At 40.1% G+C, this 71,234-nt stretch overlaps 2 protein-coding genes, 7 long non-coding RNA genes and 3 pseudogenes across 14 annotated transcripts; 4 read left to right on the top strand and 8 right to left on the bottom strand.

The window, feature by feature from the left end:
• Positions 1-3,206: 3,206 nt before the first annotated feature.
• LOC130685802 (uncharacterized) lies at positions 3,207-5,544 on the top strand. 4 transcript variants are annotated; one of them, XR_008999688.2, is made up of 8 exons: positions 3,209-3,443; positions 3,516-3,663; positions 3,728-4,018; positions 4,091-4,189; positions 4,270-4,395; positions 4,451-4,714; positions 4,778-5,202; positions 5,266-5,544. It is a non-coding gene; the product is annotated as an uncharacterized LOC130685802 (long non-coding RNA). The 4 variants fall into 4 exon arrangements; XR_009421126.1 differs by having other exon boundaries at positions 3,207-3,411; positions 3,475-3,663; positions 3,728-4,189; XR_009421125.1 differs by having other exon boundaries at positions 3,208-3,443; positions 3,728-4,189.
• Positions 5,545-6,174: 630 nt separating this feature from the next.
• On the bottom strand, positions 6,175-8,206 carry LOC130685809 (uncharacterized). Its single transcript, XR_008999698.2, has 6 exons — positions 8,155-8,206; positions 7,926-8,093; positions 7,678-7,809; positions 7,151-7,617; positions 6,843-7,086; positions 6,175-6,766 (listed from the first exon to the last, which is right to left on the bottom strand). It is a non-coding gene; the product is annotated as an uncharacterized LOC130685809 (long non-coding RNA).
• A 5,885-nt stretch (positions 8,207-14,091) lies between these two features.
• On the bottom strand, positions 14,092-15,231 carry LOC130685817 (uncharacterized). 2 transcript variants are annotated; one of them, XR_008999711.2, is made up of 4 exons: positions 15,029-15,231; positions 14,787-14,966; positions 14,480-14,720; positions 14,092-14,414 (listed from the first exon to the last, which is right to left on the bottom strand). It is a non-coding gene; the product is annotated as an uncharacterized LOC130685817 (long non-coding RNA). The 2 variants fall into 2 exon arrangements; XR_008999710.2 differs by having other exon boundaries at positions 14,092-14,720.
• A 7,615-nt stretch (positions 15,232-22,846) lies between these two features.
• Positions 22,847-23,435, bottom strand: LOC130685810 (uncharacterized). The gene is made up of 3 exons (XR_008999699.2): positions 23,321-23,435; positions 23,070-23,260; positions 22,847-22,948 (listed from the first exon to the last, which is right to left on the bottom strand). It is a non-coding gene; the product is annotated as an uncharacterized LOC130685810 (long non-coding RNA).
• A 1,161-nt stretch (positions 23,436-24,596) lies between these two features.
• On the bottom strand, positions 24,597-25,552 carry LOC130685814 (uncharacterized). The gene is made up of 3 exons (XR_008999708.2): positions 25,415-25,552; positions 24,996-25,357; positions 24,597-24,936 (listed from the first exon to the last, which is right to left on the bottom strand). It is a non-coding gene; the product is annotated as an uncharacterized LOC130685814 (long non-coding RNA).
• A 4,981-nt stretch (positions 25,553-30,533) lies between these two features.
• LOC130685813 (uncharacterized) lies at positions 30,534-35,058 on the bottom strand. Its single transcript, XR_008999707.2, has 3 exons — positions 34,917-35,058; positions 31,426-31,602; positions 30,534-31,306 (listed from the first exon to the last, which is right to left on the bottom strand). It is a non-coding gene; the product is annotated as an uncharacterized LOC130685813 (long non-coding RNA).
• Positions 33,395-35,250, top strand: LOC130685811 (glycoprotein-N-acetylgalactosamine 3-beta-galactosyltransferase 1-like; annotated as a pseudogene).
• A 1,369-nt stretch (positions 35,251-36,619) lies between these two features.
• Positions 36,620-39,551, bottom strand: LOC130685805 (MFS-type transporter SLC18B1-like; annotated as a pseudogene).
• Positions 39,552-45,132: 5,581 nt separating this feature from the next.
• LOC132088067 (uncharacterized) lies at positions 45,133-46,220 on the bottom strand. The gene is made up of 2 exons (XM_059495738.1): positions 45,354-46,220; positions 45,133-45,280 (listed from the first exon to the last, which is right to left on the bottom strand). The coding sequence occupies exons 1-2, from the start codon at positions 45,497-45,499 to the stop codon at positions 45,145-45,147; spliced, it is 282 nt and encodes a 93-aa protein (XP_059351721.1). The 5' UTR covers positions 45,500-46,220; the 3' UTR covers positions 45,133-45,144.
• An 875-nt stretch (positions 46,221-47,095) lies between these two features.
• LOC130685812 (uncharacterized) lies at positions 47,096-55,588 on the bottom strand. Of its 2 annotated transcripts, XR_008999703.2 has the most exons (8): positions 55,323-55,588; positions 48,284-48,735; positions 48,124-48,220; positions 47,989-48,062; positions 47,779-47,926; positions 47,556-47,715; positions 47,344-47,494; positions 47,096-47,280 (listed from the first exon to the last, which is right to left on the bottom strand). It is a non-coding gene; the product is annotated as an uncharacterized LOC130685812 (long non-coding RNA). The 2 variants fall into 2 exon arrangements; XR_009421231.1 differs by lacking the exon at positions 55,323-55,588 and having other exon boundaries at positions 48,284-48,860.
• A 6,036-nt stretch (positions 55,589-61,624) lies between these two features.
• LOC130685798 (uncharacterized) lies at positions 61,625-62,729 on the top strand. The gene is made up of 2 exons (XM_059495741.1): positions 61,625-62,491; positions 62,565-62,729. The coding sequence occupies exons 1-2, from the start codon at positions 62,346-62,348 to the stop codon at positions 62,698-62,700; spliced, it is 282 nt and encodes a 93-aa protein (XP_059351724.1). The 5' UTR covers positions 61,625-62,345; the 3' UTR covers positions 62,701-62,729.
• A 6,033-nt stretch (positions 62,730-68,762) lies between these two features.
• LOC130685806 (MFS-type transporter SLC18B1-like) overlaps positions 68,763-71,234 on the top strand; it is a 4,367-nt pseudogene continuing 1,895 nt past the window's right edge.

Consider the following 71,234-nt stretch of genomic DNA (forward strand, 5'->3'; position numbering starts at 1 on the left):
CACGCGCTGGGACTGGCATTTTAGTGGACCACATTTGGTTTCCAAATGACGGCTGTCGTCGTCTTCTCTGTCCAAATTACAGTGTTAAGTTTTATGCAAAAATGACTATTAACAAATAATTAGATGTATTGTTTATTTCCTTCTATAGGGACTAGCAACCATTTGCTTCATGTTACCAAAGTGCAAGAAAGGGGACGGCAAATCCGACGGGGATGACATGACAGTGGATGCCATATCTACGAGGACAACATCGTTTACTTATTCCGTCGTGGATGTCGGTGAGTTTCCATGATTAACTATTTCTCAGCCCGAATCTCCAGCCGAGTCCGGCCACACCTCGAAATGCTGCCCGAATCTATTGATGAATCGACGGAAAGCTGCGTGAACAATACATTCCAGAAGCTGTGACATGCGATGAAAAGGAACTGTTTAAGGGGATCGTCTGTGGGGAACACTTTAACAATTTTGATAAAGTCGTCCTCCAGGTAAACCATTTTTCGAAACAGTAGTTTATGTTTTGAAAATATCTATTTGGATTTGCTTTAGGTTACAGAAAAAGATGTACCTCGATAAATAACATCATTCGAAGAAGCCGGCCTGCGCCTACTACTACTTCAAAACATTAAGATTGCTGGCTACATAAAATCAACACCTATACAGAAAGCTTCAGTTGCAGATATTCTTGCCAAAAGAGATTTGATTACTTGTGCTGTCACGGGCTCCGGCAAAACGGTAATCCAATTAATGAACGCTGTGTAATTTTGAAACCTTGATGCCTTCGTACTAACTTGATTCGAATGGGTCGATATGAACTGGGTAAGTTGAGGTAAAAGTAATTTTGAGTGGGCACGTCTGTGATTGCGACTACGAAAAGGTCCAATTGCATTTAAGATACTCAAGAAACCCTTCGTGACATTCGTTGATTAAGTCATCTAAAATTTCACATTTTTTCATATAGGCGGCGTACTTGGTACCGTTTATGAACATATTGTTAGAACAAGGTGTTTCTGGTGCATCCCCGCCATGGTTCAAAAGCCAGAAGTTGTAATTGTCGCACGCACTCGTGAATTTTCGATTCAAATTCACCGCGGGGCGTGTAAATTCTCCTACAATTCGGTTTTAAAATCTGTCATATATCAAGGAACTGTCACGAGCCATCATCGGTCAAATCTTCAAGCTGGGTGCAATACTCTTGTCGCGACCGCGGGGCGACTCGAGGATTTTCTCAATTAGTGTCACGTCAGGTAATCTATGGTAACACAGATTCCGTAATGGTGAAATTCGGTGTACCCACGGTGGCCGAAGCCATGGAATTAGGCCGAGAAGCTGCCGCATTTGTGTCGGCAAAATTTGTCAAACCCATTAATTTGGAATTCGAAAAAGTCTATTACCCCTATTTATTGATCAACGAAAAGAGGAAATTACGGTTCTGATTTATAAAGACTTGTTAGATGAGATACCAGTTGCACTGTCTGTTTCTGTCTTCACAGGTATCCAGGATTGTATTGGACCAAACCTGAAAAGTTTGACAAAATGGATTGTAAGGGTTTAGAAACTGTTCGTCGTGATAATTGTCAACTCGTTGCCAATCTTATCAATAGCTGGTCTGCAGAAAAGTTTGATTGATCGGTAAACAAAAAGTCATCAGTTTTAGTATTCAAAGTTTGAGGTTTTGATATTTTCTCTTAGAGATCCGGATGGAGCACTAGAATACACCAAACAATCTATTTTCGACTTGCTGCGCAACAAAGTCGATATCTCACTTCTGATGATTACCAAGGTAGAGCGTAACTATGTTTTGGAATACTGTGATTTTATCCGTTTGCTTTCTTTTATTAAAAAGGAGCTGACTAAAACAGATAAAGACTACGCCAGTAAACAGGCACATGTGGAACTAGCTCACAAGATGCGTAAGCGAGATGCTGGTACAACCCCAAAATTAGGGGATCGAGTTCCGTATGTCATTATCGCAGCCGCTAAAAGTACACCAGCTTACCTCAAGGTTCGTCTTTGGATTTCAAATTTCTCATGAACTATTAAGTTTTCATACGTCTTCTTTAGACGGAAAACCCTATTTTTGTAATGGAATACAGCGTACCTATTGATGCCCCATACCATTTGGAAAATCAGCTTTCAAAACCCCTTGTTCGGATTTTGGAACCCATACTTGGATCTAAAGCGGAATCATTGTTGCTACGTAAACACGGACTTATCGCCTTTATTTGCTTGACATAATTGAACGGTTTGTATTCCGTATTGTAGATGGTTACCATACCCGGACGCCTTCATTTGTTACTTCAAAAATTGGTGGATTGGCTAGCTTTACCACACGCAAATCCACCTGTGTTGGATGCAAAACCGTCCTTCCAGACGATAGTGCTGTATGCAAGTAAGTCTAATTTCTGCCTATCTCGGCGATGTTTGTTAAAATTGCTGTTCCAATTTAAACAGATTTTGCAAGCCGAAAGAATCGGAGTTCTACCAGAGGGAAATTGGCCAACTTTATGCTCTCGAAGAGAAGTTTAATCGTTTATGGACAGAATGTCAACGGTGCCAGGGAAGTCTCAACGAAGAGATTCTTTGTTGCAAGTAAATAGTTTGAGTGATATCCTAATCATGTTACATACTTAATACTAATCGTTTGCCACATTTAGCCGAGATTGCCCCATCTATTATATGAGGACAAAAGTTAGAAAAAATCTCACGGAACAGGGTAAACTTATGGAAAGATTCAGCCTACCCTGACAACCTACCGCTCTCGTCAATGATGGTGCATACAGGTAGTGGCTTGGCTTTTGTAAAATAGATTGGAAACAATAAATTACACGACTCATTGTTCAGTAAGTTCCCCATAACCAAAAGATTTTAATAAAAATGGTGTATAGCGCCGTAAGAGTCTCGGAGGGAGCAGGCGGTAAAATACGTGATGTCATGTAATTCCGTATTTTGAAAAACGAAAGTTGATGGCATTAGTAAGTAGATGTATAAGTTATTAGAAAAGTCACGTTGTTGCGAATGATCCAGTCGACGAAACATCGTACGAACCAACGCACATTGAATTAATTAGATTAAGTTCTTAGTCTTTCTGTTTTTTTTTGTGGTTTATTTCAATACCTAGATTTTTTTTCTTCCCATCCCATTAAAAAATTTTTTTTTTATTCAATTAAAGTCTTATTTCTCAAACAAAATATTTGCTTTAGGCTCGTAGGGGGCTAGTCGCTAGGTGGCCCAGGTGCTGTGCTGAGCTGAGCTGCTGATGGCCACATTTATCATGGCGTCGTAGCGGCTAGTTATATCACGGCAGCCGAACGTGGTAGACCTTTATTTTTGTAGGTGAAATCCAAGGGAGGAAATGCAAATGCTCGGCGCCATCTTGTACGAACGATGTGGTCTGGCGGACACCTTACCAAGGTGACCATGCATTACCTTCGAGTGTATTTAAGGTATACCATTTACTTGCTTTGTAAAAGCTAGGTTTTTAACTTGTGCATCGTAACGATTTTGAATTGGGTAAGTTGCAAGTCGGTAGATTTGCTCTGCAGTTTCCCGGATACCAGAACCCTGCTTCGCGAGAACTACTCTACGTTGTTCTGGGGGGCTTAGACGAACATCTGAATCCGATTTTGAAGAAGTCTTGCATCGATGGACACTGACAAAATATAGGTGAAATAGCTACAAATTTTTATTAGCAAGGTTCACTTGTGTTCCAACTCATTTTATTTTTCAGGAAGCTGCACATGAATGTTGGGTATTTTATCATAAGTAGAATACAGATAGATTCTGTAGTAGTAGATCTCTTTAGTTGGGTATTGAAATTGGCTTTGGTTTGTATGGGATCTGATGAGGTCTCAGTTGCATTTGATCCTACTTGTTATTTATCACTGCCAATGCCAGTCGAAAAGGAAGTACCAGTTGACCTGTATCTGGCTAACGTGGACCTTTTAGCAGAAATTTTTCTGCTTTCAAGGGATTCAAAGAGTTTGTAGAATATTATGTCTCTAGGATTCCACAGTTTTAGGTAATTCAATTGACAAGAAATTTACACTGATTCTTGTTTTATTTTTCTAAAGGCAGAATCTTAATTATAAAGGATTGGGAAAGAAAATTGACGGAGGCTCAGTGCCAAAAAAATTATGGTAGTTGGAATGATTACCGAAGCTCTTCGGATTCGTTTATTTCACTCGTTATGGTATTTAAAGAAAATAAACGTGTACCTGTGTCCCTTTGTATCTGTCCCCGATTTCCTCTTCACTTGCGATAATTCTGCAGCGGGTCATGCAGATACTGTGATCAGCAGAAAAAGTTGGAAGTGCGCTGCCCGGAAAGCAAATCTGGGGTAAAAGAAAAAAACTTATTCCAACTAGTAAGCCATTCCCAAATTCAACCAACAAAAAGGTACACAGTGAGATTTGCTTAACAATTATGTTTCTTTAATTGATTTTAAAATTAGGAAAAGGTGGAAGGAAAAACTTCGTTCTCTGGTAGTGTTTTAGTTAAAATCCTTTTTGTGCAAATTCATTTTTGAAATTGTTTACCTCATTTTCGAATGGTTCCGTTCACATTTGTTGTTCATGTGAGATTTTATGTTTACCAGTTACTGCATTATATTGACCACTATTGCAAGATGTTTGTTTAGGAATAACTACTGTTTTGTTTATCTGGAATGTTGTGTGGGAGTCCATCAGGAATTGCTGGTCTGCAGTAAATTTGTCAGGTATATGTTAGCTTTCATCAGCAAAACGTTATGCACTAATTGTGTTTGGTTTTCGTGGTATAGGCTAGGTGATGAAGATCAATGAATCAGAAAATGTTTTGCATGGGTGGTGAATGTTCTGACAGTTTTAACAGTTGTGATGTGGTGTATTTCACTTCCACGCATCATGGTGTTTTTATCTATCAGTTGAATTGTATGGTTAATTTTCTGTTCGTGTAACCTCATTTCCTCTTGAATCATATAGTAGAAATTGGTGACCTGAAACAATGAACATGGAAAAATCACCTGTGCCAACGTTGACGATGTTTGATTGATGAAGTGCTGGAAACTAAAATTAATTTTCTTTACAATTTGGTTTCAGGCTATCTTTATAATTTTTTATTAGTTTTGCGTTTGTTTAGAGTCCGCAAGCTCGTAGCTGATTTCCTCCTTTAGATACCACCTGTCGACGGTTTGACAGCCTCACACAATTGAACGTATGCCAAAAAGTAATTGATCCAATTTAATGTATGCAATGTATACTAATTACACCATTCAAAACAATATTCCAGGCCAAAGTGAGCTCTTCCGATCAGAAAAGTGACGGCGTATCCATTTAATTGAAAATAGGCACAAGATAACGCACAATTGGCGTTCTTGCCTCAATGGAGAAATTTTTCCGTGGAACTTATGACCGAAATACCATTGCAGCTGTTCAAAAAAAAAGAAAAGTGTATTATCATGCAGATGTTGACTAGCTAACAATCCAGAGATACGTCAACTTGCGAAATTTCTAGATGTGTGTGAAGCGCAATCAGCATCCTTGTTGAACTGTGAACCCAAATCATGTATTTTCCTAGAAATATCTAGGTTTTTGGATAAATAAATAAGTCAGTGAAAAAATGTGATTGTGTGTGAGTGATTCACGATCTAAAAGTATGTTTAAAGAGTTCACATCAATGCAGTTCCCGTCTCAAAAAAGCAATATTTTCAATTTTGATGAATTTTTCGGTTGTTAATTGGAAAACAAGATGACGCTGCTGTGTCACTATTTACTTGCTGACTAAGTGTGAACGGTGAAAGCTGTGTTCGAAAGTTTCTGTTAAATATGTCATATTCCAATGGAAAACTTAAGAAAAACTAATGGTGCTTCTGTACGTTTTAATCCCTGAGTGTGTTTTAGAAGTGAAGCCCACAGAATGCTTGCCCACACGGCACACCCCCTTCCTGGGAGCCTCCTAAAAGGTTCTAAGCCTCCCCAGCGCATCAATCATGCCGTTGGGAAGCGCTGAGGAAGGCCACAAGCAGGTGGACAATTTGTCGAGGAGCATGGCAATATGTGCAATTCAAGAAATGTGTTTGTGATATTGTCAGGAGTGTTTTAGGAGCTCCCTTCATGAAAGTAAGACTCATGCATTCAAATAATGGGAAAAAATAAATGGATTGGATTTGGTAACGACATTAGAGCTGTATTCAACATTTTCATCTAATAAACCATATTCCTATAGAACGACGTGTGAAAGCATAAATATTTGGCAGGGAAATACTCATTCTGAAACGAGGAGATGTGATAAAACAACACTCAATTATCCAGTCATGGAGCTTGTAGGACAAGGGAATTTTCATGATAAATAGTATAAGAGGATGAGTATAAAGGCTGCATAAGAGGATATGATATAGCATAAGAGGATATGATGAGTGATAAGCAGATTTTTTTAAAAAGAGATAGAAAAAAAGAACATTCGTTTAAAAAACACATACAAGAGACGTAAAGAGATAGGAAGGAAACACTCGATGTGGTTCCCACAATATTTTTTTTTCATTTTCAATACATCATCATTAGATGTATTTTTAGCTGTGTGTTGAAGAGAAAGCCATTGAGCCAACTTGTGCACATCGAACGGAAGCGCACGTCTTTTTAAAGATTCACATCAATTCCCAATTCAGATCCTTTCTTTTCTCCTTCTTTCAATTGGAACTTGTTCAGACCAAAGGACTCCGTGGATAGATCTCGTTGGGATGAGCATTCTGATTGCTGCTGGCGGTATCGTTCGTTTGCCGACTATTACAATACTACAATTTTTTAAAAACAAAACAAATAGAAACAGTTCACAGGATGAAATGTAGAAAATGAAAATTGCTTTCATACCAGCTGCCTCCTCTCCCACTTTTTCATGGCCATTTTGTATTTCTCAAATTCGTTACATCAGTCGGAGTAGACCTTCTGATAATCGTGTGATTTGCTGGGGGCAGCGCATCGCTGCGTATCGACCGTGATATTATAACTGCACAGCGTGTCCGCTCCTAACCGGCAGTCATATCGGCCGGCTTCTTGTTCCATCACGCCCATAATCACCATGCCTTGCTCGGCCGTCTGGATAGATTTGTCTGACCTAGAAAGTTTGTCAAATGAACATTTAAAAAAAAATCATTTTCATTCAATAAAAAACAAATTACCTGAACGACAGCTGGTATTGGCCTTTCTTTCGGCACTTCAATGGCTCAGGGTAATAGCGGGGAGTAGCGTACGTTGTTTTTGTACTAAGCTGGAGCCTCTGTGTAGTAACTGGGAGCGGCGTAAGTGGTAGTGTAGTAACTGGGAGCGGCGTAAGTGGTAGTGTAGTAACTGGGAGCGGCGTAAATGGTAGTGTAGTTACTTGGAGCTGAGTAGTACTCATTGCCTTGGTGTAGTATCTGGGAGTAGCATATGTAGTTGTGTAGTATTGCACTTCACTGTAATAGCTTGGTATAGCATGCGGTAGGGTGTAGTACTCGGGTGCCTTTCTAGTGCAGTATTGAGTAGCATCAGTGTAGTAAGCTGGAGCTGCGTAAGTGGTTGTATAGTACTCAGCTTTCTTTTGGTAATACTCCACGGCTGCAGTAGTTTAATATTCCTCGGCCTTTGTGGTGTAGTATTGAGGAGCCTTAGTATAGTAAGCATACTGTATAAAAAGGAAAACCAAAGGCTATCGCTAATAACCTACCACAAATCCTAAGCAATATCAAACGTTCTACAACTGATAGTGCTCAAGTAACTTGTTCATCTTCCGGTGACATGCAACACATGCGCAGGCTAAAAGGTCAGTTGCTCAGCTATTCTTCAACTTAAATTGAATCTAGAAATACGAAAGAGGAATCATGAACCACAGCCCCTAACACTGTTGTTTACAACCTGTGTTATATGAAGCTACAAACGAAAAACATTTTTAATGATTAATAAAATGCAAAAAACCTTTTACTGTTGGAGGTAGAGAGGCATGTAAACGAGAGAACCACAACTCATAAATCGTTTTCCTAGTAAACAGCTTCCATATAAAATTCGATGCAATGTGCTATTTGTTTTTTCTTCAATTACTGGCAAAATAAAATCATGCCAGTTCCTATATATATATGAGCTGAACTACAAAACACAACTTTAGCTTCAGTCTAGAGCAAAGTAATCCTAAACAACAAAAACTTACCTTGTTTTCATAAACCGCAGCGTTTTCACTTAAGCAGTAGTCTAGCAATGGCTGCCGAATGAAATGTTTACATCGTTATGAGAGTTGCCAAATGAAAAAGTTGACACAAATTATTTTAAGAGGCAAAATGAAATACAAGTTTAAATCACGTTAAAATTTTAGCGTCATAAATATCTAATTTTTCACATCTAATAACACATAGATATTGCTACATGAGGAATATGTTTTCGCGATAAAAAGAATTGTGTTTAGGGAATGAAGAAATGGTAGTGCTGAATGCGTCTGTGCATTCAAGTTCAGACCACCAGTGTGCTTTCCAGTTCAGAGGAGTAACCACCGCAATTAGTGCTCCAGCGAGTGTTTGTGGATAACAGGTTTGTTAATAGAATATTAAACTTACGAATGACCATAACGAATAATGATTTTGTCTGATCCAGACCTTTACCTTTTCTGACTTATTCCACCTTCGTTCTGTCGAAGAATTTGTTGCCATCGGCTCCTGTTTTGCCTTACATTTGCTGCTCTCACCAAACATTTTTTCGCTAATTTGCTGCGGTCCCGAGCTCTCTTGCCGTTTTCCCGTTGCCTGCAATTTGAGTTTATTTGTGGATCCCCAAAAGGTAACTATAATTTTTTTATTTAGTGCTGGACTAGCTGGACATAGGAGATCGGGCTTGATACGGCGGCACCGTTTCAAGTGACCGATACTATTAGTTAAGAGTAAGACCATTGTTGCTAAACTTCGTGTGAGTGCTGGACTAGCTGGACATAGGAGATCGGGCTTGATACGGCGGCACCGTTTCATGTGACCGATACTATTAGTTAAGTGTAAGACCATTGTTGCTATACTTCGTGTGAGTGCTGGACTAGCTGGACATAGGAGATCGGGCTTGATACGGCGGCACCGTTTCAAGTGACCGATACTATTAGTTAAGAGTAAGACCATTGTTGCTACACCTCGTGTGATCAGTTGTTTGACACAGGGCAACGTCTTAAATTGCATTAATGATTAAGTTTTCATGGGAAACATTGCTAAAATTTTTTAGCTTTGTTGACATTAAGTTTTTTTGTAACAACGAAGAAATATATAGAAATTCTTATACTAAGTAATAAGTATTTTTCCGTCCTCAACAGTCGTGTTGGTATTTTTGTATTGCAGAACTAGCTGCAGGAACTTCCACGGATTGTGGTGATTCGCCTCTATTTCATTCAAGATTATTTCGAGAATGCAAAGGGTTAGTCGTAGTTGGAAATCACAAGCAAAGAAGAGACAAATTCGGCGTGAAGTGGAACGTAACGTCGAACAATTGAATTTTTTTCAGTTTCATCGTCAACCGTCAAATAGTAGTGTTTCTGAATCTGAAGAAGATCAGGTTTGTTTTAGCCACGTCCCTTTAATTGAATCTGAGACAGCTAATAACGTTTTGTTATGCGACTCTCACGATGATGTGCCCTTGTCTTCTGTTGAGGATGTTGGCGACGATAATGTTATCGTTGTTCAAAGTGACTGTAGTTTCACAGATTCTTTTGTCGATTTTGATGTAATTGATGACGAATTGGTAGTTAGTGAAGAACAGCCCCTACAAACGTTTCAAAATAAGTTGTCGTCGTGGGGTATTGATTGTGGGATTCCCCATGCGCATGTAAACAAGCTTTTGGCAGTTTTAAAAACACATCATTGCCATTATGATCTCCCTTCCGATGCTCGTACATTACTTAAAACGCCCAGGAAAGTTAGAGTTATTCCTATGCATCCTGGAGAATATTTTCATTTTGATTTACAGAACGGTCTCAAGGGTTTGATAAAAAATAGTTGTCTTCCGTCAACTCACACTGCCATTGAAATTGAAATGCTAATCAACGTTGATGGTTTGCCCATCTTCAGCAGCAGCACCTCCAAACAGTTATGGGTAATTCTGGGTATGATTCGAGGAATTTCTGGTTTGGAAAAAGTACCATTCGTTATTGGAATATATTATGGTCTTGAGAAGCCCATGGGGGGTCCCAATACATTTTTGCGAGCTTTTGTAGACGACGCGAAGGGTCTTTTAAGCACCGGATTTACACACTGTGATCGATTTTTCTCAATTAAGGCCCTAATTTTTGTTTGTGACTCTCCTGCCCGCGCTTTTGTTTCTGGAGTGAAGTATCACTCTGGAAAAGGCAGTTGCTCTAAATGTACGACAACAGGCCTAACTGCGTTTAAGCCCAGTGAAGTTAGAAGGCTAGTCCGTCCAAAGGGTCGCGTCGTTTTCCCATGTTTAACAGCTCCACTTAGGAACAATGATTCTTTTCGACAAAGAGACGACCCAGATCATCACAATTACTTTTCAATTGTTGAGGAGTTGGTGTCAGTCGATATGGTGTACGATTTTCCCGTTGATCCTATGCATTTGGTCCATGAGGGAGCTGCTAAAAAGTTAATAATGACATTGATTGAGGACAACGACTATAAAATCAGTCCTTTTAATGTTCGCAGGATTAATGAAGAAATGACAGTTCTTTCGAAATTTACTCCTCGTGATTTTGCCCGAAGAGCTAGAAAATTTACTTCGCAAATGAAGGCTACAGAATGGGCTCAGGCAATCGGCTACACAGCTCCTGTTGTGATTCGAAACAGATTATCAGTTGAACGTTACGCTAACTTGTTATCGCTGCATGTTGCCATTAAGGTTTTAACATCTCGAAGATTTTGTTACATTTACAACGGTTATGCGAAAGACCTTTTGAAAGTTTTTGTGCAGAATTCGAGTCTTTTATATGGCAATGCTTTTGTCACGTTTAACATCCACAACCTTATTCATTTAGCAGACGATGTAATGCGTTTTGGTCCTATATATTCATTTTCTGCTTACGCTTTTGAAAATTTTCTCGGTATTATTAAGCGCTTGTTACGCAAAAGTGAGAAACCGCTGGAACAAATTGTAAAACGATTGTTTGAAATTCAAACGAGTTTTCTAACATTGCATTCTGCTGAAAAAACTGGTGCCGTAATGAAACTCCCGCATAAAGGTGGCATCTTGTTACCTGGCCTTAGTTTAACAACTCCCCAATTCCGTCTGTTAGAGTTCAATCAATTTTTTCTCAATCTCGAATGCGGTAATAATTGTGTCATGCTGTTTGACAAAACTATAGTTAAAGTAAAGAACTTTGTTTCGCTTTCTGGAAGACCGCATCTTATTGGGAGGAAATATGTCGATTTGCACAACCTTTATCCAACTCCATTTGATTCAACTATGTTTGACATTTTTAAATGCAAAATGTCCTCTGATTTAGGCTGCTGGCCAGTTGACGAATGTATGTTTAAAATGTATGTGATGCCAATGACTGCTACTAACGCATTTGCTGTTTTCCCAATTGAAAACTTATAGACATATACGGCTTAAACAAATTTCTTATTCATATTTTTGTGTATGTACAGTGAGCTACGTACTGAAAATGACTACCAATCGCGGCAGGGCGAAGCCTTTAAATAGTGATCATCCTACACGAATCGGAACGAGAAAGCGGGTTGCTAAAGTATTGGGCGATTTCGTGGATGCTTCCTTTAGCGAGTCGGAACCTCTTTCAATGCATAAAATTCCATTACCACCAAATGTAATCAAAAATACCCGTGGCCATCAAGGTAGGGGACGACCACCGAAATCCGTGAAGAACTCAAATGAAGCTCAAACCTCACAGGAATTGTGTAGTACTGGTAAGTATTGTTTTTCAAATCATTTTCTTATCTTATTACATTTTTGTTTTCTAGGTTTAAAATACGGTAATGCTAGTAGCCCGGTGTTTCGCCGCACTCAGCAAACGAGCCAAGATACCGCACTGTGGTCTTTTTCTGATAGTGGCCATGGTACTCTGAGTGATGAAGAATCCTTACCTACAGGTCCACAGGCAATACAACATCACGAGACAAGTAAAGAATATACAACTAATTACCACCAGAGAGAAACAGATAGTGAACCAGAACTCATGACACTTCAAGCACCAGAAAATCAATTGGGCTTGAACCATACCCATCAGCAATCGATTCAAAAGGGTAATTATGTAAGCGAGCCGGGCGGGCTATCGGATATGCTACGTAGTTTACCATCCAGGGAAATTTCACGTCTCCAATTAAACCCAAGCATTAGCCGTATTAGTGAGCCTTATCAAAAACAAAATATGATGCCAGGCCCATCTTCTGTTGCAAAATACCATCAACCATTGAATGTAAATGGTGGCCATGGATTTCATCGTAGTGAACCACAGTTTATTGAACCTGGTCCGTCTTCCAGAGAGATAGCCTGTCAACAACCGAATAAAAATCGATGCCATACGAGTCAGCATTATCAGCAGCAGCACGCTCACCGCGGGTCATCCTCTGGAATGAATTCAGGTAAACAATTCAATCAGAATGGTGTTTGCACTTTACAACACCAGCACATTCTATCTGGTACCTATGTCGGTAATAATCTCCACCAACTAACGACTCCAAATATCATAGATTCAGCAGATGTGAACGCATTTCGTACTGAGCCGTGCAGCGGGAAAAAACGATCGCAACTAAATCACACCCCGACTCACAGTGGATCAGAATTATCGTCCACGAAAGCAGCAAATGGTCACCAGTCACTGAAGCAATCGAGCAATCTTAATGAAATTCCAAACGCAGGTAAAATTTTATAATACAAAAACTTAAGCAACGTCATCGTTTAATGTTTGTGTTTCACATTTCAGTGTTCCAGGACTACGTGAAAAGAAATATTGAATTCTTGAAAATCCATTTTCGAGAAATGACTGCAAAAATAGACGACCTGCTGGCTTCTAGGCCTAAACCTTGCATATGCACTATGCAAAGAATGGAAGAAAATGAAGAACAATTTACTTTGCCTATGGACTCTTTCGGTGCCATAGAGGAGATGGAGAAAACCCTGAGCGACCAACAAACTCGGCAGCAAATGGTAATGGAATAAAATTATCATTCTTCTTTTAAAATTCCCTCCACAGTTCACCTAAGACATTGGTTTTTCTATTCAGGTTCTAATTTTGCTACGAATAGGTGGGGTGAACCTCCAAAAAACAGTATATTCCATAATGGAAAAGCTGTTTACTTGCGAAATTGGAATGCAATATACATGGACGGGAAAATCCACGAAGGAGTTCGAGAAAGAAAAATTTTCTAATTTGACAAATATTTACGCTGCAATTTGTGGTAGGTGGTTGTATATTCATTTACTAAGTTCTTACACTATAAGGAAATTAATTGTTGCTTTTTGTAGGTGCCGTTCTCGCTAACAAAGACGTTTCCGGTGACGAAAAAACCTCAGCGAAGATACAGTTTCAAGTAACTGAATGGCTTCGTCATTGCCGGCAAAATTTCTATAAAAGATCAAGCTTTTGAATTTCAATAAAAACATTTCAAATATTCCATTGTTCTTTTATATTCATTTTTTATTTTAATTACATTTAAATTAATGGTTCTATTCTATATAATAATAATAATACCATGGGAGTTTATTAGTACTACCTGAGGATGATGCAAGAAAGACTGAGGAGCCTGGCAGGCAGCTACCAGGTAACCAAAAAGAAGGTTGTAAGAGGAATCGAGGACGGTTATGGGAAAGACTGGGGAGGATAGCAGGATGATCTAGGGAGATACCTAGGAGCCAGTTGTGCCGTGTGGGTGGTGTTTATGGTACACGTCTTTTAATCAACTATGTCAGCTGACAAACCAAAAAACTGTTAGCAACCTACTACGTTGCATTCATAAAACTATACGAGTGCTCATTGAGAGGTATAGGACTAATGTTTTGTTATCAGAATCTCATTGCCACCTCGAGCACTACAACATACTCCCCTCAAGCCAAGCAGGATTTCGTAAGGGCTGTTCCACACACGACCACCTACGGGATTTGGAGAATGCCGTCACCTCGGGCTTCAACAAGAAAAAAGAAACTCACTGCGTCTTTCTAGACATTAAAAAAGCTTACGACCTGGTGTGGCTACCCGGGCTGCTCTTCAAAATAAGTCAAGCGCGAGTTACAGGGAACATCCTCAAATGGCTCCTGAACTTCCTGCTACAGCGGAAGGTTCGGGTCAAACTAGACAGTACACTGTCACATGCCAAAATCATCTCCGTCGGAGTTCCCCAAGGCTCAGTACTGGGCCCCATTCTCTTCACTATCATGACCCGTGACTTCCCCTTGTGTAGGAACCCGAAAAACAATTTAGGCGTTATCGTCAAAATGTTCGCGGATGACATCTCAGCCCGCTGCACTCACTCCCTAAGAAGCAAAGCCCGAAAAAGGCTAGAAACTGCAATAAGAAAATTTGAAAGATGGTGTGCTACCTGGAGATTCCAAATCTCTGTGTCCAAGTGTTTCTCCATATCGTTCAACAGAAGAATTAAGAACTACGTCCCTCTCCATCTGACCTTTAACAGTGAGAGTATCCCTGCCGTCAGTCATGGCAAATTCCTGGGTATCACCTTTGACCGTAAGCTCAACTGGAACCAACATCTGCAAGATTTAGTTACAAAGGTTTCTCGAAGAGCAAACTTCTTCAAAATCCTGGTTAGGAAGAATCTGAACCTGAAACCCAAACTCCTGGTCAATCTGTACACAGCATTAGTAAGAAGCATTGTAGACTATTCTTACCTAAGTATCCTTCAGGGCAGATCTCCCCTTACCAGGAAGCTGGATACAATCCAAAACTCAATTCTTCGTGCAATCCTTCTGGCTCCAAACTCCACTCCTCGTGCACATCTGTGGCTGGACACAGGCATAACCCCCATTCATTGCAGATGTGAATGGTTAGCCTGCCTTTACCTCATAAAGCTGCAAAGTAAACCAAAGAACCCTTTTTATGATAGTGCGAAAAGTACTTACTCTAGCCTCACCTTATGGAACACCAGAAGTACCCCAAGTGTTGTGTTGTGCAAGTTCCAACTGTTAGCTTTAAAAGTTTCCCTGTTTACCTCCGTTAGTTTTCCCGAAAATCTGCTAAATCCTCCATGGTTGATGCCGAAAATACCTACATTTATACTCCCAATCTCGAAAAACAATGCTCTTGAAAATCCAACGTTCACCAGACTACTCTTTCGAGCACTGTTTACGCAAAACAACGCCAGTTCTAGTACGGTAAGCGTCTTCACAGATGGCTCCCGTGACTTCGAAAACAACTCAACAGCATGCGCCATCTACTGCCCAAATTCTCAAGTGAAAAAAGCCTGGAAACTTTCTAGTGATACGAACATCTTCACAGCTAAATTGTTGGCTATTCTAAAGGCCATTGAACACGCTGACAACGGCCCGGCGCAGCTAATCCGGATCTTCTCGGACTCACTCAGTGCCATCTCCGCCATCAATGCTCTACACCCTTCAAACGAACTGGTGGTCAAGATTCGGAACAGGGCCTTAACCAGCTCTTCTCGGCTCCAAAGTTATTCTCTACTGGATTCCAAGCCATGTAGGCATTCCAGAAAATGAATTAGTGGATCGTCTGGCAAACGACGCAAGAACGGATCCTAACTGCGAAAAAATCGATCTCGTCGACTCACCTAAACTCGCCCTAAATGTTTTTCGCATAGCATGGTCCAAGCTGATGTCTCTATACCTTGCGAGTCACCATGACTTCTTTGCTTCTCACCCTAGGAACTCCATTCACCCAGAACCCTGGTTGGTGCACCCTAACAGAGTCAGAAACAGCATTCTTCACAAACTCCGGTCGAACCGGCTACGTTTAAACGCCCGCGTTTCGTTATTTGATCCCTCTGTATCCCCATACTGCAGCTATGGCTGCCCTGTGAAAGAGACTCCCTCACATCTAATTATTGAGTGTCCCCACCTCGCTGCCGAAAGAGAGGAACTAAAAAGCTTCCTCTCGGAGTTAAAACTTCAGTTGAACCTATCCAATCTCCTACATCCACCGCAAGTTTGTGACAACCTCGCCAAATTCAAGATCAGGGACTTGGTTTTAAATTTCTTCTGGAAATCAGGACTCCACAAACGCTGCTAATCTAATTCAAAATCATCCCACTTTTCCGAGCAATTTCCCGGTGCCAATTTCGGTCTCCTAGGACGACCCGCTCTCGATATGGCAACGCCACACGGGAGGCACCTTAAGAAAGAAAGAAAAAAAAAAAAAAAGAATCTCATTGACGGATTTTGCTTCTAAGGTTTAGCTCATGAAACTTCGTTTGTAAAGAATACGTCCTGTTGAGGAATGTCACCAAAGATGCAAATCCTATGGGTAGGAATACCATAATATCATTCTTCTACTCTTTAACCACTCATGGTCTACTGTTAATCGTGATCTGAGTAGTGCACCATATTCATCTTCGTTGCAGTATCAGCTGTAACAACAGTCATTTCGGCAGTTGTAATCTCGACCTAGCCTACCAACAGACATAGACATGTACCTCAACACAATTTCTACTGGTATTTTAAATTTTTCTTCTGCCTCATATAGTTTGCCTTTTTATTTAAATTGAACATTCAACCATAGAACTGCCAACTCTTAGCTGTCTGCTGCCTATTTGCTGGCCCTACAGTCTTTTCAGTCTTCGGACAGCAGAAGTAAGTCGAATTGCTTTCAACGTTTGGTTACAACAACAATCTTATATTTCCCACTAACTGGTTCTTTTTCTTTACTTTTACGATTAAGAACAAAGCCTTCTTCGTGTTCGCCACGCCCGTCATTACCTTGCCCGTCATCCCGTTTTCGCTTCGGCCGTCGTCCCGTCTTGGCTTCGGCCGTCGCCCCGTCGTCGCCTCGCCCGTCGCCCCGTCTTCGTCTCGCCCGTCGTCGCCTCGCCCGTCGCCCCGTCTTCGTCTCGCCCGTCGTCGCCTCGCCCGTCGCCCCGTCTTCGCCTCACCCGTCGCCCCGTCTTCGCCTCGCCCGTCGCCCCGTCTTCGCCTCGCCCGTCGCCCCGTCTTCGCCTCTCCCGTCGCCCCGTCTTCGCCTCGCCCGTCGCCCCGTCTTCGCCTCGCCCGTCGCCCCGTCTTCGCCTCACCCGTCGCCCCGTCTTCGCCTCGCCCGTCGCCCCGTCTTCGCCTCACCCGTCGCCCCGTCTTCGCCTCGCCCGTCGCCCCGTCTTCGCCTCGCCCGTCGCCCCGTCTTCGCCTTTCCCGTCGCCACGTCACCTTCTCGCCCGGTCGCCACGTCTTCTCTTCGCCCGTCGCGCTATCATCGCCTCGCCCGTCGCCTCGTGGTCGCCACGTCATCGCCTGGTCTTTGTGGTATCGTTGTATTTTTTTATTGTGTAATTGTGTAGTACTAATTAACACGTTGGCTGCCACGCCCGTTTGCTCCCCTTTTTTTTTTAGCTATATAGGGACGGGCCGCGCTGTTCTGCCTCATGGCCTATCTTTCATGAGGTGGAGTAGTTGCCACTGCCCAAGATTCGCCGAAAGGCAATTAGGCAACGCACCAGAGGGACTCCCTTTGTCCGATGTGTGGTGGAGACCTGGGGTGTGCGTTCCCACAACGGTCTCCATCATCATGTCAGCCCGGACTTGTCAGCGGGCAAGTCCCCCTTGGTCGCTATCCTTCCGATAGCGACGTAATTAATGTAAATTTAGTGGCGTGGCAGCCAACTTGTTAGTTAGTTATTTATGTATGTCTTGTATTGTGTTGTGTTGTAAGATGTGAATGTAAGTGGAGGATTTGTGGGAGGATGGAGGGACAATAAAAAATGTGTTAGATTTTTAAATAAAGTTTGTTTTTATTTATGAGAGTATTTTCATGAACTGGATTGGGGATCGAACCCTAGACCTCCAGCGTATCAGTTTAATACTTTACCATTGAGCCATCTACAACGTATACAAATATGTAATTTCTTCCTTAATACCTTTGTTTGTAGTGGATAAGTCGATACGCTTTCAAATGGGAATTATTGTCTGTATGGTTAACAGTGGCTCAATGGTACAGCGTTCGACTGAGATATGAAATGTCTGAGGTTCGAATACCAGAATGATGCATATCAGCAAAAGATAAATGAAGAAATACCTCATGTGGATTACATGTAGACGTATAAAATAAGGTACAAGAAAGACAAAATAAGTAAAAAGATTTTTGAATTAAAAAAAAACAATTTTTATTGATGTAAAATTTTTTTTTTGTGTCAACTAAGGTAGGAGAAAACTCTACCACATGAGTAGAGTCTCCCCCTACCTTAGTTGACTCACCGGGGAGATTACCCGGTGCGTGGCTAAGAGAAGCCGGAAAAGGATGAAGAGTGATGATAAGGACAAGTTTTCACGTGAGCGATTAACCGTTATTCGGATATGTGGGTAGCCCCAAGACCCTCAAAAAGATATCATCGAGCCAGGGGGACCCCCACGTCCCCTTTCCGGACAGCAGCGCACTCACAACCTTTAACTGCTGATCACAGTAGGGGCATGACCCCCCTACGGGCTTATTAGAAATTTAGGGGAAACGGGGCCACAGAAAGAAGGGAGCCCAGATATGCACTTGAATTTAAGAGAATAAAACTCTTTACTGTTCGGGATGAATCAGCAATTAGCCGTGTCGTCTGAGTAGCGTTCTTTGAAAATTTAGCATCTCTTTTCGTCTTCTATTCTTAAACAGGGAAATATAATGGCTGGACATCTTTTACGGTTAGCTGCAAAATGTCATCAAGGAGACTGGAATGAAAGAGAAATTAAGATCAAGGTAAAATGTGACCACAGAATAGATGTGAACCAATTTTTGTGCTTCGCTTTAAATGAAACAAATACCGTTACATGGGAGGCTTGGATCACATTTTCCATGAGGATTCACCTACGCACTTAACTTGGAACACACCATGTGTGAGGGTTGGACCAAAATATCCATATCGTTTTCACGATACTGATGGGCTTATCATTTGGAACCTTCCTTTCTGTAATTAAAGATGTTTTATTTAATAAACCCATGATCTCTAAACCATCAATCAAATACCGAATCGCTTACGAAGACATCTTTGGCAGAATGGCAGTCTGGTAGAAAATCAATATTCTTCTTGGGCCTCTTCGATTGCCAAAAATGGCAATAAGAACTGAACAGGGAACAGTTCACTAAAGAAAATGAGAACATTCCCTTTGTTATGCAGGGAATATTGCTGTAGTTATGCAAACAATCAGAGCTGTCTTACAGATTGGATGGGAAAATGGAAAGGTTTATCCCTAGATAACACCACCAACCAGTACTGTCACGTCACTGCACATACAGAGAAGAAAATTCAAAAGTTATTAAAAATTGAATACACCTTTTACCATCAGCATGATACTGCAACACATAGCTCTCGGAGATACTTATTCTACGAAAAATTTATCCCATTGTAGAGTAGATCTTGACTTAAACGTAACGCGAATGCCATCACCTAAAATTACAAAATTTAGATTACATGCCAGCATAACAAAAATGCTGCAAGCTTACATGTTGTAAGGACTCCCGATAAAACTTTAAAGTTAAATAAGTTAGTTAGATTATGTGTTCTATTTCTCATGTTGCGTTTGCCCCCCCCCCCCCCCTTCTCCCCCACTTGACTCTTTCGCCTCTTGTTTCGTTTTTTATTACCCTTTCTTCGCATGACGTGGGGTCAACGACAGGACATAAATCAGTCGACCTCACGTTTCGCGTAACATTCTGGCTCTGTTGCGATGACCCCACGCAAACTTAGCGTTCCACGCCAAGTTGGCGTCATCAAGCCAAAGCGCGGTATAAAACCAACGCCTGAGCTGTGCCTTTTTTTTAGTATTCTTGCAACCTGCTGTCCAGTTAGTCGTGCCGTAGCACTCTATTTGTGTAACATTTAAATCCACGCTTGAGTTTTGTGTACCCTCTTACGTACTTCGAAATAAACTGAGTTCAACACCTACAACTGTCGTGTTCTTCTGATCGCCCTGCAAACATCCTCAACTGAGACGCCACTTCCCGTTCTGCCCAAGTCCACCACCACCCCCTTCCGACGTCGCCGTACCTTCAGCTCTCTCCAGCGCCATGACGTCCGCGTAAGTACTCCACACCTTGTCTCCTTCTTAACTTTCCCAAGTAGCGTTCTTTTCATATCCGTGCAGCCGACGTGACTGGCTGGCGGATCCTAACAAAGATAACTGTGTAATACCAGAATATTAGATTAAGATATTAACCTGACCGTTGTCAGTATTGTTTTATTGTTGTGTGTGGTAATCACCCCAGTTGCGTCAGACGTGACAGGAATTGATTATTGCAATGTGGTAAACAATGAATTTATACTGTCAGACGATCCATCAAACAGTATAGCCATCTACTGGTAAGGTATCCAGTTCTATTTCACTCAACGGCTCCCGATGTTAAAGAAGTTAGGGCTTGAAAATAAGCCCGACAAAATAAATAAGCCCGACACCATGGGGAATGTATTGCTTCTTCTTATGTAAAACACTGCAACAAGTGTGACTAGTGAATCAAAATCAAATCAGCTATGTTGGCATTGAATCTATATCACTTTTGGCCCCAAGGTATATCTTGTATTAAATTTTGTCTTGGCAGTAGCGTAAGAAGAGGAAATTGTTGTGAAACTACCTTGAGTGGAGCCAAATATTCCAATGCTGATACATGGGAGCTCAGCAATTTTAAATTTAGCAACTTTGTATCAGGAATTTCTACTGCAGACGGTCCCCCGAACACTATTGCCACCTATTGGTACGATATTCAGTTTTCTACTTTGGGCTTCAGCGATCATCCGGGGCTAGAGTAAGGGCTGTAGCAAATTTCACTTCTAATCATTCAAAAGCCATAAGGTTCACGTGTAAAAGATATTAATTTTCGTAATCCTTGCTTAATTTAGTTTTAAATATATTATTCGGATTCGAAATTGAACGCTGATCACGAATAGCTTTGTTTTGACATTTAAATTAACAAAAGGGAGAAAAACGAAGAAAATGACCGTGGGAAAATTGCCTCCAAAACCGCCAAAAATTGACCATCGTTGGAATTGCTTGAAAATGACAGAATTTACTCACAATCGAATGCTGATTCCGAGAAAATTGCTATTTTTTTCATAACATCAACCGTTTTGGAAATACACCGACTTTAAAAACTACTGGCGCGCCAGTACGTTACAGCGCTAGCGTGACACATCAAAGTTATTTAATCCTATGTATTTCCAAAACGGTTGATTTTATGAAAAAACTAGCAATTTTCTCGGAATCAGCATTAAATTTTGAGTATATTCTGCCATTTTCAAGCAATTCCAACGATGGTCAATTTTTGACGGTTTTGGAGGCAATTTTCCCACGGTCATTTTCTTCGTTTTTCTCCATTTTGTTAAGCCCAATGTCAAAGCAGAGCCGATAATCGTGATCAACGTTCAATTTCGCATCGGAATAATGTATTTTTTATTAAATTAAGCAAGGATTACGAAAATTGATATCTTTTACAAGTGAACCTTATGGCATTAGAAGTATTAAAAGGGTAAGTTGCTACAGACCTTACCCTAGCCCCGGACGATCGCTGAAACCCAATGTAGAAAACTGAATATCGTACCAATAGGTGACAATAAGGTTCGGGGGACCGTCTGCAGTAGAAATTCCTGATACAAAGTTGAAACTTATTTTTATTCGATGCTTGAAACTGTTAAATGCTAGTATTTGGTGCTAACATATAATTTGACGCAAAGATGTTGGGGAAATGTTTTAGGGCATTTTCCGCTATTAAAGTCACCACTTGAAACACTTAAATAATTTGATAAAATTTTATATGTTAAACAGGAATAAACCCGTTAATAACTTAGTATTAAAAAAAAAAAAAATCAGGAAAATAGTTGTTAAATTATTAGTTAAGATTGACTATACGTTTACTATTGACGATGACGACAGATGGGTGAATTCAACACAGATGCTGAAAAACAAAGAAAACCAACACATTTCTACAGATTCATTATAACTTCTTGCAGTTGATGGCGAAATTTTCAAGAAACGAAACTAAGCTTCACTACTATCTAACACTACTTTTCTCCTACATTCAAGCTTACTTTCAAAATGTAAAAAAAGTTACTAATGAATTATCCACTAATCAAGCTTACCATCAAACTGAAGTATTGTTTTTTTAATTAACGCCAACTTACGATGTCTGTGCTTCTTCTAGTTTGAATAAATCTGTTCAATCAAAAACGTCAAGAATCCAAGTCCAGTACCAATGCCTCGAATTAAACCAAAATTTCTTAAGTGCAAAAAAAATTTGATTATCACCTTGATTCGTCATGATGTTCATCACATAGAACATATGAAATCCAAATCAAGTAAAAAGACTTCTTTGCTGCGAAATATTGCTTACTTCTTTGGGTTGGCTGTTTAATTCTGAATCAATGGTAGACGGACTCAAAGTGTTCTTCTTATTCCTTGATACATGGCACAACAAGGCTAAATCCATCCCCCCATGTCAGGAGAGGAAGGTATAGTCCATCCTTGCTACACGAACCAGCGTTAAGTAGAAAGAGTTCGCCACGCCGTCGATACCCTTACAGAATTTAAAAATAAAAAAACATGATGCCCATAAGTTATCTACTGAAAATCAATGCATAAACCATTTTCCGCTACCTCATCATTTATGAGTTGATAGAACAAACCCTCATGCGTCCCGTACATATGCGCAATAGTTTGATTAATTAGCACGAACGAATACCTGTGGAATAAAGAGGGTAGTTTTTTAGAATAACAAACAACAAATAAGCAGACAAATTAAGTTCAACCTACGTAAAGTTTAATATTGCCGCTAGCCATTCGACCAAATAACCGTCCGATCCAGTCCAAGTGTAGGTGCCATTCGGTCCTCGCTTTTAAGTATCGAAAAGTGGTTGCTAAATCGGAATAAATAAAAAATAATTGATAAGCTTCGTACAATACCATTTTCACTAAAGAAGAGCACATTTAGGACATTACGATTACTTCTAACGAGAATACATCTACACTGGTACTTACATCAAACATTAAAAAATTGAAGTGTCAACCAGTAAAAAAAAAAATTGACCAAATCATTGTCAGATTAAACGTTTCAGCGTAGAAACAACTGTGTACATTGGCATTTGTGAGTGTTGAAGACTGGATTATAAATACATTGATTGCAATGCTATGGCTAAAAGTTTGCAACCAGGCTGTTAAAATCAATGAATCTGAATAAGAAAATACAATCAAATTTAAACATTAACAATTTAGTTGTAAATGTCAACTACTTGAATCGTTGATGAAGCCCAATTTCTCCATTTGGCGCCCTTTGGTATAACAAGGCCTTTTAAAGTTCACGTAGTAAAGATGACAGACAAAATTCTTCCGGTTTTGGGACTACCATTTGCAGTTATCTCGAATAACTTTACAGAACTGCAAGTTCACTCAGCAAACCCTGGCAAAAAAATTACAAAATGCAAAGTGAATTTTCCCTACTTACTGGTGCTAAACAAATGATGAAACAAAAAGGTTTATACCGTGATTTAAAAATCCTTATTTTGTTTACTGTCAAAACGTCATGTGACTCAATTCATTACATTCTGTGGTATTGACCACTAGATGGCGTTCCTCTTACCTCACTTCCCTCCGCTAGATGTCACTGTTTAACGATTAAAATGGTTACGATTTGTACAGAACTTGATCTCGGCATGGCAAGTTCTATAGCCGCTGTTCAATACGAAACCACCATTACGCCCCGGTATTTGATAACGCCAATATATTTAGTAGATGCCTATTTACTAGAGCAATCTGGCGGTCTAAAACTGTCAGATACCGGAACATATTGGCGATTTAGTAAGGAATGCCATGTCGGGAACTTAGAGCGCGTAGCTTAGGTTGTTTAGCATACGTTACTGTTCCTGATGCACTTCATGCCAGTACCGCACGTCGGAGTATTCCAACCTTACAATCATATCTTTGTCATAGCTCAAGATAAGCCGAGCCGTTTCGTGTCACTGCGTACGTGAGCAACCATCTTTCATTTGATCTATGCAATATATCGTTTAGCCCTTCCTAGCAGCGCTTTTGGTATTACTTGAGTTTCCTGATCGTCTTCTTCTGGTGTTGTTCAAAACCAGGATTGCTTAATCCCCAAATGATTTAGATCAGTTTCGTCCAAAATTTAAAACCTGACCCCCGGCAAGACAAATACTCCACGGTCGAGGAAATCGTTGAATCGCACCGCTGTCGCGACAACAATATTACACCCAGCTTGAAGATTTGACCGCTGATAGCTCGTGACAATTCCTCCATATACAATCACAGATTTTAAAACCGAATTGTAGGAGAATTAACACGCCCCCCGGTGAATTTGAATGGCCAATTCACGAGTGGGTGCGACAATTACAACTTCTGGCTTTTGCTCCATGGAATGAGACGCACCAGCAACACCTTGTTCAAGCAATATGTTCAAAACCGGTACCAAGTACGCCACCTGCATGAAAAAGTGTTAAATTTTAGATGACTTAATCAACGAATATCACAAAGGGTTTGTGGAATACCTTAGATGCAATTGGACCTTTTAGTAGTCGTAATTACCAGCGTGCCCACTCAAAATTACTTTTACTTCAACTTACCCAGTTCACACCGAACCCTTCGAATGAAGTCAGTACCAGGACATCCAGGTTTCAAAATTACTAAGCGTTAATTAATTGGACTACTGTTTTGCCGGAGCCCGTGACAGCACAACCAATTAAATTTCTTTTGGCAAGAATACCTGCAACGGAAGCTTTCTGAACAGGTGTTGGTTTTATGTAGCCAGAATTCTTAAGTTTTGAAGTAGTAGTAGGTGCAGGCCTGCTTCTTAGAATGATGTTATGTGTTGAGGTACATCTTTTCCTGTAATCTAAAGCAAACCGAATAGATATTTTCAAGTCACAAAATACAGTTTGAAAAATGGCTTACCTGGAGGACTACTTTCACATGTCACAGCTTCCGGAATATATTGTTCACTCGGCTTTCCATCTTCCGTCAATTCACTGAATAGATTCGGGCAGCTTTCCGAGGTGTGGCCAGCTTCATTACGCTGTGGTAAAACAATGAACACTGCAACATAAAATATTTTTGTGAAGATACAGTTGGTGCTTATGTTGTAACACTTGCTGCCACCAATGCCTCCTCCTTGTGGGAAATCCCTTGCTACATGGCCCTCTTCTTCGTTAAAAATGGACACCTAAAACGTTTTTGTTTTCTTTTTTACCTCATGGCAGGTATCACTTCCCCAACCGCCACGGTTTTGTCCTTCGAGAAACGTCCCCTTCCCCATACTATCAAAAGAACCAAGAAGTTAAATTCGCACATCTTTTTCGATATTTTCATCTTACTTTGTGACGTCAACGGGCCACTGCCACCGCCCCCACCAGCTTGTGGACACTCTCTGGCAAAATATCCTTCTCGGCACTGTTAAACAAAACCATATCAAAGTAATCACACTAGGAATACAAGAAAACACTTACCTTGTGACAAAGGGCAGAAAACTAGATCAGAATGAAACAAATCTTTGCGCGTGCAGACATCAGATGTCATCTAGCGGTTAGAAATAACAAAGTTTTTCGACTGGCATCTAACGTCTGGCTTAAGAAACGTTTTTAACAGTGCCATCTAGTGTCCGGAAGAAAAAACTTTTTTGGACTATCTAGTGTCCGGAAGAACGAACTTTTACAGTGCCATCTAGTGTCCGGTAGAAGAAACACTTGGGACAGTTCCATCTAGCGATTCGAAATACTACGATGCGACTGCCATCTAACCTCTGGCACAAGAACCACTTTAAAGTAGTATTCGAAAACTTCCTCCCGTTCTTGTGCCTCGCGTTCATCCACTTTTTCGCAACCCTCTTCGTCTTCCGACCCTACATCAGCACCTTCCTCAGCTACAGGACCACGCGATGAACCAATTAGACCTGGACTTCTCCAATTACTTCTTGAGCTACTCCGTGGTCTTCCTCTTCTTCCAGTTCCTCTTCCTCCTCAACTTCATCGTAATCTCCTTCCAATTTCTCTTCCTCCTCTCTCCCAACAGATTTATTGTCAACTCCTTCAGCCTCATCGCTACTAGAATCCAGGTCATAGATCCACGTCGAATCCATAAAGACGTATTGAACTAGACGATGTTTCGTAACGTCGTCCACGTCCGGCCTTAAATACGCCGATAGCAAAGCATACAGTGATGGAGGTGGATAAGTTTGAATGTCCCGTTGGTTTGTTGTGCCTTTTTCTTCTGCCAACAACTCCAAGACGGACGCAGGGACCAGTTGGTCAATCAAAAGAACTTCAGCTGCTTTGACAGAGGAACTGAGACTCTCAATCTCAGATTCCCTATTCCGGTAGAATTGTTCCAGCTGGCGGCGAGGATAGGGCGATAAACTGCAGCTTTCGTTGACGTTCGTTGAGTTTCGAGTGTTCGTTGAGCGTTGACAGTGCAGCTGTCGCTCCATTTCTTGGCACGAGTGATCGAAAAGGATGTTGCAAAGATTTTCACGCAGGGGAGTTGACCACTTTCTGCCATGCCCATTTCTCAACAAAGTACGCTCGCAGTCCACCGAAAAAAATCATAGGTCAGACTTGTTCATTTAACCCCAAAGTTCTTTCACATTTTCACCACGATGAGGTGAAAATGTTTGCTCTAGCGATCGATCATTGAATTTTTCTTGGTTTCTGTTAAACTTTAAATTATTTAACTTAGAGCAAGTGACGTCTCGTACGATCACCAGGTCAATGCAATGAGAAGTTGTAAAAGTAATTCAATTGTTTTTCTTTGTTTAGGCTATTCCCAAAAACTAATTGAAATCGTGTTTCATAAGCCACATTTTTTTAACTGGTAGCCCTACGTGGTAGGACCATCGAAGCTCTTCACTAAGTATTAAAACACTAGAATTCGTTGAAGCATTTTTTTTAACAGCTTTATTTTTTAAATCCAAATTATTTCCGAAAGTACAGGCAATCTGTAGTAACCAACATTGAATTTCTGAAAGAAATCGAAAGAAAAGAGAAGATGGAGAGGTATAACTAGGAAAATGTAAGTATGCTTAGAAAACCTGTGGACTTTCTTCAAATCACGTCCCATCTAAACGAAGGTGCAAACTTCACATCACATTCAAAATGGCAGCTATTGAAATTTAAAAGACTAGTTTACAGTGTCTGCAACGATGGTCCCCTATTTTCAATAACTACAAATAGACGGCATCTAAGAATCAAGAATGAAACGTAAGTGAAGGAATGAAAAATGGATCATTTCTGAATAAGAAAACCTGTCCACTTACACAGTACTAAAGTACTTACACAGATGGTATTCAAAGTATCAAAAATGATCATTGTCATCAATTCTTCCTTCAGTCTGATAGAACCTTCTGAAACCAAATACATTGGCTGAAACTTGGTGGCATCATGATAACCGATTGAAATTGGGGGTGGGAGAGAGGTGACAATGGCCATAACGATTAAAAAAATTTTCCGCTTTAACAGCATAGTAATTTCATAACCAATTATGCCATTGTCGTCTCTCTTCACCTATTAACGTTCAGTGTATCAAAATGCCGATGTTCCGTAGCCAATGCACATCAGTCGCCAAAGTTACAATCAAAAAGAAATGAAAAATCGATACCAATGACAATGACCATAATGAGATTAGGGAACTGCTTCCTTTGACAGCAAACAGGTTTCCTAAGCGTCAAAGATGTTCATTGTCGTATGTCGCCATTCACTTCCGTCCAGTAGAGCATAATGCCATCAATTTGCAGCCACCACATCGAATCAGATCAATTTTGCCCCTTCCTTCAAACGTTACGAATTTAAACAAAACCAAAGCACACAGAATTATCTAAGCTTCAAAACATATTCATTGTTAGACCTTCTTCTCCTCTGCTTTCATTTCGTTGTTAGAAGAACGATGTCCAAACATCGTTTTGAGTCTTTTGAAGAATTTCTTCCCCTTTTTTTCTGCCTTTGGCTCCGGAAACATTTCTTTGGCGAAAGCCACTTCTGCCATCTTCTTCTCAAAATCGATATTTTCGTTTTCGACAATCACTTGCAGGGCTTTTTCTCTTCGCTGGACAAGTTCGGTTAGTTCCGCGCGCTCTACTTCCGATGACGCAGAAGCAAGTTTTTTTTTTTATTTTTAAGCTCGTCTTCTGCATCACGTATAACTTCGCAGGACCTCCTTCTGTCATTTTCATAAATATTTTTAAGCTTAGAAAAAGTCTTCCTGAGGTTGTCGATACAGTTGGATTCTTCGAGCTCAATGACTAGCGGTTCAAATTCGTTCTCGGACTCGGCCCTTTTTATCTCGAACGCTACCATTATGTCCATTATGGTCTCTGACATGTGCTGCTCATACTCTTCGCGATTTTCATTATTCTTGTGCTTTGCCATCTCGATGCGTAACCCCAAGTAATTGATCATAGAACCGGTCAAGTCTAGCACTGTTTTAGGTCCAGCATCTGATTTTGTTGACGGCGCTTGGGGAGGCGTTTCATTTCCCGTTGTGCGTGTTATTTTGATCAAATGCGCATTTTCTTCATGTAAACGGAGCTTGTGGAAGTGTCTACGACCCAGGAAGTTGGGCATAGCCTTATATCCTGCACACACGTAAATTGGGGTTTCAAATGATTCGCCGTCTAATTCAACAAAGGGGTAGAAAAATCCAACGAGGTCATCCCATTTTACGTGCTCCTTGAACTTCCCTGTACGCTTCGCCATGACCAAAGTGATCTTTGATTGACAAAGGCTGTGAACATTCCATCATCAGTTTAGACCAATGGCAAAAATTAGATACACTGAACGCATTTTACGAAGATAGGTGGCGAAAGAGAGACGACAAATTGGATGAGCTCGTTGGATTTTTCTAGAAGGCGAATCAAAACGATGTTTGGACATCATTCGCATTTGATCAAAAAAAATAACTAATGAAAGCAGAGGAAAAGTTTTTTAATCAATGAATATGTTTTGTCAGCTTAGATAATTCTGTGTGCTTTGGTCTCTTAAATTGTTGCTAAAGGAAGGGGCAAAATTGATCTGATTCGATGTGGTGGCTGCAAATTGATGGCATTATGATCTACTGGACGGAAGTGAATGGCGACATACGACAATGAACATCTTTGACGCTTAGGAAACCTGTTTGCTGACAAAGGAAGCAGTTTTTAATCTCTTTGTGGTCATTGTCATTGGTATCGATTTTTCATTTCTGTTTGATTGTAACTTTGGCGACTGATGTGCATTGGCTACGGGACACCGGCATTTTGATACACTGAACGTTAATAGGTGAAGAGAGACGACAATGGCATAATTGGTTAAGAAATAACTATGCTGTTAAAGCGGAAAAGTTTTTTTATCGTTATGGCCATTGTCACCTCTCTCCCACCCCCAATTTCATTCGGTTATCATGATGCCACCAAGTTTCAGCCAATGTATTTGGTTTCAGAAGGTTCTATCGGACTGAAGGAAGAATTGATAAAACGATGGAGGAAATCCCATTGATGACAAGATCATTTTTGATACTTTGAATACCTGTCTGCTGTTTGAGTATTTTTTTGGTACTGTGTAAGCAGGCAGGTTTTCATATTCAGAAATGATCCATTTATCATTCCTTCACTTACGTTTCATTCTTATCATGATGCCTGTCTATTTGTAGTTATTCGAAAATAGGGGACCATCGTTGCAGACACTGTAAACTGGTCTTTTAAATTTCAATAGCTGCCATTTTGAATGATGTGAAATTTGTACCTTCATTGGGACGGGACGTGACTTGAACAAAGTACACTGGTTTTCTAAGCATCCTTACATTTTCTTACATTTGCACACAGATGCACACAGACATCGGCATTTTGATACACTGAACGTTAGTAGGTGAGGAGAGACGACAATGGCACTATTGGTTAAGAAATAACTATGCTGTTAAAGCGGAAAAGTTTTTTAATCGTTACGGCCATTGTCACCTCTCTCACCCACCGCGCTTTCATTCGGTTATCACGATACATCCAAACTTGCAGCATTTGTAATTGGATTTCACAAGGTTAGATTGGGACGGAAGGAAGAATGGGTGACAGTGTTCGTTTTTAATACTTTGAAAACCTGTTCGCTGTGTGAGTACTTTATGTACTGTATAAGTGGACAGGTTTTCTTATTCAGAAATGATCCGTTTTTCATTCCTTCACGTACGTTCCTTTATAACCATGACGCCGTCTATTTGCAGTCTTTGTAAACTACTTGGCAAAACATACGCCATTTGAACAAGAAAAAGAAAATCAACAAAAGGCGCAACGCGCGTACTTAAGAAGTACCGAGATTTTTTTAGCATCGAAGCACAATCATTGTTATGCCTCTCCATCTTTTCCTTTCATTCGATTTCTTCCCTAAAATCAACGTTTCCTTACCACAATTGTCATTTCGGAAAATAATTTGGTTCTTGAAAATAAAAATGTAAAAAATACTTGAATAAATTCTTGTGTTTTAATATTTAGTAGATAAATAAGGTTGCTTAAAACAAAATACTTGAGCATTTGACGAATTTGAAAAATTGAATCCTTGAACTCACAAGTTAAAGTATACAAAATAGCAGGTGATAGTCGTCAGAAATTCTAAAATAGGTATAGTACGGTACAAATCTAAAAGAAAAAGGAAGGAAGGCGAAAGGAACTAAACGCATAAACACTTGCTGACATGTTCGGTAAAAACGTTAAATAGTTATTGCACGACATCTCAGGTGACTGTTGGATGTTGTAACAAACAAATGCTGAAATCAAAAAGACCATTTCGAAACTGGAAAAGATACAGGCCTATACACAAGACTACGACGCTTAGATCGTACGAGATACTACTGAAAGCAGAAACGAATGTAGATGTTATTAGAGAGAAATCGCCTTACGCCAATTTCCTCGGCTGTCGACTCATCTACATCCTCTACCTCAAAACTTTGACGAATCAGGGAATTGGTGTCACTAGTTCGCAAATCAACGTATACCAACTAGCAGGTGATAAAATCATCAAAGATGTTTGCGTAACTAATAGGGAAAAAAAAGAAAAAATGGGGAGGGAGAGAATTCCATGCACAAAGACCAAATCCATAAATATTCACGCAGTTGATCCACAAAACCTACGAAGATGTCTATAGAACCCTCGTCTTCAAGTATTCAGAAAGAGCTTACCTTTTGGCGAATAACGCAGGAAGAAAGGTAAATGACCTTCACGCTGGTCAAGTTAATCCAATAAGCTCCTCCTGGATATCTGAAAAGAAAAACAATGCGATTTTTAGCAAAAGAATTCGAAATTCAGCACGCTCGCAAATGCTGAACATTTAAGAGATTCTAAAGCGCGGTTGACCAAGGTCAGACTCTCGTACCTACCAGAGCAAGAAAAGAGGGACAGTGAACCCTCATAGGTGATCCAAGTGGAGCGCTGGTTGAGGAAATGAGTCGTGATCCACGTATGCCGGCCGAACAAAATAAAGCGAAAGCCGATGACCTTCTACGTTCTGCTCAAGGCTTGAGAAGAGCTCCGCGACATTACCCGCGCATAAGAATCTGTTAAGATAAGGTAACAAAGAGCAAAAAATATTAGCCGAACGTTAATTAATATGAAAAGGGGAGAAACAACAAACAATCCTTTCGCCTACGGTAAAAGATATCCAGTTATTCTTCGCAATTCTCAAGACCGCAGACAGAAAGATAACGGTGAGAAGAAAATTTGCATTACCAACAAAGTTGAGTGTCTTGTGACGCAGGCTAAAATAAATTTAATTACTCAATTGGGGATCTTCAAACGTTTCAGAGCTAAAGCAGGAAGCGCTTAAACAAAGCTCTGCATAATGCCAACGCACTGTTAATGATATTTTCGGATGGGCAATTAAATAATTATTAAATACTGCTGGTTATGCAACGCAAATTTTACGAAAGCAACAGTTTTTGTGGTGATATTACCTGCGCCCGATGAAACACTTTTACTCTCACCACTTCCTCCTTTTCTGTGGGTTATCTGACACGCATAATATTAAATATTAGCTGACCACAATAATATTAAAATTGACCGCAGGATTAAAATATGCTATGGCTAACAATTCATACGGTGGCAAAAGAATACATGAAAATGCACGGCGAAGTGAAACAAATATAACTCCAATCGAAATTTGACCAAAAGACTTTGCATTCATGACGAACGTCTGGGTGAAAAAGAAACAATGAAATCTTTCTTTTGACGTAATTTTTGGCAATGTCTAACGTCACGTCATGATCCCAAGCGTTTTCGTCAACTCTTACAGGTTACGTTCCTCGACAATCGCTACGGCGACATGGCTGCTAAAAAACCCCAAATTAATCCACCGAAAAAAGGGATTGACATAAAGACCCAATAGTGTAACTGGTAGCGAATGGCACTAATAGACCCCTATTTAGCAACAAAAAGAAGGCGGACTTTAATACAAAAGGTATTAGGAACGATCTTCCCTGACGCAGTGGGCGGTGGTCTCTGAGGAATGTCTAGACATAGATTCGGTAAGATAATAATGAGCAAACAGCGAAAGGCTAGACAGCAAGGCCGTCAAAATCGAGAAGAACAGGTCACTGTAATAGAAAAAAAAATGTGCGATGATTGACGTGGGATTTCAATGTACCGGTGGAAAAAAATTTAATAATGGACAGGTGGCTGCACAAAAAAACAAAATGGCAAAACCTTTGATTCCTAACTGTTAATCATCCGACAGCTCGTAGCCCGTGGCTCAACCGGTACATCGACAATTGTTACGGGAAACAGGTAAGAGCGATGAAATATGGTTGTACTCTATGTTGTGTCATCCTTGACAGACTAGCTCTTGCGGTCAAACAAAGCATGTTGGATGAAATGATCTTACTTCCGGTCACATTACAACACTCGATTGTAATGCAACGGAAAATCAAAAACGCCCTGCACAATACCGAAATCTGCAATGGAACTAGATTCGTTCTATTATTTCGTGCAACGAATCGAATTCGATGCAACTCAAATAATATCAAAGGCAACAACACAAAAACTGTGCTTTGCGGATGTTCCCTAAGTTTACAGGTGAGAGCACGATTGTCGTCTCCCCTCCAACCCCCCCCCCCCCAGAAAAGATTTAAAAAAAAAAAAAAATAGGCCATTAAGTTGAAGGTTACACTCAATAGGAGGCGAATGGGGGACATTAGAAAATAAAAAATAAAAAAAAGTCCTACAGAGTTCTTCCTCGGCCCCAATCTCTCTCCCCCCTCTCCCTTCCATTTGTACAACATCCTCCTGGCCGCATGCCCGCACCACAGCGACTACCGTACAGCAGGGATACATTTCCTACGCCAAAGAGAAAGTCAGTCGCTATCGAGTTGTTGTACTGCACACAATGCACCCGACCAGTCGTCTTCGTCCTTCGTAGTTTTCTTTACCGAGTTAAACAAAATAAAATAAGAAAATAAGGCAAAGAGAAACGACAGTTTGTGCTGCGGGACATCTCGTGTTTAGGACGCAGCAGATTCAACTGTCTGGTGGGAATGGTTCGCGCAGGGTTTGCACGAGTCTCTTTCTCTGCTCTTCTCGTCGCTGTGATTTTCGCCTTCTGTTTGGTGTGCTTTCTCCTACAAGACGCTTTCATTTACACGCAGCCGCATCATCGAATGTCAGTTTGTGAAATTCTATTTCGCTTTTTGTTTTTAAATTTTGAGCTTCACCATTAACTTTTGATTTCTTATTTGTGCGGGGTCAATGCGCAGTTTTCGGCTGGGCAATAGCCTTGCGTCGGATGGAAATGATGTGACTATTCCAGTTGAGAAAGTGGAGGAGACAACAAAAATCAGCGTGGTTTCTTCAAACAGCCTAATCAAAGGTATCTTACTCGTTCACAAATAACTGGTTTCGTTTTTTTCAAAAATAGTTTCAAATTAAGCGTCCATCAAGCCAAAACAGTCTTTCGTTTTCTTTTTGTTTACAGGTAATGGAGTGCGTAGCAAGAGCGCCGATTTGTTCCAGAAAGAGCGCATTCTGTGCTGGATTATGACGTCACCCGACAATCACAAAAAGAGAGCCATGGCAGTCAAAAATACTTGGGGAAAACGTTGCAATGTTCTACTTTTTTTGAGTTCAGAAGAAGGTATCATTTCATTTCCACAATTTTTTCCCAAAATATTTTTAACATGATTTGCACAAACAAAAGATCCTAGTCTGCCGACCATCAAATTGCCTATAATCGAAGGGCGGGACCAACTTTGGGGTAAAACGAGAGAAGCATTTCGCTATATATGGAATCACTACCGAGATCAAGCCGATTGGTTTTTCAAGGCCGACGACGACACGTACGAAAATCCCTTCCCCTTTCCAAGAATTCGCTTAATCAACTCGTCTGCAGGTACGCCATTCTGGAAAACATGCGCTATTTTCTTTCGGCTTACAACACATCGAAACCCTTGTGGTTTGGGCATAAATTCAAGACCATAGTGAAACAAGGCTACTTGGGGTGGGGCTAAACGGGTATGTGCACCTTTGGCAATATTTTCTCTTTGAAGAATCGCACATTTAACGTCTCTCTCCCCGTTTTGTGTCACAGGAAAATGTATGAGTCGACTGAATGTGTCGGCCATGGACACGAGAGACGCCAAAGGCAGAGGAAGATTTTTCCCGTTTTTTCCCGAACAACACATTTTCCCTGGGAAAGTAACAAAGGACTACTGGTATTGGCAATCCATTTACTACCCCGCACAAGAGGTAACGCTATTTTTTTTTAAAGATAACTATAAAGATATCACCTCATTCTTCATGTCTACAGGGATTGGAATGTCGTTCGGACAGTGCAATCTCTTTCCACTACGTCAAACCTGAACAAATGTACCTTCTAGAATACCTGATTTATCGGTTAAGGCCATTCGGATTGGAGCCAGAAGACCGGCCAGCAACTCCAGATCCACCGCCAGACTTGGATTTGACAGCGACGCCTTGGTATGTTTCCGAAAAGCAATTCGAGGGCAATTCCGCCGGAGGTGAAGTAATCCATAGCAGCACGAGTGCCACCCCCACACTGAAAAGTAACAGATATACCATGAAAAATTACACAGAACGACTCAACGAGCTTATCAAAAGAACAGAAAGGGCAAGAAAATTGAAAATAACATAATATTGATTACAGTCATTTGCACGATTTGTTTCCAAATAACTATGTTAACGTGATAATACATTAATCGAACATTTTTATTTTCGCATTTTTTGTTCTTTTACTGAACTGAAGACAATGTCTTCTTTGAACAAGTAAAATAGGAAGACGTCAAATTCAACTAACGAAAGCAACAACGAGAGAAGTATCCCGTTACTGCTTATAACGGATGGCGTGATTACAAGTCATTAAAGAGAGTGCATTGGCCTGCATATCGCTTCCAACAGTTCTGATAGCATGAATTCATGCTTTCATACCCAGTTACGTAAACAGATATAAAAATGCTAAAAATGCACACGGCTGGCTAAGTGACAACTATGGCAAATTCAAAGCAGAACCTGTTAGCAATTCCTGTTATGTTTCTTGGTATGCCAATATCCCACTATCTTATTCAATTCACATTCTTTCGACTACAACATTCAAAGTTCAACGCACCAGATGCATGAAATGTTGGCTTTTGAGCTAGCAAGCTGTCTGATGGTAGAACACTCCACTTAGAAATATAGTTGTCCGAATGAAGCTTGCTTTTTACATTGACTTTAGTTAAACTTTAAAATACCTTTTAAGTATTCCCTGGAACTTGGTGATGTGCAAACCACTGTGCTGCATACAGGGGATAGGACAGCAATCATGCAATTTCTTAGCCTCCAAAATGAAAATTCAACATCAGCTAAAACAATCAGCAAAGAAATACAGTGTCATTTAGTATCTGTTGATTGAACACTGGTTGTATATTACCTGAAAGGGGATACAGACGGATACGCCATTTTCTTCATCCACTGCAAGCATGACTTTCCACAGCACGTCATCTGCTTGAATAATTATTGCCGGGTAACGGTTAATCTCGACAAATCGTCATAAAATGTCAAAATCATAGGTTGTGGTACTTGTGGATGAGAAAATTCTCGAAATTAAGCATGGTCAGAACGGTTCGCTTCTTTAAGTAACATTCTTGAGTCAATGACTAGCATAAAGCGTGTGGGTGGACGCTCTGACGGGCACGACCATCTTTCGGTCGAATCCATAATATTTGAATGTGACCACCACAGCTGCTAAAAGCCTATTCATCAATTCCCGTACCATTCGCCACAACGCCACATAAAATGTAATGCATTTTAAAATTCAATAGGGCTTAAGCTCAATTAAATTTAAACATGCTTTTGTCGCATGAATCGATTTTTCTCTCGTTCTGCTCGAGTATCAAAAATTGGCTGAAAAAAAGAAGCCAAAACGCTCTCCTGAAAATTATCGATTGGATAAAAAGCAGATGTGCGACGGGGTAAAATTAAAAAAAGTTAAATGCTTCGACGTGGTCTGGCTTCTACTTGACTTGTGATGAACTGCTCAAGTGATTAATGGAGCTACTGGGGGCAAACAATGGACTTGAAAGAGGAATGAATTGTATCCCTCTATGATTGCGATTGAATTTAGCAGCCTTGATAATCTATATTGATCCTTAATAACAAAACACATTATGTAAACAAAAAGCTGTCTAGAACAAAACAAAATTTACGCTAAATAACAAATATCTTTTTTTTCTAGATCGATTAAGATTTTTTTTTTTAAGGGAGATAGTTGAGAGTATGGATTAGCCGGATATGATTTTCATAAAATAGTTAAAGCCAGCCGGAGGAGACACGGAAAATATCGGGTATGGCAAGTGATAGGGAGCTGATGAGATTCTCAAGTTTCTAAATTCCATTATCTAGTCTACACGATGGGCCTAATCTGTTCAGCCAGAGAATCCCGCATATGTTTCAGCACGCATGCGGCGAATTATGGCACAGTCTCGCGGTAATGGGATCGACACTGATTTGCACGTGACGGACTCGGCTGGAGATTCGGGCTGAGAAATAGTTAACCGTGGAAACTCACCGACATCCACGACGGAATAAGTAGACGATGTTGTTCGCGTAGATATGGCATCCACTGTCGTGTCATCCCCGTCGGACTTGCCGTCCCCTTTCTTGCACTTTGGTAACATAAAGCAAATGGTTGCTAGACCCTATAGAAGGAAATAGACAATGCAATCAATTATTTACTTGTTAAAAGTCATTCATTTTTGCACAAAACTTACCACTGTAATTTGAACAGAGAAGACGACGACAGCCGTCATTTGGAAACCAAATGTGGTCCACTAAAATGCCAGTACCGGCGCGTGAAACAAAACGCCCAGCACCACTAAGTGACGACCATATACCGGCAACAAGGCCGTGCGTACTGGGATTATCCGGATAACCAGAATATCTATTATCAAAACGAAAGAAAGGAAATGAATACTGGTACAGTAAATAGTTTCTTTTTAAATGTGGCTTACACGGCTTCTCTCATGGCATCAACAACCCCGGAAACTTGTTGACCTGCAAACGCATTTCCACTCAGTGCCAATGCGATACCGACAACAACTAGATTTCTAAAACAAAATCCAAATAATGATACTAGTTAAACGGTTTGACCTGGAGAATTGAAATCAAAAGTAGACCTACCGATCAATAGGAACGAAGGGAAAAGGCCCCAGCAAAAATATGGACAAGGCTACGATCATGGTGCTCGAAAGAAGGCAGAGCTTCACAGTTCCTCGGCGATGGCACAAGTATCCCCAAATAGGGCTGGCTATACTGTTGGCACCGTCTTTCAGTCCGAAAAAGATGCCCACGTAAAATGGTGTCAAGTCAAACTGCAAACAAAACATAAAATGATTCTAAAGAAATTAATAATAACGCCAAGACGGAAAACATACCGTACGCAACACTTGCGGTTCAAAGTTGATCGAGAGGAACCCGTTCGACATGTCGATACGATGAACGTGAAGAACGGGATCCAAATGGATGGAATACACAAAATAGCCAATGGCGATTGAGTTTTAGTTTATCCCTCGTCATACTGTGACACTAAAATGTTGAGAAACGAGATGAGAAGGCTGGTGACGTACAATATTTTGAACTAACTTACCGTCATAATCGGCGAGAAAGGGTAATGCAATAAAGGCCATAATAGTTTGAATTCCTCCCATGAGGATAAAGGTAGTCTTAAAACCACCTACTTCATGCAATGCACCACCGACTATAGGACTAGCAAACTGGGCAATGTTCATCATGGTTCTTGTAAGATTCTAAAATTAGAACAATGGTAGAAATTGAACAGCGAACGCTAAACCTGCATTAGTGAATCTTACAAAGATTTTGGCAACGGAATTGGGAAACTCCACAGCAGTGTACGTAAACGTCGCCGTAATTGTTCCAGCGTTTCCGGCAGCGTGAATGACGCGGATCAATATAGATATTACGACGAATGAACCCCCGGGAGGGAAATACTCTAAAAAGCTTTTAAAGTTTACTGATTAAAACCCAGCTTTTGCGTTTTTTTTGTGTAATTTACTACTCACCCCGATAATAAGCAGCAAATACCTCCAATGAAAACTCCAGAAACAAAGGTGAACCGAACGCCACTAACTTTTAGCTGAAAGAAAGATGAAGATGCAAATTACACGTTTATGGAACAAATTTGGGGTAATATTTACGTTTTTTCCAATAAAAGGAGTGTGACAAGAAACGATGTCAGGCAGTTGGTACCAATAATAAATCCATAAATGGATACTGTGGCACCCTTATCTTCAGCCTAGAGATTAAAGCAAACATTTAGATTTCACATTACATATGATCTTATTTCACAGATACTTACAATTTAGGGAAAGAACGGGGGGGAAAGGCAAATGATGATGTGAGAGTTGCTAATGAGAGAACAACCAATAGAAGCCATTGTCTGGGTGTCAGTTTTTTCTTCTCTGTTTTATCAACCTCTCCAAAACGCCTATATTTTTTCTTCTTAAGCCCTCCACAACCTCCATTACAACTGTCAGATGATGCTGTTGACAGGCATCTATCTTTTTTCACAGTATCCTCCTTTGTGCTCAACTCCTTTTCGTTCGAGTAATAAGTGTTGATTCAATCTTTTCAGTCGTTTTTGCACCTGATCATGCCAAAAGCACTGGTGATGTTTCAGCCATCGAAACTGACCTATTCTTTTGCTGTCTTTCTGGATAGGGTGGGTATGGCAAACATGGCTTAGCCAAGGTTGTGAACGATCCAACATACCCATTCTTCAAACAGCTTGTGGTATCTTACTTCTCCTTAGCTATAAATAAAAATAGCAATAGTAGTCAAATTTCTTTGGCATGCTAAAGAGCAAGACTCAAGCACATAACAACGTAGGTCTGCGTCGAGGTGCAAACGAAAAACACGAGTTGGCTAAGGCGGGACGGTATATCGTGGAAATGATAGCGGAAACAGTAATAACCACCAGGGTATATGTCCTATAGACGGCATGCATGTGAATTCAGAAGATTCCAAAACTGAGATAGTTTTTCACGAAATAAAAATACTTTTTAGAGTTTTTTACAGTTATTTGTGTTGAACATTACGGGAAAAATTCTAATTCATTTAATTTCCTTCACACAATTCAAATTACCTTATCTTATTAACATTTTTTTTTGAAAAAACATCAGAGTTTGAGCAGTGATGGGTTCTGTCTTCCGTCGAAAAATGCCATAAAGCGAGACAGCGAGCGGTGTTTTTCAAGCACCCGAAGTAAATCGAAATATTCAAAATGGTTCCCTCATTTATGAATATCTTCACGTTCGTCACAGCATTAACAGGATCTTCCAGCAGAGAAGAACAACCTGAACAGTTGACACCAGAAAACAGGAGCGACTTGTTACAGGAATGTAACACGACGCATCCTTTACCCCAGAATACTTCATCTAGTACTGATTGCCAAGCAGAGAAACCAGATGGAACTGCAAAGGGCGCCCAACAGTCGAAGCAATCACGATTCTTCGAGCGAATGAAACAGAAATTCGTCAAACCGGGATTTTTGAGAGAAGATAATACCATCAAGATCAAGTCTGTGCAGGTATGTCTGAACAAGCATAAAGTGGATATGGTGATTGACAAAGGCTGTGACGAGTCAATCATCAGTCTACAACAATGGCAACAAATAGGCGAGCCCAACTTAACGCCTTTTACGAAGTACAATTTGGTCAAGTCTAAGCGTACAGGGAAGTTCAAAGAGCACGTAAAATGGGAAGAGGTCGTTGGATTTTTCTACACCCACGTTGTATTACAAGACAAAACAACTGAAATCCCAATTTACGTGTGTGCAGGATATAAGGCTATGCCCAACTTCCTCGGTTGCAGACTCTTCCACGACCTCCATTTACATCAACAAAATGCGCATTTGATCAAAATAACACGCACAACAGGAAAGGAAACGCCTCCCGAAACCCCGACAACAAAATCGGATGCCGAACCTAATACTACACTAAACTTGACCGGTGCTATGATCAATTACTTGACGTTACTGATCGATATAGCAAAAGACAAGAATAAGAAAAATCGCGAAAAGTATGAAAAGTACATGTCACAGACCATAATGGCCATAATGGTAGCGTTCGAGATAAAAAGGGCCGCCTCCGGGAACAAATCTGAACCGCTTGTCATTGAATGCAACAGCATCGACAAGCTCAGGAAGACTTTTTCTAAGCTGGAAAAACTCTACGAAAATGACAAAAGGAGGTCCCGCGAAGTTATACGTGATGCAGAAGACGCGCTGGATGATCATAAAACAAAACTTGCGTCTGCATCATCGGAAGTAGAACGCGCGAAACTAACCGAACTTCTCCGGCGAAGAGAAAAAGCCCTGCAAGTGATTGTCGAAAACGAAAATATCGATTTTGAGAAGAAGATGGCAGAAGTGGCTTTCGCCAAAGAAATGTTTCCGGAGCCAAAGGCAGAAAAAAGGGGAAGAAATTCTTCAAAAGACTCAAAACGATGTTTGGACATCGTTCTTCTAACGACCAAATGAAAGCAGAGGAAAGAAGGTCTAACAATGAATATGTTTTGATGCTTAGATAATTCTGTGTGCTTTGGCTTTGTTTAAATTCGTAACGTTTGAAGGAAGGGGCAAAATTGAGTGAAGAGAGACGACAATGGCATAATTGGTTAAGAAATAACTATGCTGTTAAAGCGGAAAATTTTTTAATCGTTATGGCCATTGTCACCTCTCTCCCTCCCCCAATTTCATTCATTCATTCTCCCAATACCTTAATTTAAATGGGACGTGATTTGAACAAAGTCCACAGATTTTCTAAGCATGCTTACATTTTCATAGTTATACCTCTCCAGCTTCTCTTTTCTTTCGATTTCTTTCACGAATTCTATGCTTGGTTACTACAGATTGCTTGTACTGTCGGCAATAATTTGGATCTTAAAAATAAAGATGTTAAAAAAAAAATGCTCCAACGAATTCTAGTGTTTTAATACTTAGACAAGAGCTTCGATGGTCCTACCACGAAGGGCTACCAGTTAAAACAATGTGGCTTATGAAACACGATTTCAATTAGTTTTTTGGGAATAGCCTAAACAAAGAAAAATAATTGAATTATTTTTACAACTTCTCATTGCATTGACCTGGTGATCGTACCGTCATTCACGCTTCCTTCTTGCGCAAGAAAAAAAAAATTTAAGCGGCTTCCGATTTTTATACATTCACGCGTGATTGCATTGGTTTAGAGTATTCTACCTGTGACTATACTAGATCAGTCAATAGGTACGTACAAGTTTTTAAAAATTGCAGAGGAAAACAACTCAATCGCACTAATAATTTTACAGTTAGTCATCGAATTCTCAGTTCCCCATATTTAATTTCACGAAATTCCGTTATCGTTACCAATCTCTATGTTTATACTTTGCTTGTTCTTCCTACTTCAAAGGCTTCTTCCTTTTTCCCACTTGAAAAGCCCTCGGAAAAGAAAATGGGAACAAGAAAAGTGATTTGGAACGATGGAACACGTCACGCCATAACGGTTGATGGCGTTATCATTGCAAAAAGGGGAAAAAAATGTTTACTTCAAACTGGAAATTTATCAATTTTTGTATCCTTATTCCGCTAGTAGATCAAAAGACTCGCGTGCGTCCTTCATTCAACGGTCAGAACGGTTCGCTTCTTTAAGTAACATTTTTTAGTCAATGACTAGCATAAAGCGTGTGGGTGGACGCTCTGACGAGCACGACCATCTTTCGGTCGAATCGATAATATTTGAATGTGATCACCACAGCTGTTAAAAGCCTATTCATCCATTCCCGTACCATTCGCCACAACACCACATAAAATGTAATGCATTTTTAAAATTCAATTTGGCTTAAGCTCAATTAAATTTAAACAAGATTTTGTCGCATGAATCGATTTTTCTCTTGTTCTGCTCGAATATCAAAAATTGGCTGAAAAAACGAAGCCAAAACGCTTTCCTGAAAATTATCGATTGGATTAAAAGCAGATCGTGCGACAGAGTATGGATTAGCCGGATATGATTTTCATAAAATAGTTAAAGCCAGCCGGAAGAGACACGGAAAATATCGGGTATTGTTACAGATGTGGCAAGTGGTAGGGTGCTAGATGAGATTCTCAAGTTTCTAAATTCAATTATCTAGTCTACACGATGGGCCTAATCTGTTCAGCCAGAGAACCCGGCATATGTTTCAGCGCGCATGCGGCGAATAATGGCACAGTCTCGCGGTAATGGGATCGACACTGATTTGCACGTGACGGACTCGGCTGGAGATTCGGGCTGAGAAATAGTTAATCGTGGAAACTCACCGACATCCACGATATCCACGAATAAGTAAACGATGTTGTCCTCGTAGATATGGCATCCACTGTCGTGTCATCCCCGTCGGATTTGCCGTCACCTTTCTTGCACTTTGGTAACATGAAGCACATGGTTGCTAAACCCTATAGAAGGAAAGATAATGCATCTTATTATTTACTTGTTAATAGTCATTTATTTATGGTCAAAACTTACCACTGTAATTTGAACAGAGAACACGACGGCAGCCGTCATTTGGAAACCAATGTGGTCCACTAAAATGCCAGTCCCAGCGCGTGAAACAAAACGCCCAGCAGAGACGACCAAATACCAGCAACAAGCCCGTGAGTATTGGGATTATCCGGATAACCAGCATGTCTATTATCAAAATGCAAAAAAGAAATGAATACTGGCACAGCAAATTGAATTTTTTAAATGTGGCTTACACAGCTTCTCTCATGGCATCAACGACCCCCGAAACTTGTTGCCCTGCAAACGCAACTCCACTTAGTGCCAATGCGATACCGACAACAGCTAGATTTCTAAAATAAAATCAAATAATGATACTAGTTAAACGGTTTGAATTTGAGAATTGAAATCAAAAGTACCGATCAAAAGAAATGAATGAATTTAGTCTATTGCAAATTTGCTACGACATCTTTCGCGGGTGGCATAATAAAAAGAAAAAAAAAGGAAAGAAAAATAAAATAAATGTAAGTAAAATTTGTTGCCAATGAAAAAAAATTTTTAAATGGGATGGGAAGAATAAAATCTAGATATTGAAATAAACCACAAAAAAAAAACAAAAAAAAACAGAAAGACTAAGAACTTAATCTAATTAATTCAATGTGCGTTGGTTCGTACGATGTTTCGTCGACTGGATCATTCGCAACAACGTGACTTTTCTAATAACTTATACATCTACTTACTAATGCCATCAACTTTCGTTTTTCAAAATACGGAATTACATGACATCACGTATTTTACCGCCTGCTCCCTCCGAGACTCTTACGGCGCTATACACCATTTTTATTAAAATCTTTTGGTTATGGGGAACTTACTGAACAATGAGTCGTGTAATTTATTGTTTCCAATCTATTTTACAAAAGCCAAGCCACTACCTGTATGCACCATCATTGACGAGAGCGGTAGGTTGTCAGGGTAGGCTGAATCTTTCCATAAGTTTACCCTGTTCCGTGAGATTTTTTCTAACTTTTGTCCTCATATAATAGATGGGGCAATCTCGGCTAAATGTGGCAAACGATTAGTATTAAGTATGTAACATGATTAGGATATCACTCAAACTATTTACTTGCAACAAAGAATCTCTTCGTTGAGACTTCCCTGGCACCGTTGACATTCTGTCCATAAACGATTAAACTTCTCTTCGAGAGCATAAAGTTGGCCAATTTCCCTCTGGTAGAACTCCGATTCTTTCGGCTTGCAAAATCTGTTTAAATTGGAACAGCAATTTTAACAAACATCGCCGAGATAGGCAGAAATTAGACTTACTTGCATACAGCACTATCGTCTGGAAGGACGGTTTTGCATCCAACACAGGTGGATTTGCGTGTGGTAAAGCTAGCCAATCCACCAATTTTTGAAGTAACAAATGAAGGCGTCCGGGTATGGTAACCATCTACAATACGGAATACTGTCAAAACCGTTCAATTATGTCAAGCAAATAAAGGCGATAAGTCCGTGTTTACGTAGCAACAATGATTCCGCTTTAGATCCAAGTATGGGTTCCAAAATCCGAACAAGGGGTTTTGAAAGCTGATTTTCCAAATGGTATGGGGCATCAATAGGTACGCTGTATTCCATTACAAAAATAGGGTTTTCCGTCTAAAGAAGACGTATGAAAACTTAATAGTTCATGAGAAATTTGAAATCCAAAGACGAACCTTGAGGTAAGCTGGTGTACTTTTAGCGGCTGCGATAATGACATACGGAACTCGATCCCCTAATTTTGGGGTTGTACCAGCATCTCGCTTACGCATCTTGTGAGCTAGTTCCACATGTGCCTGTTTACTGGCGTAGTCTTTATCTGTTTTAGTCAGCTCCTTTTTAATAAAAGAAAGCAAACGGATAAAATCACAGTATTCCAAAACATAGTTACGCTCTACCTTGGTAATCATCAGAAGTGAGATATCGACTTTGTTGCGCAGCAAGTCGAAAATAGATTGTTTGGCGTATTCTAGTGCTCCATCCGGATCTCTAAGAGAAAATATCAAAACCTCAAACTTTGAATACTAAAACTGATGACTTTTTGTTTACCGATCAATCAAACTTTTCTGCAGACCAGCTATTGATAAGATTGGCAACGAGTTGACAATTATCACGACGAACAGTTTCTAAACCCTTACAATCCATTTTGTCAAACTTTTCAGGTTTGGTCCAATACAATCCTGGATACCTGTGAAGACAGAAACAGACAGTGCAACTGGTATCTCATCTAACAAGTCTTTATAAATCAGAACCGTAATTACCTCTTTTCGTTGATCAATAAATAGGGGTAATAGACTTTTTCGAATTCCAAATTAATGGGTTTGACAAATTTTGCCGACACAAATGCGGCAGCTTCTCGGCCTAATTCCATGGCTTCGGCCACCGTGGGTACACCGAATTTCACCATTACGGAATCTGTGTTACCATAGATTACCTGACGTGACACTAATTGAGAAAATCCTCGAGTCGCCCCGCGGTCGCGACAAGAGTATTGCACCCAGCTTGAAGATTTGACCGATGATGGCTCGTGACAGTTCCTTGATATATGACAGATTTTAAAACCGAATTGTAGGAGAATTTACACGCCCCGCGGTGAATTTGAATCGAAAATTCACGAGTGCGTGCGACAATTACAACTTCTGGCTTTTGAACCATGGCGGGGATGCACCAGAAACACCTTGTTCTAACAATATGTTCATAAACGGTACCAAGTACGCCGCCTATATGAAAAAATGTGAAATTTTAGATGACTTAATCAACGAATGTCACGAAGGGTTTCTTGAGTATCTTAAATGCAATTGGACCTTTTCGTAGTCGCAATCACAGACGTGCCCACTCAAAATTACTTTTACCTCAACTTACCCAGTTCATATCGACCCATTCGAATCAAGTTAGTACGAAGGCATCAAGGTTTCAAAATTACACAGCGTTCATTAATTGGATTACCGTTTTGCCGGAGCCCGTGACAGCACAAGTAATCAAATCTCTTTTGGCAAGAATATCTGCAACTGAAGCTTTCTGTATAGGTGTTGATTTTATGTAGCCAGCAATCTTAATGTTTTGAAGTAGTAGTAGGCGCAGGCCGGCTTCTTCGAATGATGTTATTTATCGAGGTACATCTTTTTCTGTAACCTAAAGCAAATCCAAATAGATATTTTCAAAACATAAACTACTGTTTCGAAAAATGGTTTACCTGGAGGACGACTTTATCAAAATTGTTAAAGTGTTCCCCACAGACGATCCCCTTAAACAGTTCCTTTTCATCGCATGTCACAGCTTCTGGAATGTATTGTTCACGCAGCTTTCCGTCGATTCATCAATAGATTCGGGCAGCATTTCGAGGTGTGGCCGGACTCGGCTGGAGATTCGGGCTGAGAAATAGTTAATCATGGAAACTCACCGACATCCACGACGGAATAAGTAAACGATGTTGTCCTCGTAGATATGGCATCCACTGTCATGTCATCCCCGTCGGATTTGCCGTCCCCTTTCTTGCATTTTGGTAACATGAAGCAAATGGTTGCTAGTCCCTATAGAAGGAAATAAACAATACATCTAATTATTTGTTAATAGTCATTTTTGCATAAAACTTAACACTGTAATTTGGACAGAGAAGACGACGACAGCCGTCATTTGGAAACCAATGTGGTCCACTAAAATGCCAGTCCCAGCGCGTGAAACAAAACGCCCAGCACCACTAAGAGACGACCATATACCGGCAACAAGCCCGTGAGTACTGGGATTATCCGGATAACCAGCATGTCTATTATCAAAACGAAAAAAAAAAAGAAATGAATACTGGTACAGTAAATTGATTTTTTTAAATGTGGCTTACATAGCTTCTCTCATGGCATCAACGACCCCCGAAACTTGTTGCCCTGCAAACGCAACTCCACTTTGTGCCAATGCGATACCGACAACAGCTAGATTTCTAAAATAAAATCAAATAATGATACTAGTTAAACGGTTTGAATTTGAGAATTGAAATCAAAAGTACCGATCAATAGGAACGAAGGGAAAACGCCCCAGCAAAAATATGGACAAGGCTCCGATCATGGTACTGGAAAAAAGGCAGAGCTTCACAGGTCCTCGGCGATCGCACAAGTATCCCCAAATAGGGCTGGCTATACTGTTGGCACCGTCTTTCAGTCCGAAAAAGATACCCACGTAAAATGGTGTCAAGTCAAACTGCAAACAAAACATAAAATGATTCTAAAGAAATTAATAATAACGCCAAGACGGAAAACATACCGTACGCAACACTTGCGGTTCAAAGTTGATCGAGAGGAACCCGTTCGACATGTCGATACGATGAACGTGAAGAACGGGATCCAAATGGATGGAATACACAAAATAGCCAATGGCGATTGAGTTTTAGTTTATCCCTCGTCATACTGTGACACTAAAATGTTGAGAAACGAGATGAGAAGGCTGGTGACGTACAATATTTTGAACTAACTTACCGTCATAATCGGCGAGAAAGGGTAATGCAATAAAGGCCATAATAGTTTGAATTCCTCCCATGAGGATAAAGGTAGTCTTAAAACCACCTACTTCATGCAATGCACCACCGACTATAGGACTAGCAAACTGGGCAATGTTCATCATGGTTCTTGTAAGATTCTAAAATTAGAACAATGGTAGAAATTGAACAGCGAACGCTAAACCTGCATTAGTGAATCTTACAAAGATTTTGGCAACGGAATTGGGAAACTCCACAGCAGTGTACGTAAACGTCGCCGTAATTGTTCCAGCGTTTCCGGCAGCGTGAATGACGCGGATCAATATAGATATTACGACGAATGAACCCCCGGGAGGGAAATACTCTAAAAAGCTTTTAAAGTTTACTGATTAAAACCCAGCTTTTGCGTTTTTTTTGTGTAATTTACTACTCACCCCGATAATAAGCAGCAAATACCTCCAATGAAAACTCCAGAAACAAAGGTGAACCGAACGCCACTAACTTTTAGCTGAAAGAAAGATGAAGATGCAAATTACACGTTTATGGAACAAATTTGGGGTAATATTTACGTTTTTCCAATAAAAGGAGTGTGACAAGAAACGATGTCAGGCAGTTGGTACCAATAATAAATCCATAAATGGATACTGTGGCACCCTTATCTTCAGCCTAGAGATTAAAGCAAACATTTAGATTTCACATTACATATGATCTTATTTCACAGATACTTACAATTTAGGGAAAGAACGGGGGGGAAAGGCAAATGATGATGTGAGAGTTGCTAATGAGAGAACAACCAATAGAAGCCATTGTCTGGGTGTCAGTTTTTTCTTCTCTGTTTTATCAACCTCTCCAAAACGCCTATATTTTTTCTTCTTAAGCCCTCCACAACCTCCATTACAACTGTCAGATGATGCTGTTGACAGGCATCTATCTTTTTTCACAGTATCCTCCTTTGTGCTCAACTCCTTTTCGTTCGAGTAATAAGTGTTGATTCAATCTTTTCAGTCGTTTTTGCACCTGATCATGCCAAAGCACTGGTGATGTTTCAGCCATCGAAACTGACCTATTCTTTTGCTGTCTTTCTGGATAGGGTGGGTATGGCAAACATGGCTTAGCCAAGGTTGTGAACGATCCAACATACCCATTCTTCAAACAGCTTGTGGTATCTTACTTCTCCTTAGCTATAAATAAAAATAGCAATAGTAGTCAAATTTCTTTGGCATGCTAAAGAGCAAGACTCAAGCACATAACAACGTAGGTCTGCGTCGAGGTGCAAACGAAAAACACGAGTTGGCTAAGGCGGGACGGTATATCGTGGAAATGATAGCGGAAACAGTAATAACCACCAGGGTATATGTCCTATAGACGGCATGCATGTGAATTCAGAAGATTCCAAAACTGAGATAGTTTTTCACGAAATAAAAATACTTTTTAGAGTTTTTTACAGTTATTTGTGTTGAACATTACGGGAAAAATTCTAATTCATTTAATTTCCTTCACACAATTCAAATTACCTTATCTTATTAACATTTTTTTTTGAAAAAACATCAGAGTTTGAGCAGTGATGGGTTCTGTCTTCCGTCGAAAAATGCCATAAAGCGAGACAGCGAGCGGTGTTTTTCAAGCACCCGAAGTAAATCGAAATATTCAAAATGGTTCCCTCATTTATGAATATCTTCACGTTCGTCACAGCATTAACAGGATCTTCCAGCAGAGAAGAACAACCTGAACAGTTGACACCAGAAAACAGGAGCGACTTGTTACAGGAATGTAACACGACGCATCCTTTACCCCAGAATACTTCATCTAGTACTGATTGCCAAGCAGAGAAACCAGATGGAACTGCAAAGGGCGCCCAACAGTCGAAGCAATCACGATTCTTCGAGCGAATGAAACAGAAATTCGTCAAACCGGGATTTTTGAGAGAAGATAATACCATCAAGATCAAGTCTGTGCAGGTATGTCTGAACAAGCATAAAGTGGATATGGTGATTGACAAAGGCTGTGACGAGTCAATCATCAGTCTACAACAATGGCAACAAATAGGCGAGCCCAACTTAACGCCTTTTACGAAGTACAATTTGGTCAAGTCTAAGCGTACAGGGAAGTTCAAAGAGCACGTAAAATGGGAAGAGGTCGTTGGATTTTTCTACACCCACGTTGTATTACAAGACAAAACAACTGAAATCCCAATTTACGTGTGTGCAGGATATAAGGCTATGCCCAACTTCCTCGGTTGCAGACTCTTCCACGACCTCCATTTACATCAACAAAATGCGCATTTGATCAAAATAACACGCACAACAGGAAAGGAAACGCCTCCCGAAACCCCGACAACAAAATCGGATGCCGAACCTAATACTACACTAAACTTGACCGGTGCTATGATCAATTACTTGACGTTACTGATCGATATAGCAAAAGACAAGAATAAGAAAAATCGCGAAAAGTATGAAAAGTACATGTCACAGACCATAATGGCCATAATGGTAGCGTTCGAGATAAAAAGGGCCGCCTCCGGGAACAAATCTGAACCGCTTGTCATTGAATGCAACAGCATCGACAAGCTCAGGAAGACTTTTTCTAAGCTGGAAAAACTCTACGAAAATGACAAAAGGAGGTCCCGCGAAGTTATACGTGATGCAGAAGACGCGCTGGATGATCATAAAACAAAACTTGCGTCTGCATCATCGGAAGTAGAACGCGCGAAACTAACCGAACTTCTCCGGCGAAGAGAAAAAGCCCTGCAAGTGATTGTCGAAAACGAAAATATCGATTTTGAGAAGAAGATGGCAGAAGTGGCTTTCGCCAAAGAAATGTTTCCGGAGCCAAAGGCAGAAAAAAAGGGGAAGAAATTCTTCAAAAGACTCAAAACGATGTTTGGACATCGTTCTTCTAACGACCAAATGAAAGCAGAGGAAAGAAGGTCTAACAATGAATATGTTTTGATGCTTAGATAATTCTGTGTGCTTTGGCTTTGTTTAAATTCGTAACGTTTGAAGGAAGGGGCAAAATTGAGTGAAGAGAGACGACAATGGCATAATTGGTTAAGAAATAACTATGCTGTTAAAGCGGAAAATTTTTTAATCGTTATGGCCATTGTCACCTCTCTCCCTCCCCCAATTTCATTCATTCATTCTCCCAATACCTTAATTTAAATGGGACGTGATTTGAACAAAGTCCACAGATTTTCTAAGCATGCTTACATTTTCATAGTTATACCTCTCCAGCTTCTCTTTTCTTTCGATTTCTTTCACGAATTCTATGCTTGGTTACTACAGATTGCTTGTACTGTCGGCAATAATTTGGATCTTAAAAATAAAGATGTTAAAAAAAAAAAATGCTCCAACGAATTCTAGTGTTTTAATACTTAGACAAGAGCTTCGATGGTCCTACCACGAAGGGCTACCAGTTAAAACAATGTGGCTTATGAAACACGATTTCAATTAGTTTTTTGGGAATAGCCTAAACAAAGAAAAATAATTGAATTATTTTTACAACTTCTCATTGCATTGACCTGGTGATCGTACCGTCATTCACGCTTCCTTCTTGCGCAAGAAAAAAAAAATTTAAGCGGCTTCCGATTTTTATACATTCACGCGTGATTGCATTGGTTTAGAGTATTCTACCTGTGACTATACTAGATCAGTCAATAGGTACGTACAAGTTTTTAAAAATTGCAGAGGAAAACAACTCAATCGCACTAATAATTTTACAGTTAGTCATCGAATTCTCAGTTCCCCATATTTAATTTCACGAAATTCCGTTATCGTTACCAATCTCTATGTTTATACTTTGCTTGTTCTTCCTACTTCAAAGGCTTCTTCCTTTTTCCCACTTGAAAAGCCCTCGGAAAAGAAAATGGGAACAAGAAAAGTGATTTGGAACGATGGAACACGTCACGCCATAACGGTTGATGGCGTTATCATTGCAAAAAGGGGAAAAAAATGTCTACTTCAAACTGGAAATTTATCAATTTTTGTATCCTTATTCCGCTAGTAGATCAAAAGACTCGCGTGCGTCCTTCATTCAACGGTCAGAACGGTTCGCTTCTTTAAGTAACATTTTTTAGTCAATGACTAGCATAAAGCGTGTGGGTGGACGCTCTGACGAGCACGACCATCTTTCGGTCGAATCGATAATATTTGAATGTGATCACCACAGCTGTTAAAAGCCTATTCATCCATTCCCGTACCATTCGCCACAACACCACATAAAATGTAATGCATTTTTAAAATTCAATTTGGCTTAAGCTCAATTAAATTTAAACAAGATTTTGTCGCATGAATCGATTTTTCTCTTGTTCTGCTCGAATATCAAAAATTGGCTGAAAAAACGAAGCCAAAACGCTTTCCTGAAAATTATCGATTGGATTAAAAGCAGATCGTGCGACAGAGTATGGATTAGCCGGATATGATTTTCATAAAATAGTTAAAGCCAGCCGGAAGAGACACGGAAAATATCGGGTATTGTTACAGATGTGGCAAGTGGTAGGGTGCTAGATGAGATTCTCAAGTTTCTAAATTCAATTATCTAGTCTACACGATGGGCCTAATCTGTTCAGCCAGAGAACCCGGCATATGTTTCAGCGCGCATGCGGCGAATAATGGCACAGTCTCGCGGTAATGGGATCGACACTGATTTGCACGTGACGGACTCGGCTGGAGATTCGGGCTGAGAAATAGTTAATCGTGGAAACTCACCGACATCCACGATATCCACGAATAAGTAAACGATGTTGTCCTCGTAGATATGGCATCCACTGTCGTGTCATCCCCGTCGGATTTGCCGTCACCTTTCTTGCACTTTGGTAACATGAAGCACATGGTTGCTAAACCCTATAGAAGGAAAGAAATAATGCATCTTATTATTTACTTGTTAATAGTCATTTATTTATGGTCAAAACTTACCACTGTAATTTGAACAGAGAACACGACGGCAGCCGTCATTTGGAAACCAATGTGGTCCACTAAAATGCCAGTCCCAGCGCGTGAAACAAAACGCCCAGCAGAGACGACCAAATACCAGCAACAAGCCCGTGAGTATTGGGATTATCCGGATAACCAGCATGTCTATTATCAAAATGCAAAAAAGAAATGAATACTGGCACAGCAAATTGAATTTTTTAAATGTGGCTTACACAGCTTCTCTCATGGCATCAACGACCCCCGAAACTTGTTGCCCTGCAAACGCAACTCCACTTAGTGCCAATGCGATACCGACAACAGCTAGATTTCTAAAATAAAATCAAATAATGATACTAGTTAAACGGTTTGAATTTGAGAATTGAAATCAAAAGTACCGATCAAAAGAAATGAATGAATTTAGTCTATTGCAAATTTGCTACGACATCTTTCGCGGGTGGCATAATAAAAAGAAAAAAAAAGGAAAGAAAAATAAAATAAATGTAAGTAAAATTTGTTGCCAATGAAAAAAAATTTTTAAATGGGATGGGAAGAAAAAAATCTAGATATTGAAATAAACCACAAAAAAAAACAGAAAGACTAAGAACTTAATCTAATTAATTCAATGTGCGTTGGTTCGTACGATGTTTCGTCGACTGGATCATTCGCAACAACGTGACTTTTCTAATAACTTATACATCTACTTACTAATGCCATCAACTTTCGTTTTTCAAAATACGGAATTACATGACATCACGTATTTTACCGCCTGCTCCCTCCGAGACTCTTACGGCGCTATACACCATTTTTATTAAAATCTTTTGGTTATGGGGAACTTACTGAACAATGAGTCGTGTAATTTATTGTTTCCAATCTATTTTACAAAAGCCAAGCCACTACCTGTATGCACCATCATTGACGAGAGCGGTAGGTTGTCAGGGTAGGCTGAATCTTTCCATAAGTTTACCCTGTTCCGTGAGATTTTTTCTAACTTTTGTCCTCATATAATAGATGGGGCAATCTCGGCTAAATGTGGCAAACGATTAGTATTAAGTATGTAACATGATTAGGATATCACTCAAACTATTTACTTGCAACAAAGAATCTCTTCGTTGAGACTTCCCTGGCACCGTTGACATTCTGTCCATAAACGATTAAACTTCTCTTCGAGAGCATAAAGTTGGCCAATTTCCCTCTGGTAGAACTCCGATTCTTTCGGCTTGCAAAATCTGTTTAAATTGGAACAGCAATTTTAACAAACATCGCCGAGATAGGCAGAAATTAGACTTACTTGCATACAGCACTATCGTCTGGAAGGACGGTTTTGCATCCAACACAGGTGGATTTGCGTGTGGTAAAGCTAGCCAATCCACCAATTTTTGAAGTAACAAATGAAGGCGTCCGGGTATGGTAACCATCTACAATACGGAATACAAACCGTTCAATTATGTCAAGCAAATAAAGGCGATAAGTCCGTGTTTACGTAGCAACAATGATTCCGCTTTAGATCCAAGTATGGGTTCCAAAATCCGAACAAGGGGTTTTGAAAGCTGATTTTCCAAATGGTATGGGGCATCAATAGGTACGCTGTATTCCATTACAAAAATAGGGTTTTCCGTCTAAAGAAGACGTATGAAAACTTAATAGTTCATGAGAAATTTGAAATCCAAAGACGAACCTTGAGGTAAGCTGGTGTACTTTTAGCGGCTGCGATAATGACATACGGAACTCGATCCCCTAATTTTGGGGTTGTACCAGCATCTCGCTTACGCATCTTGTGAGCTAGTTCCACATGTGCCTGTTTACTGGCGTAGTCTTTATCTGTTTTAGTCAGCTCCTTTTTAATAAAAGAAAGCAAACGGATAAAATCACAGTATTCCAAAACATAGTTACGCTCTACCTTGGTAATCATCAGAAGTGAGATATCGACTTTGTTGCGCAGCAAGTCGAAAATAGATTGTTTGGCGTATTCTAGTGCTCCATCCGGATCTCTAAGAGAAAATATCAAAACCTCAAACTTTGAATACTAAAACTGATGACTTTTTGTTCACCGATCAATCAAACTTTTCTGCAGACCAGCTATTGATAAGATTGGCAACGAGTTGACAATTATCACGACGAACAGTTTCTAAACCGTTACAATCCATTTTGTCAAACTTTTCAGGTTTGGTCCAATACAATCCTGGATACCTGTGAAGACAGAAACAGACAGTGCAACTGGTATCTCATCTAACAAGTCTTTATAAATCAGAACCGTAATTACCTCTTTTCGTTGATCAATAAATAGGGGTAATAGACTTTTTCGAATTCCAAATTAATGGGTTGGACATATTTTGCCGACACAAATGCGGCAGCTTTTCGGCCTAATTCCATGGCTTCGGCCACCGTGGGTACACCGAATTTCACCATTACGGAATCTGTGTTACCATAGATTACCTGACGTGACACTAATTGAGAAAATCCTCGAGTCGCCCCGCGGTCGCGACAAGAGTATTGCACCCAGCTTGAAGATTTGACCGATGATGGCTCGTGACAGTTCCTTGATATATGACAGATTTTAAAACCGAATTGTAGGAGAATTTACACGCCCCGCGGTGAATTTGAATCGAAAATTCACGAGTGCGTGCGACAATTACAACTTCTGGCTTTTGAACCATGGCGGGGATGCACCAGAAACACCTTGTTATAACAATATGTTCATAAACGGTACCAAGTACGCCGCCTATATGAAAAAATGTGAAATTTTAGATGACTTAATCAACGAATGTCACGAAGGGTTTCTTGAGTATCTTAAATGCAATTGGACCTTTTCGTAGTCGCAATCACAGACGTGCCCACTCAAAATTACTTTTACCTCAACTTACCCAGTTCATATCGACCCATTCGAATCAAGTTAGTACGAAGGCATCAAGGTTTCAAAATTACACAGCGTTCATTAATTGGATTACCGTTTTGCCGGAGCCCGTGACAGCACAAGTAATCAAATCTCTTTTGGCAAGAATATCTGCAACTGAAGCTTTCTGTATAGGTGTTGATTTTATGTAGCCAGCAATCTTAATGTTTTGAAGTAGTAGTAGGCGCAGGCCGGCTTCTTCGAATGATGTTATTTATCGAGGTACATCTTTTTCTGTAACCTAAAGCAAATCCAAATAGATATTTTCAAAACATAAACTACTGTTTCGAAAAATGGTTTACCTGGAGGACGACTTTATCAAAATTGTTAAAGTGTTCCCCACAGACGATCCCCTTAAACAGTTCCTTTTCATCGCATGTCACAGCTTCTGGAATGTATTGTTCACGCAGCTTTCCGTCGATTCATCAATAGATTCGGGCAGCATTTCGAGGTGTGGCCGGACTCGGCTGGAGATTCGGGCTGAGAAATAGTTAATCATGGAAACTCACCGACATCCACGACGGAATAAGTAAACGATGTTGTCCTCGTAGATATGGCATCCACTGTCATGTCATCCCCGTCGGATTTGCCGTCCCCTTTCTTGCACTTTGGTAACATGAAGCAAATGGTTGCTAGTCCCTATAGAAGGAAATAAACAATACATCTAATTATTTGTTAATAGTCATTTTTGCATAAAACTTAACACTGTAATTTGGACAGAGAAGACGACGACAGCCGTCATTTGGAAACCAAATGTGGTCCACTAAAATGCCAGTCCCAGCGCGTGAAACAAAACGCCCAGCACCACTAAGAGACGACCATATACCGGCAACAAGCCCGTGAGTACTGGGATTATCCGGATAACCAGCATGTCTATTATCAAAACGAAAAAAAAAAAAAGAAATGAATACTGGTACAGTAAATTGATTTTTTAAAATGTGGCTTACATAGCTTCTCTCATGGCATCAACGACCCCCGAAACTTGTTGCCCTGCAAACGCAACTCCACTTTGTGCCAATGCGATACCGACAACAGCTAGATTTCTAAAATAAAATCAAATAATGATACTAGTTAACGGTTTGAATTTGAGAATTGAAATCAAAAGTACCGATCAATAGGAACGAAGGGAAAACGCCCCAGCAAAAATATGGACAAGGCTCCGATCATGGTACTGGAAAAAAGGCAGAGCTTCACAGGTCCTCGGCGATCGCACAAGTATCCCCAAATAGGGCTGGCTATACTGTTGGCACCGTCTTTCAGTCCGAAAAAGATACCCACGTAAAATGGTGTCAAGTCAAACTGCAAACAAAACATAAAATGATTCTAAAGAAATTAATAATAACGCCAAGTCGGAAAACATACCGTACGCAACACTTGCGGTTCAAAGTTGATCGAGAGGAACCCGTTCGACATGTCGATACGATGAACGTGAAGAACGGGATCCAAATGGATGGAATACACAAAATAGCCAATGGCGATTGAGTTTTAGTTTATCCCTCGTCATACTGTGACACTAAAAGAAACGAGATGAGATACAATCATACTGTGACACTAAAATGTTGAGAAACGAGATGAGAAGGCTGGTGACGTACAATATTTTGAATAACTTACCCGTCATCATAATCGGCGAGAAAGGGTAATGCAATAAAGGCCATAATAGTTTTGAATTCCTCCCATGAGGATAAAAAGGTAGTCTTAAAACCACCTACACAAATGCGGCCTACTTCCATGGCTTCGGCGGACCATAGTACAATGCACATACTTCATGCGACTATAGGACGTAGCAAACTGGGCAATGTTCATCATTGTTCTTGTAAGACTCGAAAATTGAGTTCATAAAACCGAATTGAAATTTTAGATGACTTAATCAACGAATACGCAGTGTAAGTCTTAAACGTCGACGTAATTGTACAGCGTTTCCGTAGCCGCATGAATGACGATCAATATAAAATTACTTTTACGGATCAATACCCAGTTCATATCGACCCATTCGAAGTTTCAAAATTACACAGCGTTCATTAATTGGATTACCGTTTTGCCGGAGCCGTGACAGCACAAGTAATCAAATCTCTTTTGGCAAGAATAACTGAAACTGAAGCTTTCTGTACAGGTGTTGGTTTTATGTATCCAGTATTCTTAATGTTTTGAAGTAGTTCGCGGTTTTTTGATGTAATTTTTACATCTTTTTCTGTAACCTAAAGCAAATCCAAATAGATATTTTAAACATAAATACTGTTTCGAAAAATGGTTTACCTGGAAACTTTATCAAAATTGTTAAAACGACGAACCTTAAACAGTTCCTTTTCAATCACACTGGAATGTATTGTTCACGCAGCTTTCCGTCGATTCATCAAAGATTCGGGCAGCATTTCGAGGTGTGGCCACTTGGAGATTCGGGCTGAGAAATAGTTAATACCGACATCCACGACGGAATAAGTAAACGATGTTGTCCTCGTAGATATGGCATCCACTGTCATGTCATCCCCGTCGGATTTGCCGTCCCCTTTCTTGCACTTTGGTAACATGAAGCAAATGGCTGCTAGTCCCTATAGAAGGAAATAAACAATACATCTAATTATTTGTTAATAGTCATTTTTGCATAAAACTTAACACTGTAATTTGGACAGAGAAGACGACGACAGCCGTCATTTGGAAACCAAATGTGGTCCACTAAAATGCCAGTCCCAGCGCGTGAAACAAAACGCCCAGATAAGAGACGACCATATACCGGCAACAAGCCCGTGAGTACTGGGATTATCCGGATAACCAGCATGTCTATTATCAAAACGAAAAAAAAAAAAGATGAATACTGGTCATTTTTTAAATGGCTTACATAGCTTCTCTCATGGCATCAACGACCCCCGAAACTTGTTGCCCTGCAAACGCAACTCCACTTTGTGCCAATGCGATACCGACAACAGCTAGATTTCTAAAATAAAATCAAATAATGATACTAGTTAAACGGTTTGAATTTGAGAATTGAAATCAAAAGTACCGATCAATAGGAACGAAGGGAAAACGCCCCAGCAAAAATATGGACAAGGCTCCGATCATGGTTTTTCACAGGTCCTCGGCGATCGCATATCCCCAAATAGGGCTGGCTATACTGTTGGCACCGTCTTTCAGTCCGAAAAAGATACCCACGTAAAATGGTGTCAAGTCAAACTGCAAACAAAACATAAAATGATTCTAAAGAAATTAATAATAACGCCAAGTCGGAAAACATACCGTACGCAACACTTGCGGATGAACCCGTTCGACATGTCGATACGATGAACGTGAAGAACGGGATCCAAATGGATGGAATACACAAAATAGCCAATGGCGATTGAGTTTTAGTTTATCTTCATACTGTGACACTAAAATGTTGAGAAACGAGATGAGAAGGCTGGTGACGTACAATATTTTGAACTAACTTACCGTCATAATCGGCGAGAAAGGGTAATGCAATAAAGGCCATAATAGTTTGAATTCCTCCCATTAAAGGTAGTCTTAAAACCATAATGCAATGCACCACCGTTGATTGGGCAATGTTCATCATTGTTCTTGTAAGATCGAATTGAGAACCGAATTGGAAAACTCTACAGCAGTGTAAGTAAACGTCGACGTAATTGTACCAGCGTTTCCGGCCGCATGAATGACGCGGATCAATATAGAGATTACGACGAATGAACCCCGGGAGGGAAATACTCTAAAAAGCTTTTAAAGTTTACTGATTAAAACCCAGCTTTCGCGTTTTTTGTGTAATTTTTTACTCACCCCGACAATAAGCAGCAAATACCTCCAATGAAAACTTCAGAAACAAACGCGAACCGAACGCTAAACTTTTAGCTGCAAGAAAGATTAAGATGCACATTATAAGTTTAGGGAACAAATTTGGGGCAATATTTACGTTTTTTCCTACAAAAGGAGTGACAAGAACTACTTTGTTAGTTCTCAATTGCACCCTTTCTTCATCAAACAATTTGTTATTTCACACATACTTCTTTAGCAAAGAATGGGGGAAAGCATTGCTAATGAGAGAACTACCAATAGAAGCCATTGTCTAGGTGACATCAACCTCTTTGCCTGTATGTTTTTTTTCTTTAAGCATTCCACAACCTCCATTACCACTGTCAGATGATGCTGTTGACAGGAGGATCTCTCTTTTTTGACAGAACTCCTTTTTGTTTGGATTAATAAGTGTTGCATTCAACCTTTAATGCAACTTCTAAATTCACATGCATGCCGTCTAATAGTATGTGTTTAACATCATCTTTAGAAATATGAAATCTAATTGTTTATTTTAGCATCTACTATAATACGGCCTGCAAACGCGCAATACCCCCTGCGCCTAAAACTAAAATTGCCAGAGGGGCCTAATACCCCAAATCGAGAGTTTCTTGTCACTCCTTTTATAGGAAAAAACGTAAATATTGCCCCGAATTTGTTCCCTAAACTTATAATGTGCATCTTAATCTTTCTTGCAGCTAAAAGTTATTGGCGTTCGGTACGCCTTTGTTTCTGAAGTTTTCATTGGAGGTATCTGCTGCTTATTGTCGGGGTGAGTAAAAAATTACACAAAAAACGCGAAAGCTGGGTTTTAATCAGTAAACTTTAAAAGCTTTTTAGAGTATTTCCCTCCCGGGGGTTCATTCGTCGTAATCTCTATATTGATCCGCGTCATTCATGCGGCCGGAAACGCTGGTACAATTACGTCGACGTTTACTTACACTGCTGTAGAGTTTCCCAATTCGGTTCTGTAAATCGTTCTGTACAATGTCTACTATTGTTCTAATTGTAGAGTCTTACAAGAACCATGATGAACATTGCCCAGTTTGCTAGTCCTATAGTCGGTGGTGCATTGCATGAAGTTGGTGGTTTTAAGACTACCTTTATCCTCATGGGAGGAATTCAAACTATTATGGCCTTTATTGCATTACCCTTTCTCGCCGATTATGACGGTAAGTTAGTTCAAAATATTGTAGGTCACCAGCCTTCTCATCTCGTTTCTCAACATTTTAGTGTCACAGTATGACGAGGGATAAACTAAAACTCAATCGCCATTGGCTATTTTGTGTATTCCATCCATTTGGATCCCGTTCTTCACGTTCATCGTATCGACATGTCGAACGGGTTCCTCTCGATCAACTTTGAACCGCAAGTGTTGCGTACGGTATGTTTTCCGACTTGGCGTTATTATTAATTTCTTTAGAATCATTTTATGTTTTGTTTGCAGTTTGACTTGACACCATTTTACGTGGATATCTTTTTCGTACTGAAAAACGGTGCCAACAGTATAGCCAGCCCTATTTGGGGATACTTGTGCGATCGCCGAGGACCTGTGAAGCTCTGCCTTTTTTCCAGTACCATGATCGGAGCCTTGTCCATATTTTTGCTGGGGCGTTTTCCCTTCGTTCCTATTGATCGGTACTTTTGATTTCAATTCTCAAATTCAAACCTTTTAACTAGTATCATTATTTGATTTTATTTTAGAAATCTAGCTGTTGTCGGTATGGCATTGGCACTAAGTGGAGTTGCGTTTGCAGGGCAACAAGTTTCGGGGGTCGTTGATGCCATGAGAGAAGCTGTGTAAGCCACATTTTAAAAATTCAATTTGCTGTGCCAGTATTCATTTCTTTTTGCGTTTTGATAATAGACATGCTGGTTATCCGGATAATACCAGTACTCACGGGCTTGTTGACGGTATATGGTCGTCTCTTAGTGGTGCTGGGCGTTTTGTTTCACGCGCTGGGACTGGCATTGTAGTGGACCACTTTGGTTTCCAAATGACGGCTATCGTCGTCTTCTCTGTCCAAATTACAGTGGTAAGTTTTGTGCAAAAATGACTATTAACAAATAATTAGATGTATTGTTTATTTCCTTCTATAGGGACTAGCAACCATTTGCTTCATGTTACCAAAGTGCAAGAAAGGGGACGGCAAATCCGACGGGGATGACATGACAGTGGATGCCATATCTACGAGGACAACATCGTTTACTTATTCCGTCGTGGATGTCGGTGAGTTTCCATGATTAACTATTTCTCAGCCCGAATCTCCAGCCGAGTCCGGCCACACCTCGAAATGCTGCCCGAATCTATTGATGAATCGACGGAAAGCTGCGTGAACAATACATTCCAGAAGCTGTGACATGCGATGAAAAGGAACTGTTTAAGGGGATCGTCTGTGGGGAACACTTTAACAATTTTGATAAAGTCGTCCTCCAGGTAAACCATTTTTCGAAACAGTAGTTTATGTTTTGAAAATATCTATTTGGATTTGCTTTAGGTTACAGAAAAAGATGTACCTCGATAAATAACATCATTCGAAGAAGCCGGCCTGCGCCTACTACTACTTCAAAACATTAAGATTGCTGGCTACATAAAATCAACACCTATACAGAAAGCTTCAGTTGCAGATATTCTTGCCAAAAGAGATTTGATTACTTGTGCTGTCACGGGCTCCGGCAAAACGGTAATCCAATTAATGAACGCTGTGTAATTTTGAAACCTTGATGCCTTCGTACTAACTTGATTCGAATGGGTCGATATGAACTGGGTAAGTTGAGGTAAAAGTAATTTTGAGTGGGCACGTCTGTGATTGCGACTACGAAAAGGTCCAATTGCATTTAAGATACTCAAGAAACCCTTCGTGACATTCGTTGATTAAGTCATCTAAAATTTCACATTTTTTCATATAGGCGGCGTACTTGGTACCGTTTATGAACATATTGTTAGAACAAGGTGTTTCTGGTGCATCCCCGCCATGGTTCAAAAGCCAGAAGTTGTAATTGTCGCACGCACTCGTGAATTTTCGATTCAAATTCACCGCGGGGCGTGTAAATTCTCCTACAATTCGGTTTTAAAATCTGTCATATATCAAGGAACTGTCACGAGCCATCATCGGTCAAATCTTCAAGCTGGGTGCAATACTCTTGTCGCGACCGCGGGGCGACTCGAGGATTTTCTCAATTAGTGTCACGTCAGGTAATCTATGGTAACACAGATTCCGTAATGGTGAAATTCGGTGTACCCACGGTGGCCGAAGCCATGGAATTAGGCCGAGAAGCTGCCGCATTTGTGTCGGCAAAATTTGTCAAACCCATTAATTTGGAATTCGAAAAAGTCTATTACCCCTATTTATTGATCAACGAAAAGAGGTAATTACGGTTCTGATTTATAAAGACTTGTTAGATGAGATACCAGTTGCACTGTCTGTTTCTGTCTTCACAGGTATCCAGGATTGTATTGGACCAAACCTGAAAAGTTTGACAAAATGGATTGTAAGGGTTTAGAAACTGTTCGTCGTGATAATTGTCAACTCGTTGCCAATCTTATCAATAGCTGGTCTGCAGAAAAGTTTGATTGATCGGTAAACAAAAAGTCATCAGTTTTAGTATTCAAAGTTTGAGGTTTTGATATTTTCTCTTAGAGATCCGGATGGAGCACTAGAATACGCCAAACAATCTATTTTCGACTTGCTGCGCAACAAAGTCGATATCTCACTTCTGATGATTACCAAGGTAGAGCGTAACTATGTTTTGGAATACTGTGATTTTATCCGTTTGCTTTCTTTTATTAAAAAGGAGCTGACTAAAACAGATAAAGACTACGCCAGTAAACAGGCACATGTGGAACTAGCTCACAAGATGCGTAAGCGAGATGCTGGTACAACCCCAAAATTAGGGGATCGAGTTCCGTATGTCATTATCGCAGCCGCTAAAAGTACACCAGCTTACCTCAAGGTTCGTCTTTGGATTTCAAATTTCTCATGAACTATTAAGTTTTCATACGTCTTCTTTAGACGGAAAACCCTATTTTTGTAATGGAATACAGCGTACCTATTGATGCCCCATACCATTTGGAAAATCAGCTTTCAAAACCCCTTGTTCGGATTTTGGAACCCATACTTGGATCTAAAGCGGAATCATTGTTGCTACGTAAACACGGACTTATCGCCTTTATTTGCTTGACATAATTGAACGGTTTGTATTCCGTATTGTAGATGGTTACCATACCCGGACGCCTTCATTTGTTACTTCAAAAATTGGTGGATTGGCTAGCTTTACCACACGCAAATCCACCTGTGTTGGATGCAAAACCGTCCTTCCAGACGATAGTGCTGTATGCAAGTAAGTCTAATTTCTGCCTATCTCGGCGATGTTTGTTAAAATTGCTGTTCCAATTTAAACAGATTTTGCAAGCCGAAAGAATCGGAGTTCTACCAGAGGGAAATTGGCCAACTTTATGCTCTCGAAGAGAAGTTTAATCGTTTATGGACAGAATGTCAACGGTGCCAGGGAAGTCTCAACGAAGAGATTCTTTGTTGCAAGTAAATAGTTTGAGTGATATCCTAATCATGTTACATACTTAATACTAATCGTTTGCCACATTTAGCCGAGATTGCCCCATCTATTATATGAGGACAAAAGTTAGAAAAAATCTCACGGAACAGGGTAAACTTATGGAAAGATTCAGCCTACCCTGACAACCTACCGCTCTCGTCAATGATGGTGCATACAGGTAGTGGCTTGGCTTTTGTAAAATAGATTGGAAACAATAAATTACACGACTCATTGTTCAGTAAGTTCCCCATAACCAAAAGATTTTAATAAAAATGGTGTATAGCGCCGTAAGAGTCTCGGAGGGAGCAGGCGGTAAAATACGTGATGTCATGTAATTCCGTATTTTGAAAAACGAAAGTTGATGGCATTAGTAAGTAGATGTATAAGTTATTAGAAAAGTCACGTTGTTGCGAATGATCCAGTCGACGAAACATCGTACGAACCAACGCACATTGAATTAATTAGATTAAGTTCTTAGTCTTTCTGTTTTTTTTTGTGGTTTATTTCAATATCTAGATTTTTTTCTTCCCATCCCATTTAAAAATTTTTTTTCATTGGCAACAAATTTTACTTACATTTATTTTATTTTTCTTTCCTTTTTTTTTTCTTTTTATTATGCCACCCGCGAAAGATGTCGTAGCAAATTTGCAATAGACTAAATTCATTCATTTCTTTTGATCGGTACTTTTGATTTCAATTCTCAAATTCAAACCGTTTAACTAGTATCATTATTTGATTTTATTTTAGAAATCTAGCTGTTGTCGGTATCGCATTGGCACTAAGTGGAGTTGCGTTTGCAGGGCAACAAGTTTCGGGGGTCGTTGATGCCATGAGAGAAGCTGTGTAAGCCACATTTAAAAAATTCAATTTGCTGTGCCAGTATTCATTTCTTTTTTGCATTTTGATAATAGACATGCTGGTTATCCGGATAATCCCAATACTCACGGGCTTGTTGCTGGTATTTGGTCGTCTCTGCTGGGCGTTTTGTTTCACGCGCTGGGACTGGCATTTTAGTGGACCACATTGGTTTCCAAATGACGGCTGCCGTCGTGTTCTCTGTTCAAATTACAGTGGTAAGTTTTGACCATAAATAAATGACTATTAACAAGTAAATAATAAGATGCATTATTTCTTTCCTTCTATAGGGTTTAGCAACCATGTGCTTCATGTTACCAAAGTGCAAGAAAGGTGACGGCAAATCCGACGGGGATGACACGACAGTGGATGCCATATCTACGAGGACAACATCGTTTACTTATTCGTGGATATCGTGGATGTCGGTGAGTTTCCACGATTAACTATTTCTCAGCCCGAATCTCCAGCCGAGTCCGTCACGTGCAAATCAGTGTCGATCCCATTACCGCGAGACTGTGCCATTATTCGCCGCATGCGCACTGAAACATATGCCGGGTTCTCTGGCTGAACAGATTAGGCCCATCGTGTAGACTAGATAATTGAATTTAGAAACTTGAGAATCTCATCTAGCACCCTACCACTTGCCACATCTGTAACAATACCCGATATTTTCCGTGTCTCTTCCGGCTGGCTTTAACTCTTTTATGAAAATCATATCCGGCTAATCCATACTCTGTCGCACGATCTGCTTTTAATCCAATCGATAATTTTCAGGAAAGCGTTTTGGCTTCGTTTTTTCAGCCAATTTTTGATATTCGAGCAGAACAAGAGAAAAATCGATTCATGCGACAAAATCTTGTTTAAATTTAATTGAGCTTAAGCCAAATTGAATTTTAAAAATGCATTACATTTTATGTGGTGTTGTGGCGAATGGTACGGGAATGGATGAATAGGCTTTTAACAGCTGTGGTGATCACATTCAAATATTATCGATTCGACCGAAAGATGGTCGTGCTCGTCAGAGCGTCCACCCACACGCTTTATGCTAGTCATTGACTAAAAAATGTTACTTAAAGAAGCGAACCGTTCTGACCGTTGAATGAAGGACGCACGCGAGTCTTTTGATCTACTAGCGGAATAAGGATACAAAAATTGATAAATTTCCAGTTTGAAGTAGACATTTTTTTCCCCTTTTTGCAATGATAACGCCATCAACCGTTATGGCGTGACGTGTTCCATCGTTCCAAATCACTTTTCTTGTTCCCATTTTCTTTTCCGAGGGCTTTTCAAGTGGGAAAAAGGAAGAAGCCTTTGAAGTAGGAAGAACAAGCAAAGTATAAACATAGAGATTGGTAACGATAACGGAATTTCGTGAAATTAAATATGGGGAACTGAGAATTCGATGACTAACTGTAAAATTATTAGTGCGATTGAGTTGTTTTCCTCTGCAATTTTTAAAAACTTGTACGTACCTATTGACTGATCTAGTATAGTCACAGGTAGAATACTCTAAACCAATGCAATCACGCGTGAATGTATAAAAATCGGAAGCCGCTTAAATTTTTTTTTTCTTGCGCAAGAAGGAAGCGTGAATGACGGTACGATCACCAGGTCAATGCAATGAGAAGTTGTAAAAATAATTCAATTATTTTTCTTTGTTTAGGCTATTCCCAAAAAACTAATTGAAATCGTGTTTCATAAGCCACATTGTTTTAACTGGTAGCCCTTCGTGGTAGGACCATCGAAGCTCTTGTCTAAGTATTAAAACACTAGAATTCGTTGGAGCATTTTTTTTTTAACATCTTTATTTTTAAGATCCAAATTATTGCCGACAGTACAAGCAATCTGTAGTAACCAAGCATAGAATTCGTGAAAGAAATCGAAAGAAAAGAGAAGCTGGAGAGGTATAACTATGAAAATGTAAGCATGCTTAGAAAATCTGTGGACTTTGTTCAAATCACGTCCCATTTAAATTAAGGTATTGGGAGAATGAATGAATGAAATTGGGGGAGGGAGAGAGGTGACAATGGCCATAACGATTAAAAAATTTTCCGCTTTAACAGCATAGTTATTTCTTAACCAATTATGCCATTGTCGTCTCTCTTCACTCAATTTTGCCCCTTCCTTCAAACGTTACGAATTTAAACAAAGCCAAAGCACACAGAATTATCTAAGCATCAAAACATATTCATTGTTAGACCTTCTTTCCTCTGCTTTCATTTGGTCGTTAGAAGAACGATGTCCAAACATCGTTTTGAGTCTTTTGAAGAATTTCTTCCCCTTTTTTTCTGCCTTTGGCTCCGGAAACATTTCTTTGGCGAAAGCCACTTCTGCCATCTTCTTCTCAAAATCGATATTTTCGTTTTCGACAATCACTTGCAGGGCTTTTTCTCTTCGCCGGAGAAGTTCGGTTAGTTTCGCGCGTTCTACTTCCGATGATGCAGACGCAAGTTTTGTTTTATGATCATCCAGCGCGTCTTCTGCATCACGTATAACTTCGCGGGACCTCCTTTTGTCATTTTCGTAGAGTTTTTCCAGCTTAGAAAAAGTCTTCCTGAGCTTGTCGATGCTGTTGCATTCAATGACAAGCGGTTCAGATTTGTTCCCGGAGGCGGCCCTTTTTATCTCGAACGCTACCATTATGGCCATTATGGTCTGTGACATGTACTTTTCATACTTTTCGCGATTTTTCTTATTCTTGTCTTTTGCTATATCGATCAGTAACGTCAAGTAATTGATCATAGCACCGGTCAAGTTTAGTGTAGTATTAGGTTCGGCATCCGATTTTGTTGTCGGGGTTTCGGGAGGCGTTTCCTTTCCTGTTGTGCGTGTTATTTTGATCAAATGCGCATTTTGTTGATGTAAATGGAGGTCGTGGAAGAGTCTGCAACCGAGGAAGTTGGGCATAGCCTTATATCCTGCACACACGTAAATTGGGATTTCAGTTGTTTTGTCTTGTAATACAACGTGGGTGTAGAAAAATCCAACGACCTCTTCCCATTTTACGTGCTCTTTGAACTTCCCTGTACGCTTAGACTTGACCAAATTGTACTTCGTAAAAGGCGTTAAGTTGGGCTCGCCTATTTGTTGCCATTGTTGTAGACTGATGATTGACTCGTCACAGCCTTTGTCAATCACCATATCCACTTTATGCTTGTTCAGACATACCTGCACAGACTTGATCTTGATGGTATTATCTTCTCTCAAAAATCCCGGTTTGACGAATTTCTGTTTCATTCGCTCGAAGAATCGTGATTGCTTCGACTGTTGGGCGCCCTTTGCAGTTCCATCTGGTTTCTCTGCTTGGCAATCAGTACTAGATGAAGTATTCTGGGGTAAAGGATGCGTCGTGTTACATTCCTGTAACAAGTCGCTCCTGTTTTCTGGTGTCAACTGTTCAGGTTGTTCTTCTCTGCTGGAAGATCCTGTTAATGCTGTGACGAACGTGAAGATATTCATAAATGAGGGAACCATTTTGAATATTTCGATTTACTTCGGGTGCTTGAAAAACACCGCTCGCTGTCTCGCTTTATGGCATTTTTCGACGGAAGACAGAACCCATCACTGCTCAAACTCTGATGTTTTTTCAAAAAAAAATGTTAATAAGATAAGGTAATTTGAATTGTGTGAAGGAAATTAAATGAATTAGAATTTTTCCCGTAATGTTCAACACAAATAACTGTAAAAAACTCTAAAAAGTATTTTTATTTCGTGAAAAACTATCTCAGTTTTGGAATCTTCTGAATTCACATGCATGCCGTCTATAGGACATATACCCTGGTGGTTATTACTGTTTCCGCTATCATTTCCACGATATACCGTCCCGCCTTAGCCAACTCGTGTTTTTCGTTTGCACCTCGACGCAGACCTACGTTGTTATGTGCTTGAGTCTTGCTCTTTAGCATGCCAAAGAAATTTGACTACTATTGCTATTTTTATTTATAGCTAAGGAGAAGTAAGATACCACAAGCTGTTTGAAGAATGGGTATGTTGGATCGTTCACAACCTTGGCTAAGCCATGTTTGCCATACCCACCCTATCCAGAAAGACAGCAAAAGAATAGGTCAGTTTCGATGGCTGAAACATCACCAGTGCTTTGGCATGATCAGGTGCAAAAACGACTGAAAAGATTGAATCAACACTTATTACTCGAACGAAAAGGAGTTGAGCACAAAGGAGGATACTGTGAAAAAAGATAGATGCCTGTCAACAGCATCATCTGACAGTTGTAATGGAGGTTGTGGAGGGCTTAAGAAGAAAAAATATAGGCGTTTTGGAGAGGTTGATAAAACAGAGAAGAAAAAACTGACACCCAGACAATGGCTTCTATTGGTTGTTCTCTCATTAGCAACTCTCACATCATCATTTGCCTTTCCCCCCCGTTCTTTCCCTAAATTGTAAGTATCTGTGAAATAAGATCATATGTAATGTGAAATCTAAATGTTTGCTTTAATCTCTAGGCTGAAGATAAGGGTGCCACAGTATCCATTTATGGATTTATTATTGGTACCAACTGCCTGACATCGTTTCTTGTCACACTCCTTTTATTGGAAAAACGTAAATATTACCCCAAATTTGTTCCATAAACGTGTAATTTGCATCTTCATCTTTCTTTCAGCTAAAAGTTAGTGGCGTTCGGTTCACCTTTGTTTCTGGAGTTTTCATTGGAGGTATTTGCTGCTTATTATCGGGGTGAGTAGTAAATTACACAAAAAAAACGCAAAAGCTGGGTTTTAATCAGTAAACTTTAAAAGCTTTTTAGAGTATTTCCCTCCCGGGGGTTCATTCGTCGTAATATCTATATTGATCCGCGTCATTCACGCTGCCGGAAACGCTGGAACAATTACGGCGACGTTTACGTACACTGCTGTGGAGTTTCCCAATTCCGTTGCCAAAATCTTTGTAAGATTCACTAATGCAGGTTTAGCGTTCGCTGTTCAATTTCTACCATTGTTCTAATTTTAGAATCTTACAAGAACCATGATGAACATTGCCCAGTTTGCTAGTCCTATAGTCGGTGGTGCATTGCATGAAGTAGGTGGTTTTAAGACTACCTTTATCCTCATGGGAGGAATTCAAACTATTATGGCCTTTATTGCATTACCCTTTCTCGCCGATTATGACGGTAAGTTAGTTCAAAATATTGTACGTCACCAGCCTTCTCATCTCGTTTCTCAACATTTTAGTGTCACAGTATGACGAGGGATAAACTAAAACTCAATCGCCATTGGCTATTTTGTGTATTCCATCCATTTGGATCCCGTTCTTCACGTTCATCGTATCGACATGTCGAACGGGTTCCTCTCGATCAACTTTGAACCGCAAGTGTTGCGTACGGTATGTTTTCCGTCTTGGCGTTATTATTAATTTCTTTAGAATCATTTTATGTTTTGTTTGCAGTTTGACTTGACACCATTTTACGTGGGTATCTTTTTCGGACTGAAAGACGGTGCCAACAGTATAGCCAGCCCTATTTGGGGATACTTGTGCGATCGCCGAGGACCTGTGAAGCTCTGCCTTTTTTCCAGTACCATGATCGGAGCCTTGTCCATATTTTTGCTGGGGCGTTTTCCCTTCGTTCCTATTGATCGGTACTTTTGATTTCAATTCTCAAATTCAAACCGTTTAACTAGTATCATTATTTGATTTTATTTTAGAAATCTAGCTGTTGTCGGTATCGCATTGGCACAAAGTGGAGTTGCGTTTGCAGGGCAACAAGTTTCGGGGGTCGTTGATGCCATGAGAGAAGCTATGTAAGCCACATTTAAAAAAATCAATTTACTGTACCAGTATTCATTTCTTTTTTTTTTCGTTTTGATAATAGACATGCTGGTTATCCGGATAATCCCAGTACTCACGGGCTTGTTGCCGGTATATGGTCGTCTCTTAGTGGTGCTGGGCGTTTTGTTTCACGCGCTGGGACTGGCATTTTAGTGGACCACATTGGTTTCCAAATGACGGCTGTCGTCGTCTTCTCTGTCCAAATTACAGTGTTAAGTTTTATGCAAAAATGACTATTAACAAATAATTAGATGTATTGTTTATTTCCTTCTATAGGGACTAGCAACCATTTGCTTCATGTTACCAAAATGCAAGAAAGGGGACGGCAAATCCGACGGGGATGACATGACAGTGGATGCCATATCTACGAGGACAACATCGTTTACTTATTCCGTCGTGGATGTCGGTGAGTTTCCATGATTAACTATTTCTCAGCCCGAATCTCCAGCCGAGTCCGGCCACACCTCGAAATGCTGCCCGAATCTATTGATGAATCGACGGAAAGCTGCGTGAACAATACATTCCAGAAGCTGTGACATGCGATGAAAAGGAACTGTTTAAGGGGATCGTCTGTGGGGAACACTTTAACAATTTTGATAAAGTCGTCCTCCAGGTAAACCATTTTTCGAAACAGTAGTTTATGTTTTGAAAATATCTATTTGGATTTGCTTTAGGTTACAGAAAAAGATGTACCTCGATAAATAACATCATTCGAAGAAGCCGGCCTGCGCCCACTACTACTTCAAAACATTAAGATTGCTGGCTACATAAAATCAACACCTATACAGAAAGCTTCAGTTGCAGATATTCTTGCCAAAAGAGATTTGATTACTTGTGCTGTCACGGGCTCCGGCAAAACGGTAATCCAATTAATGAACGCTGTGTAATTTTGAAACCTTGATGCCTTCGTACTAACTTGATT

Source organism: Daphnia carinata, chromosome 6, assembly GCF_022539665.2.
Source record: "Daphnia carinata strain CSIRO-1 chromosome 6, CSIRO_AGI_Dcar_HiC_V3, whole genome shotgun sequence".
In the NCBI taxonomy this organism is placed as follows: Eukaryota; Metazoa; Arthropoda; class Branchiopoda; order Diplostraca; family Daphniidae; genus Daphnia; species Daphnia carinata.

Excerpts from the sequence above, each read along its gene's own strand:
- LOC132088067 (XM_059495738.1), bottom strand. The coding sequence starts at position 45,499 with ATGGTGAAATTCGGTGTACCCACGGTGGCCGAAGCCATGGAATTAGGC. Across the intron at positions 45,281-45,353 it reads TTATTGATCAACGAAAAGAG|GTATCCAGGATTGTATTGGA; the intron begins GTAATTACGGTT and ends CTGTCTTCACAG.
- LOC130685798 (XM_059495741.1), top strand. The coding sequence starts at position 62,346 with ATGGTGAAATTCGGTGTACCCACGGTGGCCGAAGCCATGGAATTAGGC. Across the intron at positions 62,492-62,564 it reads TTATTGATCAACGAAAAGAG|GTATCCAGGATTGTATTGGA; the intron begins GTAATTACGGTT and ends CTGTCTTCACAG.